The sequence below is a fragment of the Arachis hypogaea genome, chromosome 6, assembly GCF_003086295.3.
Source record: "Arachis hypogaea cultivar Tifrunner chromosome 6, arahy.Tifrunner.gnm2.J5K5, whole genome shotgun sequence".
NCBI lineage: Eukaryota > Viridiplantae > Streptophyta > Magnoliopsida > Fabales > Fabaceae > Arachis > Arachis hypogaea.
The window spans coordinates 79457088-79529176 of record NC_092041.1 but is presented as its reverse complement, the minus strand read 5'-3'; the positions used below and the strand labels follow the sequence as shown (position 1 = coordinate 79529176).

Sequence of the window (72089 nt, the reverse complement as noted above, 5' to 3'; positions counted from 1 at the left end):
GTGCGTAGTGCGAACGTACCCGTGCCGCCGTAGACTCTTTGCCGTCGCCGTGAGTTCTTCAGTCTTCGCCGTCCCTCAACATCTTCTTCGTGCTCTTCTTTATTTCACTGATTTCCTCCCTTTTTTCACTTTAGTTTGTGATTTGCAGCTTCGTACTCAGAACGCATCCCTCGCAATTCCAGCTACCTATTAGGATACATAACTTTCTCATATCGCAGAGACAAATTCAAATCTGAACCAGGTCTTCGGTAATTCTTCACCCTTTCCATGATTTCTTCATCCAATTTTGCATGCATGTTTGGTATTTTTAACTTTACACGTTGCTATTTCTTTCTGTATTCTATGTTACATCCACAACTTTCTATTAGAGGTTATTTTTCTTCGGTCGCATTCACACTCCCAGTGCCATGTTCATTAATAAACAAATTCCTAATGTCAACTTGGGTCTGTTTCCAAAATTTTAAACTTGTAATCTACCGATTTCATTAAATGCCTTTTTCCCCTCTAGAGATCTGCTCAACCTTGATGATATATGAAATAAAATAGGTAATGGAAGAGACTATGCAATATTGCAATTAATCATGTCATAGTTAACAGGAAACTTTTTTTGGGGTTTTTTGGGTGGGTTGGGGGGGGGGGGGGTGTTGCGGAGCCTTCAAGTGTGGAATCTGGGGACCGTGGACTTTCTGGATGCATCGAAACTTAAAGAAAAGTTGGTATTTAGACCATTGTTTATATACTATATAGAATATATGCTGGATAAATCTAGTGCATTTTTCATTTCATTCTTTTTGAAAATTTATAATAGATTGATTGGAAAAACTTTGATAATGTGTATTTGATCATTGCTAAGTCATGCTTGTTAATTTTTTTTACTTGGCAAAGTTTGTAATAATTTTATTTCTTTTGCATTGTTGCTCACACTATCAGATGGGTGTAATGAGAGGAGTGATATTGGATGAATCGGTACTCTTAACTGAAGGTGGTGAGGATAAAAATGGATTCATACTATTGGTCTAATAAAGATAAATATGTCTAATAAAAAAACTAGTTTCACCTTTTTTTCCGAAATGAAGAGAAAAATATAACACTATTTCTCGACTCCTATTCTCTCTTAAACGTCCAAGAAGAAAACACCTTTTATTTATTTATTTCATTGGCAAGTACAACAATAAAGGTTCAAAATATTGTTAACTTATTTATGTTCTTGATTCAAGTCAATGAATGGTTTTGTTGTGTTATTCCCCGCAATCTGATCCAAAGGCCAAAAATGGAGCAATGCAATTTGGCTGTGTATGCATCATGCATGAAGTAAGCATATCTGCAGCCACACCACACCAGACGACACCAGTGGCACTTTCATACTTTCACCAACAACTTATCGTAATAATGAATTCCAATCCTCAGAATTACCAAAATCTCAATTTAAAATAGGGATTAAAATCTTTTAGATAAGTAATCAGTAATTAGTATGTAATTTTTTTAATTCATTATTAAAAAAGAATAAAATAAGATGAATGAATGAATATAATAATAGAATGCAAAAAGTGATTTGGGGACATTTACATCAGCATCGAGCTCTTCTTCGATGTTGTTGTAGTCTCTGCTAATCAATTCATCACCACTCAGATTCTCCCCTAAAACTCACATTTTCCGGTTAAATCAAATTTTCTCTCATTATGTACCTACATTCTTGCAGTCACTCTTTAATTTTCATATTCTGCAATTGATTTCGCTCTCTTGTGAATTTAATTTAACATTCTGTTATTTCAATTTCTACGGGCGAGAAGAAACCCGAGAACTTCACAGATGGCGCCTCCAATCCTTTCACTGGTTCTTCCCTCGGAGACTGGTCGAGTTCTCAGCATTCAATCTCACACCGTTCAGGTGCTTTTCATTTCATCGGTTTTTCCTTTTCATTTTGGATTTTGCTTCATCATGTTACTTATTCAGTGATAATAATTTGTCAAATGCGCTCTTAGCTCGTTAGCAGTAGCAAGATACTATGATGTTTAGGTGCTATTAGTTTCTTGGTGATCAAATTCAAATCAAATATGCTTTGGTCAACGATTGGACACATAGTGAATGATTAAAAGAATTTTAACTTTATTGGCACTCAAATTTTAACTTTGGTTGTTGCATGCATAGAGATGGTTGAGTAACTAGCTAGCTTGACATCATGGTCATTTTTTGTGTTCTTCTTCTCAGGGGTATGTTGGTAATAAATCAGCTGTCTTCCCTCTGCAACTATTGGGCTATGATGTGGATCCGATTAACTCTGTGCAGTTCTCTAATCATACAGGCAAGCTGCTTCTATTTCGCTCTGAAGCCTATCATACATAATAGGGTGCGATGTTGTATCTGTCGTTCTGAATAAGTTTCAAGGATGGTATTGGTATCCTCGTTAAAATTTAAGGCGAAGTTTTTGTTAAATGGATTTGAGGACTATAATGCAGGATACCCTACTTTTAAGGGTCAGGTTTTGAATGGACAACAACTCTGGGAACTAATAGAAGGTCTTGAAGGAAATGATTTGTTGTACTATACTCATTTATTAACAGGTGAGACATATAGAGTTTTGTAACCACTAGTTGTTATTCTATTTGTGCTGTATTTTTGTGCTGTAATGTGTTTTTGTCACAGCTTACTTGCCAGCTAATTTGTTGTGTTTTTTTTTTGTTCCCTATTTTCCTTACTTCTATCTGATATAATTTCTATATTTTCAGGTTATATCGGTTCAGTCTCTTTTTTAGACACTGTATTAGAAGTTGTTAGCAAGCTTCGCTCAGTAAACCCTAAACTTATATACGGTGAGGCTTTTAGTGATGTGTTCACACACCAATAAAACTTTACAAGATAGGATAAGCTGTCCTATATTGGCCTTATAAAATATTTTGATATGATCGTTTATCATTTTCGGGTTTATTTTAGCATGTGTCCATCTTATAGTGGTCTAGCTTTTATGAATATTTAGATATTAATTAAAGTAAAGAATGGAGGACATAGCTCATGTCCTCAGAGGAAAAGTGAGAAACAGAAAAGGAAATTTACGTACTGTTGTAGCTAGAAGGGACTTTGCTTTTTCTTTATTAGTGTCAACTACAGTTTGTTCCGAACTGCCCCAATATTACTGGAATGTTTTATTGCAATTTTCACTCGTTTGTGGTATATTAAGACTGGGAAATACGACTTAATTTTTTTGTTTTGGTACTGGACTGGAATCTCTTTTTTTTTCTCCATTCCCTGTTGATGGGTTATATTTGAAGCTTGGGTAATCTGAGTTGACTTGAATTATTTAAACAAATTTGTATATTTTCAGTTAAAGAATTTGTGTTTCATTGTCAGTTTGTGATCCAGTGATGGGTGACGAAGGAAAACTTTATGTTCCTCAAGAGCTAATATCAGTCTATCGTGAAAGGGTAAGACTGATTAACAAAGATGTTTCTGTAGATGTTCATGTGCAAATAATATATACAATGCATCAAGTTTAAAGAATATAAATCTTTTAGCTTAGTTACCAATAATTGAAAACTATATTTTAATGCACTAGTACTGTGTTCCTAGTTATGAAAAGATCCAAACAAAATTCCTTTCCATGTTACCTTTCTTATTTTTAATTTCAAAACTACATATTTGAATAACACATTTTGGCAGGTTGTTCCAGTAGCTTCAATGTTAACTCCTAACCAGTTTGAAGCAGAACTACTAACAGGATTCAGGTAATTATCCCACAATTAAGGTTGCATGAAGCCTTTCCCCTCCTGTTATATAGTTTCCTTTCTTTTCGTATGTTTGTTTCAATGTCTACCACTCTATAGGTGGTATAAGATTAGTTCCCTTTTTGTTTTTGAAGTATGAAACTTCATAATCAATTTTTGTCTATGGAAGTAGATTAATTTTTTTAAAATTAGGATCAGGATATGAACATACATTGAAATTTTGCATTCAGCACTCTATTTGTAGTGTAGTGTACAACAACAAATTTGATTTACTTGCAATAGTTTCTAACGAAGGTTCCACTTTCACTTCTTTGTCATTGTTATTATTATTTATTATCCTGGTAGTATCAGTTTGGGAGGGAGAGGGGAGTCCACCTTATTATTATTTATTCTTATTTTATTATGCACTGATACATGTACTCATCTATTGCGTTGTAATTTTTCTCAGAATTAAATGGGTTTAAACTTTAGAACCAAGTTTGTTATACACATTTTCCTTTTTATTAGATGTTTTCTAGTGATTGAAATTTGAAAAATTAGTTTCAACAGCAGAAGGCATTATGAATTTCGTTATTATTATGCTGCTTCTTTGCCACAACTGATGCTATTAGATTTTTACTTATTTATTCTGTTTGTGTATTTATACGAATATGTCAGTTTTACCTGCATATTTATTCATTGTACTTACTGTAGGATTCAATCTGAAGATGATGGCCGGAAAGCTTGTAATTTTCTTCATGAGGCTGGACCATCAAAGGTTTACCTTTATATTTGTACATGGAAAAGCTCCAATTTTGACAAGTGAAATATTCAGTACTGTTGCAACTATGCATATTTCATTATTTATTGATTTAGATAGTCCTTTAGATAGAACTGGAACCACATAACTTCGGCATCTCTTCCACCCTCAATATTTCACTGAATGGCAAGACATGGATTACACATTACAGATAATGCTCATCTGCTTTCAGGATTGTTGGATCAAACCATCTATACTCAATTGCATTTTGCTTTTGACTAAATTTTAAATTGGATCGTTATCTCCCTCCTTTATTTCATTTAATTTCCATGCATTGTCAATATTACATTTTAATTTCACACATACATTCAATCATATATTGCCACGTTAATAAATGTAGTTATCTTTCACACTAGTAGTTAAATCTTCTCAATGAAAAGAATTTGATGATACTGAAAAAAAATTTACAATGTTAATGCATTAAAATTAAATTTTAGTAATGATATGATGATGATGATATGTCAGGGACTTGGGTATTATGGAGTGCTCAAAGTCCCACATAACATGATATCTCGTTATTTTCTTAGTTGTCATATTTCTTTGTTAACGTAAAAATGATTTAGGTCTCTCGCTCCAATGAAAATTGTGGCTTTTATTTCTTAAAAAAATAAAATTTTGCAACATCATTTGAGAGGTCAGATATTGTGTCAGCCTAATGTGGTGCACCTCTATTTTTATAGGCAACCTGCATTTACTCTCACAGACACAGTTCAAAGTTTGAGGCTTATTGTTCTCAAGTTTTAGATATTCTTTTCGAAGTGATCTCTTTTTACTGCTTTTTTATAATTCCAAGAAATAGTATATGCCTAGTGTTACAAATTATAATGAACTTGTCAATTGTTCTGAAAACTGCAATTTAAGTTCTCTCTCAAACATTTAGCTAATATATATGACCCTTCAGGTTGTAATAACAAGTATAAATATAGACGGGAATCTTCTTCTCATTGGCAGCCATGAAAAGGAAAAGGTGGGCTAGATTTCACTTGAATGTAATTTGATCCAAATTTTCTATTTCTGATTTCACTTTCAGATATGAGCAACATTGCGAATCAAGTTTTCTTAATTTTCATATTGACCTTTCATAATATGGTTGCTTGTCTAAATTCATTTTTCTGTAGAACTACTTTAGTTTTAAATACTGGTTTCACTTCTATATGCTGCATATTCTTCAGTGACCGCTGAACTAGTTTTATTTGTTTGCGACAGGAAAAGCCTCCCAAACAATTTAAGATTGTGATTCCAAAAATACCAGCTTACTTTACGGTATAGTTCAGTTTTTGATAAGTTTGATTGTTATGTATGTATGAATGTCAAAGCTTTTGTGAAGCCAAACTTGGATTGAGTTCAGCTTTTATTAATCAATGTTTGTCTTTCTTATGTGATTATCGAAGTATCTCTCTATTTCTCTAAATATGACTGAAATGCAGAGACCTGTTCATCATGTACATCCCCACATAGACACCTTTGTCTTATTTTTGTAGACAAACACACCATGTTATCGCTTTGCAACTAGCTACCACACTGTAGTGGATTTCATTTTTCATTAATTCATTCAGTTGCCATTTAATTGTTTATCCATTTGACCAGGTCCTCTTTCGACAGTAAGTCATTTATCAAATCCAATTCAGCTTTCAGACTTCCAGTAACCAAAATTTCAATTATGTTTTTTGCTTGTAGGGAACGGGAGATCTCATGACTGCACTTCTTCTTGGTTGGAGTAATGTAATACCTTTGCTTAGGAGTTATGGTTATAGTTATAGAGCCTTCCAATTATACCTATGACCATAATAGTAACGAGCTGTATGTCTTTATGCATTGCAGAAATACCCTGACAACCTTGAGATTACTGCAGAACTTGCAGTATCAAGCTTGCAGGTATTCATTTTCTTCACATGTCACTTTAAGCTTACTCTTTTCTTCCTCCTCTGATGATAGTGTGCAAATACTGGTGGAGTGATGGAAGTTCTTTTAGCATTTGACTTCTTTGACCAATTTATTGCTGTCTAGTCAATTGAGGATATCAATTTTCATATTTTCAAACTTTTGACATTCATGATGATTGATGAAGCCGTAAACTTTCGAACAATGACAATTGATGATAATTGATAAATGATGCAAGTATTGCCCATGTTTGCAGGCTGTTTTGCAAAGGACACTCGATGACTACAAAAGTGCAGGTCATGATCCCCAGTCAACCAGTCTAGAGATCAGATTAATTCAAAGCCAGGATGATATTCGCAGCCCAGAAATCAAATTTAAAGCTGAAATATACAGCTAATTGATTATGTGATTTCAACATTTATGTGCTTACAATATTTAAACTTTTATGAAAGGATTTGTCAGTAGTTACATTTCAAGCAATTAGGTAGACAAGTCGCTTCATTTTTCACATATCTAAAGCCCAAAAGATATGTTTGGGAATAAAAATAACTAAAATAAAAAAAATAAGATAAATATGATCCAAATTTAACTAATGAAGTCCTTTTCTTGAAGTTGGATCCGCGCTACTGGCGTTTATAACGCCAGAGATTTGGCGTTGGCGTTTAGTGCCTTAGGAGGCAGAAATGTTGCTGTCTTTCTGGTGCTAAACGTCAGGCTCGGTGTTTAGCACTCCACGAGGCTGTGATGCCAGAAAAAAAAGTATAGATTATTACACATCGTTGTAAAAGTCCGAAAATGGGCTTTCTAATGCTGTTGGAATTGCGTCGATTGGACTTATGTAGCTCAAGTTTTGTTGGAGTTTGAGGAGGTTAGGGTTGATAGCATCCACTTTTTACCTTTTTCTTGTACACAAATTTTGACAAATTCGTCCGGATTTTTTTTGAAATTAATAAAACCTCAATGCGCCTCAAAGTAGTATCTAAATAGACTTTAAACACCAAAATCTAAATAAAACTTAATGAATTCATATATAAAATAATAAGAAAGTATAAAAAAGATGCCCATGCATCAATTCCAATAGTCACGAGGGGAAAATAATATCCCTGAGGCATCTTAGACTGTTCCTGCTGAGGAGGGGAACTGGCTCATAAGGCGGTGTACGCCCAAGCTCCTTGGCATATTCTATATCCCTCCGAGTGATCAGCTTCTCAATGTCGATAGGGGTGTCTCCTTCAATATGGACTCGAGCGGCATCACATAAGCGGAAGATGATGTGGGGGAAGGCTAATCTAGCAGAGGTGGAGGCCTTCACTGTTATGCTGTATAACTTGCAGGATCACACGATGCACCTCCACCTCATTATCGAGCATGATGCAGGGAATCATCACGGCTTGGTCAATAGTAACCTCGAACTAGTTACTCTTAGGAATGATGGAGCGCTAAATTAACTCTAACCACCCCCGAGCAATTGGCCTCATGCCTGCCCAGTTCGTATGGCTGACCTCTAGAATCCCTCCTCAAATTTGCTCTGGAAAGACATATGTCGGTGAGAATCTGGTCCAGTTTCTGATCAGTGTTGACTCTCTGAGTGTAAGAGTGAGGCTCATCTTTGGATGGTGGCAACTGAAATATGTCCTTTACCCTTTTTGGACTGAACTCTAAAATCCTCTCTCAGACCAAAGTGTGCCAGTTCTTCGGGTCGTGGTTCACGCCCTTAACATGCTTGTAAGTCACCCAAGCATTGGCGTAGAACTCTCTGACCATCAGCACACCCACATCAGTCACGAGGTTGCATAGAACTTCCCAACCCTTCCTCAGAATCTATTCCCGAATCTCTAGATATTCATCCGGCTGCAAATCAAGTCAGACCTCTAGGATCACCTTCTTTTTGCTCACAATCTCGTGGAAGTGATTCTCATGGATATTGGAACTGAACCGGTTGTTATCAAACAAACCGGTTGCGGGAGCCTTTTACTTTCTCTTTCTAGAAGAGGGTTTTCCAGTCTTGGGTGCCATATGGGATATGAAAAAAATAGAAAAGCAGAGCGCCCCAACACCAAATTTAGAACTGTTGCTCGTCTCTGAGGAAAGAAAAAAATAAGAAAAGGAAAATAAAGGGTAAAAGGGATGAGAATGGTGGTGAGTAAGAGAAAGGTGAAAAAGGAGAGGATAGATATAAAGAGGGTGGGATTACGGTTAGAGTGTGGGAAGGGAAGTAGGAAAAGAAAAAGAAAAATAAAACGAATGGAATTCAGGGTTAAGGATTGGGAAAGAGAGATTTGGGGAAGATTTGATGAGATATAATATGGTGATGGGATGTGGAAAATTGAATGAATGGATTTGGGGTGAAAAATGAATTGAGGGTGGTTTAGGGGAGGTAATGATGGAAGGGAAAGGGGTATGAAATGGTCAAAAGGGAGGGGGTGTAGTTGTTACCATTGCAAATTTGCATTCCCTTTTCTTAAAATCCAATGCTGCGTCGTTGGTGCTAAACGCCAGCTTTAGCTTTTAGCGCCACAACGTTGTGAAACTTGTGCCCTCTGGGGCGTTAAATGTCCCCCTCGGCATTTAACGCCAATTTTGAAATTTTTTTTGAAAATGATAGATGAGGCCTGGCGCAAAACACCCAGCTGGCGTTTAGCGTCCTATGAGGCATGAGTTTGTCTTGGATTGCATGCCATTCAGGGTGTTAAACGCCCTCCTTGGCGTTTCACGCCGGCACCCAGCTGGCAATCCTAGCACTAAACCCCCAACCTGGTGTTTAGTGTCCAAATCGATGTAATTCATCTTCGATTTGCGTGCTCTTCGGCGCTAAACGCTCAGTCTGACATATATCGCCACCCATCAGAGATCTCCTTGATAATTGTGCCATCTCTGGCACTAAACGCTTAGGTTCGTGTTTAGCGCTAGAACACTCGAGTAAACTACTCTCCAGGGTGTTCTGTTTCTCTTTTAGATTTCTCTTGTTCCTATTCTAAACACTTTGCATGACCACAAACACTATTAAACCAAGGAAAAACTAAGAATAATCATCAGAAATAGATAAAAAGAAATGAGAATCACAAACTGAACATAAAATCAAGGATACTAAGGGTTTGGTTGCCTCCCAACAAGTGCTTTTTTTTACCATCATTATCTTGACAGTCAGCTTTGCTAAGTCAGAAGATGAGTGGACCTCTGACGATCGATCTCGCCTCCAAGATAGTGCTTTACCCTCTGACCATTGACTGTGAACCTTCTATCTGAGTTCTCTTCCTAAAGTTCCACGTAACCATAAGGCGACACTTCGGTTATCACAAAAGGTCCTGATCACCAGGACTTTAGCTTCCCAAGAAAGAGCTTGAGCCTAGAATTGAATAGTAAAACTTTCTGGCATGACTCAAATGTTCTTGTGACGCCACAGCTCGGTCTTTTCGTTGTAGAGCTTAGCATTCTCATAGGCAGAGCTTCTGAACTCATCAAGTTCATTCAGTTAGAGTAGCCTCTTCTTTCCTGCAGCTTTAGCATCAAAGTTCAGGAACTTTGTTGCTCAATGTGCTCTGTGCTCCAACTCCACTAGTAAGTGGCAAGTCTAACCATAAACTAACTGGTACCGAGACATTCCAATAGGAGTCTTGAGTGTAGTCTAGTATGCCCAAAGAGCATCATCTAGTTTCCTTGCCAAGTTCTTCCTTGAAGTACTCACAGTCTTCTCCAGGATCCTCTTGAGTTCCCTGTTGGAGACTTCAACCTATCCACTTGTCTGAGGGTGATAAGGGTTTGTCACTTGATGGACTCCGTATCTCTGTAGAAGCGAGTCCAACTGTCTGTTGCAGAAGTGGCTTCCTCTATCACTAATCAGTGTTCTTGGGACACCAAACTGGATGAAAATATATCTCTGTAAAAAGCTCAACACTACTTTGGCATCATTGGTGGGTAAAGCCACTGCTTCCACCCACTTGGATGCATAATCCACTGCCACCAAGATGTAAGTGTTTGAGTATGAGGGTGGAAAATGTCTCATAAAATCAGTACCCCACACATCAAACAACTCAATCTCTAAAATCTACTACCATGGCATCTTATGGTTGTTGGGGAGATTCCCAACTCTCTGACACTTGTCACATTTTCTTACACATTTCGGTGAGCCTCGAAAGAGAGTCAGCCAATAAAAACCGCTCTGAAGGATCTTGGTAGTTGTCCTTTCACCACCAAAGTGGCCTCCATACTCTGAACCGTGACAATGCCATAGGATCCACTGTGATTCCTCATCTAAGACAATGCCGGATCATACCATTTGAGCATCTCTTGAAAAAGATAAGGTTCCGGTTCAATGCCATAGGATCCACTGTGATTCCTCATCTGAGACAATACCGGATTATACTATATGAGCATCTCTTGAAAAAGATAAGGTTCTTCCCACAAGTAGTACTTAGCATAATTTAAAACCGTTGTAACTTGCTATTTAGTGTACTCATTAGGGATGAACCTCATGGCCTTGTAGTTTATAATATCTGCAAACCACAGAGCCTTCTGAATCATAAAGAGTTGCTCATCCGGAAAGGTCTCAGTCACAACAGTGAGGGGTTGCATTAGTAAGGAGAATATACATAGTTGTAGAAACTATAGAGGGATCAAGCTCATAAGTCATACAATGAAGTTATGTAAAAGTATGATAGAATGGAGGCTGAGACAAGAGATACAAGTTACAGGGAAGCAATTTAATTTTATGTCTGGCAGATCCACTACTAAAGCTACGTACCTATTAAGAAGGATGATGGAGAGGTAAACGTAGTAATAAAAGGGATCTACATATGGTGTTTATTAATTTGAAAAAATCATATGATAGGGTGCCAAGGGAGGTCTTATGGAAGGTTTTAGAAAGAAAAAAGTAAGGATCACATATATTTGTGTAATTAAAGACATGTATGATGGGGCTACAACTAGTATAAAGACTTAAGATGTTGTGACAGTGAAATTTTTTATTGGTATAGGATTACATCAGGAATCATCCTTAGTCCTGATAAGAAATTAGAACAAATGATAAAAAGGATAAGAAAAGGATGGTGAAAAGACGCAACAGAAAAGACACAGCGGAAACATAAAGGATAGATAAGGGTGTTCCTACTAGACCTCTAAAAAACCTGTTCTTAGCAACCTAGGTCACCGGAAGAGATTTTCTGCTAGACCCTTAAAGAACCTGTCCTTGACAACCTAGATCAAAGGGATGAAAATTGAAAGAAACCACCATGTAGATCACCTTAGTGTTGGATCCTTCAATCTTCTTCATGCAACAAGCAATTCAAATCACTCACCTCACTTAATCACACTAAAAAATGTGCATAAAGCAACTGAAAATTTTATTCATCAAAAGTTGTATAAATTGTTTCATCATAAGTGTTTAAATAGGCCCCTAACAAACTAGCTAAAAGATAAGATAAGATAACTTAATTTAAATCTTCTAAAAATAAGATAACTAATTTAAATCAGATTTGATCTTATTGGATTAGATCAAATTTGATTTAAATTTTAAAATCCTAAAGATATTATAACTAATTTAAATCAGATTTTATCTTATTAGATTATATCAGATTTGATTTAAATTTAAAATTCCTAAAAATACTACTAAGAAAATCAAAAGTAAATCAAATCTTCCAACATACTCTAAGAGCAAAACAAATTAAAATAAATGCCTAAAAAAATTCAAAAATTAATAATAAGTTACGCCTCCCACCAAATTTGAAAAGCATTAGTAGGCTTCTTGTTGTTTTAACTTAGCTCATTAGGCTTTATGAGTTGTCGCCATTTCAGCACCATTGTTTTTGAGATGGACTCTTGGTCTTCTTGATGTCCAAGACTGGCATGGTATAATTCTTCTAATATTCAGATCTTTGAACGTGACGAGATTACCATTCTATTTTTAGTTCTAAAATGACAAAAATGCCCTCCCGACCACGTATCATCCTCTCCCTCTTAAAAAAGATTCGTCCTCGAATTTGAATATATATCAAAAGGAGAAAAATTAGAGATACTAAACACAAGTGGACTATCATACCTACCAAGGAAGTTATGCTTGCTGGAACTGTCGTTGATGATCCTTAACACCCGGAATGGACCACCTTCTTTAGCAACAAGTGTTGTTTTACTGTGAATGAGAAGCTCTTCTTCCCTCTAAGAAATCCAAACCTGATCTTCGGGTTCAAAAATCATGGTTTGATAGCTCTTCTCTATCCACTAAATTGTGGCTATGTCCCTCATGTGTGCAAGTTCAATCTTTCCAACTATACTTTCACAATCTAAAGTAACACCATTACTCAAGGGTAAAAACAAGAATTTCAAAATAGTAAAAGACTGAAAAACATTCAGAGATTCACAAGGATAACAACCAATAGAGTTATAAATATAAGAGTTATGAGGATACTTAATACCTCACACAGAATTATCCAAAAAAGGCTTAACATACAAGATATGTTCATCCAAACAACTAGCATAAATTAGCACAAACTCTTTGTGAAACAACTCAATAGTGTGTGTGTGACATCTTTAATATTTTGACTTGCAATTATAAGTATCATCATATTAAATCTATCCACTGAAAAAATTAATGATATGTGTACATTTTCTAATCCTCGGCAACCCAAGTAAAAAATCCATAGAAATATCAATCCAGGTATAAGTAGCAATAAGCAAAGGAATGCACAACATATTCAAGAAATGCTTGAGATTCAACTTTCTTAGATGTAATAAAACCAAAATAAATTCCATCTATACTTCTACGTTATGAGGCCAATAAAAATATATAGATAATATATCTGAGATTCTTTCTATTCCACTATGGCACTTTAAATCAATATCTTTACAAGCAATAGATATAGAGCAAAAATAAGATTTAGTTGCATAAAAATTCTTCATATAATCAAATACTAAGAATTTAGGAGTAAGAGTTGTGATTAAATCATACCTCATAGATAATTTATTAGCAATCAAGTTCTCATTACCTTGTCTGAGGTGTGCAATTAGTTGTCTTTCTTCCTTTTCATTCATATTAATGCCTCCATAATTGTCCAGTGAATCTGTAAAACTTTGAAAAGTTGACATAAAAATACTAGGAATTTTATGGTTAGATATATGACAAATTAAAGACTCTTTAGAATTCAATGATACTAATGCACTCTTGTCTACGTTAGAACTTTCTAGATCTCTCTCACAAGTGTGTTTATTACTCTCAGTTTCTTTGTCGCTCATTGACTCCTTTCTCTCACTATTCTCATCTTTTCTCTCAAAACTCTGGCTTTCAATTATTGAACATTGATCATTTTCACTCAAACACTCACTCTCTTTCTCTGTTTTTTTTCTCTCTTGATTTTTAAATTCCTCCAAGTACACATCACTCTTTACAGCATACTCAACAAATTCTTCCGTCATTGGCTTGGAAGAAAAATGAGAGATATGCTTAGGAAAACTCATCTTCTTATGTCGATCCATAATATTCTTCTTCATTTGCTCCACCTCAGTCGCAATAATGACTAAATCCTTCATAGTTGTGCAATGGTAAAGTTTAACATTATCTGCAATGTCTTTATTTAGTCTAATAAGAAAGCGTCTCATAAGAACATCAGAACACTTTGTAATATTAGCCTTGGTTCCCAAAGACATCAACTCCTTGTGGTACTCCATTACTGATTTGGAACCTTGTTTCAACTTATGAAGCTGTTCAAGAAACTCATTATGGTATGATGATGACACAAATCGATTCCCATCGATTTTCTTTATCTTCTCCTAAGATTGAATTGGTGGTTTTCTGATCTGTCCTCTATTTTTGTCTAGCTCAGCCCACCAGACAAGGGCATAATTTGAGAAAGCTATAGTCGCCAGTCGTACCTTTTTTACCTTAGAGTAGTTGTAACACTGAAATAGAAGCTCCACCTTTCGTTCCCATTCCAGGTAAGCCTCAGGGTTACTTTTGCCTTTAAATTTTGGGATATGCATTTTGATAGCATTGAGGTTACTATGAATATCTTCCAATTGTCTATGACACCAGGATCTGGGTGAAGTCTCCACCTTAGACTCCTTAGAATGATTATGAACAGATTTTCGGGACCGTGCTCGTCAACTAGGGGATAAAGAATTAATTCTTGAAGCAATGTTCTCAAGGTGCTGTTCAATCCTTTCTAGTACGGTAGTGATTGCGTTGACGCGGAAAGTCAGTTGTGGATCGCGGGTCGCTTCGTTATTAGCCATTGCTGAAGAACCTATGAAAGAAAAGACCTTACAACACTCTTCTCACATGTATCACTCAGAGTAGGACACTCGTGTTTATACTCAAAATGTGGCTTTTATCCTCTGTTGACCTCACCACTCTTGCCTCTTTTTACTCTTGGATGGCTTTAACAAGTTGCACTTTAGAAAATGAGGAATTGAGATACCAAAAATAAGATAATCTGAATGATAGAGATGCTCAACTTGACAAAAAGACAACCAAAATATATGACAAAGGAAGAAAAATAATAAGTGATACTAAGATGACAGTAACTAGAAAAATTGAATCTTAAAGCTGAAAAAAATTGATCCTTTTTTTTGTAGCAGACATTGACGTAATTGCAGAACCAAAATTTAAAAATGTTTTTTTTTTTACTTTTTTAAGTCCTTTTTTTTTTACTTTTTTCTTTTACCTTGACTTTAAGATATAATAATTGCAGAAACATTCAACAAAATAAGAAATTTTGTTATTTTTTTTGGACTCTAAAATAAATTTGTAGAAATTGAAGAGAAAAATAAAGATATTAAACAAGACCCATTGAACGTGTAGATAAATAAGAATTCATCTACGAACTATAATTGATACTAGATGATAAGAAATTATAACGAATGATAAAGGGATAAGAAAAGGATGGAGAAAAGACACAACAGAAAAGACACATCAGAAACATAAATGATAGATAAGAGTTTTTCTACTAGACTTCTAAGAAACCTGTTCTTAGCTGCCTAGGTCATCGGAAGAGATTTCCTACTAAACTTTTAAAGAACCTGCCCTTGACAGCCTAGATCAGAGGGATGAAAAGTGAAAGAAACTACCACGCAGATCACCTTAGTGTTGGATCCTTCAATCTTCTTCATGCAACAAGCGAAGCAAATCACTCACCTCACTTAATCATACTAAAAAATGTGCATAAAGCAACTGAAAATTTTATTCATCAAAAGTTACGTAAATTATCTCACCAATAGTGTTTAAATAGGTTCCTAACAAACTAGCTAAAAGATAAGATAAGTCAACTTAATTTAAATCTCCTAAAGATAAAATAAATAATTTAAATCAGATTTGATCTTATTGGATTAGATCAGATTTGATTTGAATTTTAAAATCCTAAAGATATGACAACTAATTTAAATCAGATTTGATCTTATTAGATTATATCAGATTTGATTTAAATTTAAATTCCTAAAAATACTACTAAACAAATCAGAAGTAAATCAATTCTTTCAACAAATTCTAACAGCAAAACAAATTAAAATAAATGCCTAAAAAATTTGAAAATTAATAATAAGTTATGCCTTCCACCAAATTTGAAAAGCATTATTGGGCTTCTTGCTGTTTTGACTTAGCCCAATGGGCCTTATGAGTTGTCGCCATTTCAGCACTACTGTTTTTGATATGAACTCTTGGTCTTCTTGATATCCAAGACCGGCATGGTATAATTCTTCTAATATTCAGATCTTTGAATGTGACGAGATTATCATTCTGTTCCTTATTTCTAAAATGACAAAAATGTCCTCCTAATCACGTATCAAGTCCATATCTTTTCATATTAGTCTTGGAAGTACTCAAAGAGCATATCCAAGAGCCTTTAAAATTTAAAGGTAAATTCTATCGCATTGCTATCAGATCGACTATGCTTTATGGTACATAGTGTTGAGCAGTCAAAGAGGAGTATGAACATAAGTTAAGTGTGGCAGAGATGAAGATGTTGAGATGGATGAGTGGTCATACGCGATTGAATAGAATAAGGAACGAAGATATAAGAGAGAGAGTTGGAGTAGCGCCTATTGTGGAAAAGATGATAGAATTGCGTCTCAGGTGGTTTGGACATGTGAGAAGAAGACCGACAGAGCACCCAGTCAAGAGCGTGGATGGATGGAAGATGGACAAGGGGTGAAAGGCAAAGGAAGACCTAGAAAGTCCATCTATGAGGTGGTCAAACGAAATCTACATGAAAACATCTTTTTGTAGAAATGATATATGATAGAGCTCAATGACATCGTTTGATCCATGTAGCCAACCCTACCTAGTGGGACAAAGCTTCATTGTTGTCGTATACTTAACGAACTAATGTCTAAAAGAAAATATCTTGTTCAGTAAAATTACTTCTTAGGAAAGGCCAAACTTTAAAAAAATTCTTTGTAAACAACATTTAATATATGATTCTTAGAAAAATCATCGGCCTTCTTAAGTAGTATCTTCAAAACATGCTTATGTGTAATTCTTGATAAAACAACATATAATTATTTATATGCCGAGAGTTTGTCCTCCTAAAATATCCCTCAAGCCATCCTCCGTGTTTAAATTCATAAAAATTTAAAAGCAATCGTATCTTGGAAACCATTAAGTTCTCAGGGACTCTTCTTTCAGAAAGAACTGCTCTCCATGAGAGAGAAAACTAAATAATACCTAATTCTTGCTACATTAATTTTTTTGGTATAGTACGTTACTCTTGCTACATTATTTAACACTTTAAAATTCATACCTACAATTTGGGCTGGGCTAACGGCATTACAGAAGTTATCCGAGCCCAAGGTTGTTCGGTGCCCCTAATGAACCCAAATTAGACCACTCCTTACGGCATATGCATTCCGTAACAAATTATTTTCAAAACATTCCAAAAGAATTCTGAAGTACCTAAACGTCAGATATGTACCGCAAAGCTTGGTTTAGTGACAATTATATTTGCCTTGTTAGGAAGTGCATTGTGTTCAAATCCCAGTTATGTCTAAAAAGTTGCTATATCATATATGGAATCTATTAAAAAAGGAAAGGTGTGCGTGTGTAAGAGTATTTGACAAAAAAAAAAGTCAGGTATAATAACATTTTTATGAATTTGTATTTTAAAAAATCGGTCCTTCAATTTAATAATAAAATAATTATTATTTTTGTCCTATTACAAAAAAGGATCACTTACATCAAGATGTCCAAAACAACTTTTTTTTTTAAATTATGCATGAGAATGTGGCAAGTGTCCTCACTTATATTTTGGTTTATTCGAACTGATTATTATAAAAAAAACCAAATTTTATAACCAAACTTTATACATAGAATTGATTAATTTGGTTCATTTTAACCGATTTTTTTACTTGTACATTAAAAAAATTAGATTTTTGCACAAATACAATATAGTACTTGGACTGTTTATGTTAAAAAAACATTCAAAAGAGCCAAAATTAACCCTTACACCTCATAAAAAAAATCCATTACAAAATTATACATCAGTTTGTAGGTTCTTTATTATTTATCAGTTTGGAGGTGCTGCATAGTCTTTTGGTGCTGGTGTTATCTTGGTAAATTCATGGAATATCACAGTCTTTTGAAGTTGCTAATAACATACTTTTTATACTATTATGATGAGGACAATGGTCTGATGTATCTAGTTCTAATGAAGTCTAATTCAGAATCATTTTTTACTCCTGAGATGACCCAACAGCATGCCATCCAAGATGGAGAATTCAGCCTTGAGAATTTGTTACAAAATAATGGTAAAAAGATACCCACTAGTGGACTTGTTTGCGTGAAATCCAGTAAGATAGAGGAATTATGGAGCGTGACATGGGCGACGACAAATTATAGCATAGCAGAGCTTCTTGAGGAGATGAAATCATTAGCAGCAGCAAGCTAAGGAAGAAGAATCGGCACAGAAGGGGAGGAATTATGATGCTGTTGGAAAACCGAGACTGTTAACTAGACTCCGAAAATGGCGATGGACCTCGGACAAAACAGCATCACCGCCGGCAAAGATTCAGGCAAATGCGAGGAAGCATGCTAGCGGAGGCTGCAACTGGATGGGAAACGGCGAGGAGGCAAGTCGCATATTGGGAAATAGAGTTCTCTCATCGTATTATCGGGTCCCTCATCCAAATCACTGCGTCGCCGGAATACCAATACGGACAAAACCGTGGGAAGAAGATGAACTGAACTAACCAAGAGAAGGAGAAGTGGCGCTACGGAAAGGAAGAATGGACCTGAAACGACCATTTAGGACACAAGGAGCTGCAAGAGAATAGAAGTTGGATAACAATAGCCATAAGGGAGAAGAATCGATCAACGGAACCAGACAACCAACGCCTCTGGCTCGAGGAAGAAGGAGATCGATGCAGATCTTTTGGGTTGGGTTGGGTAGGACTCAGGATCCTTTCCCGGTTGATAAAAAAAATTAAGCATGCCAAAGGATCGATTTATTTAAACCGGATGGGGTCAAATTGGATTTAGAAAACCGAGTTTAGAAAATAATTTATTTAATCGGTTATTAAGAATGAGGCCTGCTACACATACAAGTCTTTTTGGCTTACAAGTTTTACAAGTCCAATAAAACACACGCATTACACTTAATTAACGCATTACATACTTCCACATTCAAGAGTAAATAAAATGCACGTTATTCAACAACTTCCTGTTTCCAAAGCGCGCTACTCACCATGCATTATGAACAACTCTTCTTCTTCTTCTTCCATGAAAACAATTTTCTTGCCAAATTTGAAGATAATGGAACTTTAGAAATACACCCAAACAATTACAGAAATACACCCCAACGATTATAGAAATACACCCAAAGGATTACAGAAATACACCCAAAGGATTACAAAAATACACCCAAAAGATTTAAGAAATACACCCAAAATTCGTTGAAGTACACCTTATGCATATTTCAGAACTCTTTCTCTTTCTCCTCCTCATCTTTTGCTGCTTCTTTTTCTTCAAAAACGATTTCAGAGTTTGATGTAAAAAAAATGGAAATCGAGAATAACGAAGAAAGAAAACAGAGAGAAAAGCACGTAAATGAAGAAGAAGAACAGAAAGAGGAAGAAGAACGTGCAGCAAGAAGAAGAAGAAGGAGAAAGAGAAGGCAAGAAACGAAAGAAAAGAAGAAGAGGAAGAGGAAGAAGAACGGACAAGAAGAATAAGAACGAGAAAGAGAAAGCAAGAAACGAAAGAAAAGAGAAAAAGAAGAGGAAGAGGAAGAAGAACGTGCAGCAAGAAGAAGAAGAAGAAGAAAGAGAAGGCAAGAAACAAAAAGAAAGAAAAGAAGAAGAAGAGGAAGAGGAAGAAGAAGAAGAACGTAGATCTTGCATCGCGTTTTTGGGGTTAATTCGTTAATTAACTTGTAAAGCATACAAGCCCTAATGACTTGTATGCAGAACTTTTCTCATTAAGAATTACCAATTACAATGTGTCACTTTAACAACTTTAAAAAAAAATTGTTTCATGCATCTTCACGTGAGTCTTCCCCATTACAAAATAAGGTGGATACTACCATGAAGATTTTATTATTGTCTTTATATGAAGATGCTTCTTTTTTACCATTAGATGATGAAATGTATGGTTTGATTTTGATGTGTTACAAAAGTGTTATTTTTTTTAAAGTGTGGCTAAACAAACAAAGTACACTTTTAACACAAGAATCTTCATAAAAAGATGTTTTTAGCATCTTCATTTGAGTAGTTGCCACAAAATAAACCTATTACCAGATAAAATTGGAAAACACAAAAAAAAATATATAAAATCTTTTGAAACAGGAAGGTTCCGATCCGCGTCCAGCTGAATTGCGTGAGGCTTGATTGTTGTTTGAATATAAATAACCTTTCTTATCGTATTAATGTTTCCAGTAAGTCTCGGATGACAACATACAGAATAATTGGAGAATAGTCACATCCATGTTGTGAAAAATAATCAAAGAATAAAAGAAAAAAAGAACATAATAATGAATAATGACTCATCATCTTTTATAGACAGAAAAGAATCTAAGAATATGCATGATTTTTCACTTTTTTGTCTGATCATCGTCTTCTTTATCGATGTCTTGGGCAACAACAGTACGAATCTTGAAGCGCTGAATCTTGTCTTGTTCGATTGGCTCCTCATCAAGACCACGCGAAGTAGTATTACGCCCTTTGTTTCGTTCCTTAGCCGTAAGTTCTTCCAAATTGATTTGGTCTCTGATGGTAGCAGGCATTTGCTTCTCGTACTTGTCCAACATGCGATTAACAATCTTATCAACTTTGCCAACTTTCTTCTTTTCTCCTTCGTCTTTGTATTTTGGAAGAATAGGCGCCTCATTCACGTAACTTTGATCATCGATGCTCGATTCATAATAATAAGATGTTGAGGGCATGTTGACGTAACTGTTTGTGGAAGTCATGGACTCATGGGCATTGTACAACATAAAAACGTGATAATATCATAATAATGACTTTAGAGAAAATGAATTGAACGATGTGTGTGGTATGTTAACAATTGCGATTAAGTTGTAACAGGTGCATAGACCAATATTATCCCATATTTATAAGTGTTATTAGTCCCTTTGGATGTTGATGATTAGTTGATGATTTAAAAGTCAAAGTTGATGTTCAGTCAGAGATGACCACGTCCTGCAGAGTCCAACCATCTTATTCATTCAACATTTGGCCAATGCGATTGGATTGATGACTGGGTAGAACTTATTATAATCAGCGAGATGATCAAAACCTAGTAAAAACAGAAACGGTACCGAGTAAAAGGTATTTGAAATTGAAACTCGGAATATCATTTTGAATTCACAAGTATTCAAATACAAACTCCAGGCCACCTGCATTCACTTCACCAACTTATTCTCTTTTTAAATTTCATTTCTTGAGGAGTATATTGAAGGAAAAGGAAAAATACTTTTACGTCCTCTTTATACTTTAGATCGATACTTTTAATTTTTAATATTAAAAATAGTAGATAAAAAATGCAAAAGTTAAATTTTCAAATTTTATATAATAAAAAAGTATATTTAATGGGGTATTAAAAAGTGATATAAATATAGTTATAGGGTTATTTGCTTCTGCTAGGAAATATTTTTTCAATTAATGGTTGGTCAACAAAATATAAAATAAATACGAATCAAGGATTTTGGTTTTTTTGTTATAGAAAGAGAAAGAAAAATTAAAAAAGAATATTAGTTTGGGTTAAAGAAAGTTAATTAATATTTTTTTTTGATAAGATACGTGTATTTGAAAAACAATTAATCTTTACATGCAAGTTATTTAATCAAATAAGTCCAACAAATTATTTACACTCACGCATTTATGCTGTTTCTTCTTTTTCTTTTTCATCATCATCATCAACAACAACATCATCATCATCATCATTATTATTATCTTCTTTTTTTTTTCATCTTTTTCTTCTTATTTTACATTCTCAAGTTTCTTTTTGGTTTACTCCCTTAACAAGAATAAAAACAAAAAAAAAATCAAACAAAGAAGAAGAAAAAACACATAATGCTATAAAATTATTTAGAAGAGGATGAAGCTACATTCATTCAACTAAAAGAAAGAAAGAAATAAGAAAAAAAAGAAGAAAAAATGCAGCATTAAAGAAAATATTTTTGTGTATTTGTAGCAAATTTCGGTGTGAAATTAAGACATTTATGTGTATGTTAAGAATTTTCGATATATTTGTACTCGTAAGTTTCGCATAATTCAAAACTCTTCCTCTTCCTCCTCCACATCTTCTTCTTCTTCTTTTATTAATCTTTTTCTCTTTATTTTACTTTTTCAAGTTTCTTCTTATTTTACTTTCTTAACAAGAATAAAAACAAAAAAATCAAATAAAAAAATACATAATGCTGTAAAATTACTTGGAATAGGATGAACCTACACTCATTCAACTAAAAAAAAAAGAAATAAAGAAAAAAAAGTAGAAAAAATATAACATTAAAGAAAATATTTTTGTGTATTTGTACTAAATTTTGGTGTAAAACTAAGATATTTATGTGTATTGTTAAGAATTTTCGGTGTATTTGTATTGATAAGTTCTACATAATTCAACTCTTCCTCTTTCTCCTCTTCATCTTCTGCTGTTTCTTTTTCATCATCTTCTTACTTCATTTTCTTATAATTTTTTTGGGAGAAAAAAATTAAACAAAGAAAAAAATGTATAATGTTGTAAAATCAATAGAAAGAGGAGGAGAAAAAATGCAGCAATAACAATAGTAATAAAAAAATGACAAAGAGGCTGAAACAAGCAAAGAAGAAGAAGAAACACGGAGAAAAAAAAGGAGGAACGCAAATAAGAAAGAGAAGAAGAAGAAGAAGGAGGAGGAGGAGGAGAAGGAGGAGGAGGAACGCGGAATACAAACGTCGGAGGAGGAATGATGTGATTTTACATGCGCATTATCACTACAGGAGAATCGGCGCTTAGCAACGGTTTATATAAGGATTAGCGGTGGTTTTTAACCGCCGCAAAACGAGTTACTAGCGGTTTAAAAACCGTTGTAGTACAGGGCGTGGGCATTTGATTTTGCGGCAATTTTGTTGAACCGATGGCACAACCGCAGCGAAACCACTTGAATGGCGTCGATTGATTTAGCGGCGGTTTATTTGGCCAACAGGAAATTCGACCGCATTTTCTGGCGGTTTTAAACCGCTGCTGTTCTTTTGACCGCTGTGTTTTTTTAAAATGTATTTTGTGGCGGTTCCAAACCGCCACTATTTGATTTTCCAAAAATTTTAATTTATTTTCGGCCATTTGATAATCGCTGCTATTGTTCCGTCTAAATGGCCGCAAAATTACTGTATTTTGCACCGGCAATCAATGCTCTTTTAATTACTGAATTACTGTATTATTTTTTTGTTATTTTTTGAATTTTTTCTAATATTAGAAAACTTAATTATTTTGTAAATGAAAAAATAAATTGACGGGTGAACGAATATTGGCAAAACTGATAAAATTATTCATTAATCCAAATATCAATAAAGTGTATTTCTTACTAAGAGTTGCATAATCAGCAATAAAAAGTGTATATTTAACTTAAAGAATAAATTTGAAATCCTCAGTTCTACTCTCTACTCTATCCCTCCAATGAATTCATCCATGCTGCCACGTCTGGTGGCAGCTCCCCACCTTGCCTTTGAACTAGACACATTAGAGCACTCTTCATTGCTTGCTTTTTCATCTTCTCAGCTGCTACTTCATCCCCCCCATTGCCTTCCTTTTTAATTTCTCAGCCACCAGCTCTGCTTGTAGTTCAAGCAACACCCTTTGGGTCTCCTCCCTTTGAGTTCCAATATTCGACTGAGATGAATTCGTACCGAACACTTGACTAGTAGTCGATCCAATTCCCATGCCACACACTCTACATTGCTCCTTTCCAAAAGCTTGAGCAAGTGAATCATTATGAGACAACAGTCTAGATGATTCATCATGTTACTCAATCTCCGCAATTCTTTTCTACACAATTAGATAAGCGAACATAAGCATTTATTAGCTAATTGCTAACCGAACAAACTTTGAACACAATTTTAACAAGCAAAACCTATGAGAAACAACATAGCGATTCTCAACACATTACTTACACCAATAGCTTGAGCTACATCATGGAGATAGGATCCATTAGATCGTTTGTGCGTTAAGACAAACAACTCCCCCTACTAACTGGATGCCCTTGTCGTTCCGACTGCAACAATATAGCTTAAATAGTGAATAGGTATATGTAGAGAAGGTTCAAAAAGTAAGTGAATCCTAAATTACCTCTTCTTCTCCAAGCCTTGCCAAGCGTTTTGATTCGCCAGTATGAGTGTATAACTGCTTCGATCGATTCTCAGTATTTTTCCTACACTTCTCCTGTTATGCCATCAAAAGTAAGAGCTACTAGACACTATTTCTGACTAACTCAATGTGACATAAATAGAATTTTGAAAGTATGAAATAAAAATAAATTACCTTTGTTTCTTCACTGTTGCAATAATAAAGGAACCATCTCCAATGATCTGCAGTAATTTCCGGTGGACGGCTGATGATTGGATTTTTGACGGTTTAGAATTTCATAAATGAATTCTCGTTGCAAGTATAGTTTCCAAACCAATCAAAAATCCTTTCATACAAAAGATTGTTTGTCACTAGTACAAACCCCTAAAATTTATAAACCGAAGTATTCAAACCTCGGGTCGTTCTCCCTAGGAATTACAATAAAGTGTCTTGTTATTGGTTTTGAGTTATTTTGGGGTTTTGGATAAGAAGCATGAAAAATAAATGGCAATGAAAATAAACTAACAACTATAAAAGGCTCTTGGCAAGGTATGAAAATTAGAAGTCCTATCCTAGTTATCCTTCTCAATTGTGATGAGAATTGTTCATTGCTACCACTTAGTTAATCCTTACTAAATAAAGGAACGTCAAGCGGATGAATTGACTTGAGCCACAAGTCCTAGCCAACTCCCAAGGAAAGACTAGCTTTAGTGCACTCCAAACCAATTAGCAATCTCTCCAATTATCAATCAACAAAGGAATTAGATAACTCAAGTGTCACTAATTACTCTACCTAGGCCAAGAGGAACAAAATCTATACTATATCTATAAGAGGCATTTCAACAAACACATAAAAGGCAATAAAAGTAAACAACATAAATTGCAAGAATTAAAGAGAGATCTAACTACAAAGGCAAGAGATCAACAATAGAAAAGCAAAGAAGAACAATTATTATGAATTACCTCTTATTGAATTGAAAGAAAATGGAAGGAACAATAGTAGATTTACAACAAAGTATAAGAACAACATAAAGGAAATTACAACAAAGGAATGGAGGGAGATGAATGTAACAACAAAGAATTGAAAGGTAGAAGTAGAAGAAAGCAAAGATTAAAACCTAGATCTAAGAACTAATCCTAATCCTAATTCTAGAGAGAAGGGAGAGCTTCTCTCTCTAAAACTAAGCCTAAATATCTTCTCTATGCTTCCCTAATTGATTCCTAATTGATAATTGATGCCTTCCCCTTAATCCTTCATCCTTTTATTCCTTTCCCTTAGCAATTGGCGCCAAAAATGGGTTCAGAAACCCTCTCAAATTGCCAGGCACGTGTTGCATTAGAAAGGTCATGTGCCGTCATCGACGCGTGCGCGCACGGTACGCGTGCGCGCCCCTGGCGTGTTTCGCAATGTGCGCGCGAGCGCCTTGTGCGCGTGCGCGTGCATGGCCTCGATCAATTCTTTGACTTTTTGTGCTTCTCTCCACTTGCATGCTTTCTTCCTTGCTCCCTTGATCCATGCCTAACCTATTTCATCCTGAGATTACTAGCAAACACATCAAGGCATCTTATGGAATCAAAGGAGAACTAGAATTCATCAAAATAAGGCTTAAAAAGCATGTTTTTACACTTAGGCACAAATACGGGAGAGATTACAAAACCATGCCAATTCATAGGTTAAATGCGAGAAAAGGTTATCAAAATACTCTAAATTCAATACAAGATAAACCGTCAAATTGGGGTTTATCAACCTCCCCACACTTAAACCTTAGCATGTCCTCGTGCTAAAATAAGAATGAACTAAGGATCATGACATTTATTGAATGCAACTAAACTATATGAGTCCTATCTAAATGCAACTACCTAAAGTAAATGCAAATGCTTAGTTCAAACATATCAATTCCCAAGAGACATGTGTAAGCACAATAGTTAGGGCAATAGGTGTTAAGTTCAACCACAATTGTATTGAATTATCAAAAAGAAATTCAAACTTGCAAGAATATAGATAATATGGTTGAATACATGTAATTGACCTTTTGAACCCTCACCGGATGTGTATCCGCTCTATTCACTCAAGTGTTTAAGGGTTAGTTCACTCAATTCTCTTCTATTCAAGCTTTTCCAAAATTTGATTCTCTTCTAGCAATCAACACTTATTCAATGCATGCATACATCCATCATGAGGTCTTTCATTTAGGTTGTAATGGAGTTAGGGTCAAGGTAGGATCATTTATGGTTAAGTGGACTAGGATTTGAATCTTTGATTAGCATAGACTTCCCCATCTAACTATATAATGACCTATACAAATTCAAACTATTCTAACTACCCATTCTTCACTTTTTCTTACATACCCATGCATTCTTAATTGATTCATAACACCTATGCCTTGACTCCCCTTTTTATTGACTTCACTTTGGGGCATTTTGTCCCCTTTTTATTATTTTTTTTCTTTCCTTTTCCTTTTCTTTCTTTCCTTTTTCTATATACATTTTTTTTCTTTTCTTTTCTCTTTTTTTTTCTATTCTTTTGTTTTTCTCATTTTCACTCTTATTTCTTTTTCTTTTCTTTTCAACTGTATATAAAAACATCAATGCATAAGGTCTTATACATTTAATCAATACATGAATATGTTCCCAATTCTAAAATACGAAAGTGTACTACCCTTTTCATCCCATCCAATGTTCCCAAGCCTCACCAACTTTGACTAATAAACACTCTCACTAGCCTAGGCTAATCAAAGATCCAAATAGGGACTTTCATTGGTTTTCCGCCTTGGGCTTGTAATGTGTTAAAATGAGAACAAGTTGGTTAATCAGAGGCTCAAAATTGGCTAACAATGGAGAGTAAAAGGTGGGCTATTTGGGTAAGTAGGTTAATGAAATAATGGCCTCAATCATACAAATGCACAAATACAAGAAATAAATGGACATATAGAATCAAGCAAATCAAGGATCACAATCATAGAAAGAGAACAATTTCACACAAGAATGGAAAATAAGTGGTTATAAAATGTAACCACATTGATAGGCTCAAATCTCATAAGCTTGTGTTCATAATTCAATACATGATTCACAGCAGAGCTCCGCACCCCCAACCATGGGGTTTAGAGACTCATGTCGTAGAAGATACAATGTGAAATGTGTATTGTGTCATGAAGTACTGATACAATAGCAAAAAGTCCTATTTATAATGAACTAGTGACCTAGGGTTTACAAGAATGAGTGAATGACGTAAAAATCCACTTCCGGGGTCCACTTGGTGTGTGCTTGGGCTGAGCATTGAAGCTTTCATGTGTAAAGACTTTTCCTGGAGTTAAACGCCAGCTTTTGTGCTAGTTTGGGCATTTAACTCCAACTTTTGTGCCAGTTCCGGCGTTAAACGCCGAGAATTCTGAAGCTGATTTGGAACGCCGGTTTGGACCATCAATTCTTAGGCAAAGTATGAACTATTATATATTGCTGGAAAGCCCAGGATGTCTACTTTCCAACGCAATTGAGAGCTCGCCAATTGGACTTCTGTAACTCCAGAAAATCTACTTCAAGTGCAGGGAGGTCAGAATCCAACAGCATTTGCAGTCCTTTTTCAGCCTCTGAATCAGATTTTTGCTCAGGTCCCTCAATTTCAACCAGAAAATACCTGAAATCACAGAAAAACACACAAACTCATAGTAAAGTCCAGAAATGTGATTTTTAATTAAAAACTAATAAAAACATAATAAAAACTAACTAAAACATACTAAAAATATACTAAAAACAATGCCAAAAAGCGTATAAATTATCCGCTCATCACATACTGGGTCTAACTTTGATTTTTTCGTGTAACAACCTATCCTGGGCATCTTAATAAACTTGGTACCATCAACAGTATCACTTAATACTATTATCAAAATGTAAAAATAAACAAAAATTCAAAAGCATTAAATATAAGCAAATATTTAGAGATGTAAAGCAAAAATATCTCAAATTATAGCTCGTAAAAGAAATAGCAATAGGTTTAAAATTTTTAATTGGGAGCAACGTGCCTTTTCAATAGCTTTGTCAATTATATTTTTCTGAACAAACAGGCTCAATATAAATTAATAATAAAATGGGGTTCAAATAAGCAACTATATATGCTAGGACATATATAAAACATATAGAACTTGATAAAATTACCATAAGCAACTATATATTCCTTTCACATTCGAATGTACATGTAAAGGCATTAGTTACAACTTTGTTGCATAAGCACTGTACAGGCATTACCAAAATTCAAATCAAAATCCAAGACATGATATAAAAAATATATATATATATGCAAGTTAATAAATCCAAACTTTCATGTTCTTGCAGAGTATTAATTATCTTTTGAAAGCTAAATCAATAGAATTTAATTATCTTCTGAAACCTAAATCCAGCAAACAATAATGAGAATGATCAATATACTCCCCCCTACTTTATCACTTTCTCGTAAATAACTCTATACATATATAGTATGAGTAATACATTCCTCAAATTAAACGCATACCCTATTTACATTTGAGAATGATCAATATATGTTAAGTCTCTAACCCTTCATATAATAATGTCTATACTTAGTCAACAAGTCAATTACTAGCTATGGAAATAAACAAATTTAAGTACATTGAAGAAATCATGAACATTGAATTCTTTAATTCACCGTGAAATCTTAATCTGACCTCAACTATAAAAATGTGTGCTTATTCTTTCAATTATTTAAACTACTCAGTATTAATTTCTTAAACTCGTGCGTTATTTGATAACTTGATATACGAGTGTATAAATAAACTCATCTCCTTGACCTATATTAATATATCATATCAGTTTATAATTTTCTTTTTTCTACCTACATTAAAGAGGAAATTTAGACATGGATTGACTTTGTAAATGTTTTGAGAAAAAGGAGAATGGTGTTTACTTTTTTTTGCCCTTCTCATAGTTAAAGCTATCACAAAACTAACTAAAATAAAGGGGGTAAAGACCATGTAAATTCAAAATTCTAGAAAATGGAAAATCATAGACAAATTTTCCAGCACAGTTACAGCCATCACAGTTAAAGCTATGAACTGACTAAAGAGTTGGGGGAGGGGGGAACAGGTCAAAGAAAAACAACAATTCCCAGCATAAAATATTGCATAAATATACTGCTAAATTACAGTAAATATAATTTTCATCGGCACACAACAATTGTGGATATGATAATAATATAACCTTCTTGCTAATGATAATCAAATAGCTAGTAAAATGCTAGGAACAAAAAACACCACTAAACGTGGCAAAGCAAAGTTAAACCAGATTATTGGAAAACCAGATATGTTAAATGGTGCACGAAATTGTGATCATCAATGATGGCGTCAAAGATTTGGAGCTCTCAAACGTGGATCACACTTTGTCACAACTTCGCACAACTAACCAGCAAGTGCACTGGGTCGTCCAAGTAATACCTTACGTGAGTAACACTACAAGATTTTTGTTTATTTGTGGAGGTTTTTTTTCTTATTTGTGGAGGTTTATAACCCCCACCAAATGGTTTGTGGGGGTTTCTAAAACCCCCAAAATTTGAGGTGCCACGAGGTCTTTTGTGGGAGTTTTTAAAAAACCTCCACAATCTATTCAGTGGGGGTTTTGTGAGTGTTTAGTGGGGGTTTTATATTAGACTTTTGTGACGGTTTTAAATCACTTTTGTGGCAGTTTAAAACCCCCACAAATTGATTTTTTAATTTAACAAGAATTAACTATTTTGTGTGATTTTCAAACCTCCACAAATCCTGTAATTAATTATTTATTTTTAATTACAAATCATTCATTAATCTCATCTCATTCATATACTCTCAATTAGAAATTTATTTTTTAATATCAAAATTTAAAAACTAAATCTTTTATAACACAATTTCTCAATATAAGATATAACTCTATATATAAAAATATTCTCAATGTCAATAGTTCCAAACACAATTCCATATAATATTGTTCTACATAACTATTATTGTTTTTCTTTAAAAAGTAAAATAATACAACTTTAATATTTCAATATCATCTAATTACATAAAAGCCTCAAAATAAAATCAGTAGCATAGAAGTAGCACCATCTAATATATAAAAACAGTAGCATAGAATTAGCACCATCCACAAGCCTGTAATTTATGCCTTTTTCTTTTTGGGCATGGCGACTGATAGTGATAGTCATGGTCCATGAGCCATCGAGTATATCTACAAAAACAGTCACATAATTGGAATCAATAGCTGTTCACATTTTCAATCGGTTTTTAATTTAGTTTAGTGCATCAAAATCAAGTATTTAAATTCCTAAAATCACTCCAAAAAATAAAGAAGCTTGTTTGATTTATTAACTACTGTTTTCAAGATGGACTTTGCTAAAAAAAATAACAATAATTGCACATCCTAAATACAAAATTATAAATAAATAAATAAAAGAAGCTTGTTTGATTTATTAACTACTGTTTTCATTCTAATACCCCGCATACATATAGCTATTTTAGAGTTGCCAATACTTTTCAATGAAGAATGGAGTAAGAATGTCAAAGAAGAAATCATCATTATCCACACACACATATATATATCCTCAAGCATCAACCATTGAATTTCAAACCTTGCAATAAACATTTTGAAAATACAACCTCCAACATGCAGCAATGGTGCTGCTACCCATCTTGCATGTAGCCCTCTTGCAATTAACACTCGTCTCATTTTCAGCAGCCATTGATCCAACACAAGGGTTCATCCAAGTCCCAATAAGCAACTCAAATTAAATAACAAATGCATGCAGCACACAGAAAAATCTCAACAGCAACAAATACTATTAATTAAAAAGGGTAATAGTGATAATAATACCTCTGGTAACAATTCCAACTTCAGTACAAAGCTCTGCCTCTACTAATTATTATTAGTGGTTGTCTTTCCATATGAAATCTGCTCCAATAAATAAATATTATTAATTAATAACATCATCAACCTTTGGTAAAATGTCAAGCACATAATAAATAAAAAGTATAAAACGTTACCTTTGGTAAAATTTTGTACAAACTTTCATTCAAACATATCCCTTGCCAAGTTAGTAGCTACATTATCTTCAATAGCTACATTTTTCTTCTTCTTCTTCTTAGAATTCCACCTAGAAGCACCACAATGACTGCATGTTTGTTGGATGTTGTTTGGGTCTTCATCCTCGAACAACATACAATCATTGGGGCAAGCATCTATCTTAACATAGTCAAGACTTAGTTTTTGAATTAGTTTCTTTGCCTGATCAAAAGTCGTAGGCAAATTCACACAACTAAAAGCATCCCTCACCAACTCAAGTATCATGGTAATGGCCTTGTCACTTAGTCCACACAAGACTTTAATATGATACAATTTGACTATGAATTCTAGCTTTGTGAAGTCGCTTCCTTCCTGTAGCTTTTGATTGCCTTCCTTGAGAAACTCATCAAAGTCTCTGTGATTTTCTGTTGGCTCATCGTTTACAAAATCTTCCATGCCTGAATCTTCACCACTCTCCTGATCCATATATATCCCGAAAGCATCATTTACCATGTTATCTAGGGGATGTTCAGTTGCCAATGTCCGCGCATGACATGTGCACTTGTTGAGAATTCGGTTACTTCTTTCTCGCCATGAAAGTTTCATACAACATAATTCTTAGGGAATGGTTTGTAAAGTAAATGATCTCTAACATCTTTTCGAGCATGCCATTTGCGAAACCCACAACTTGGACACGGACATATTATCTTACTATTCCCAATTGCTCCATGTTGAAATGCAAAATCCAAGAAGTTTTCTAGACCAACTATATATTCATATGAGTTTCGTGGCTTAGCAATCCAAGATTTATCCATTGTTGCTAGTTAAACTTCAAGTAGGAAAAAATAATTACTAGACATGTGTACTACTAAATATATATGGAATTTCTAAGATAATAAACTACAAAGCTATAATAGACTTCTAACATATTTAAAACAAAATAGGATATAATTATTATCTTACCTCAACAAGTGCTTGTTCAAAAGCAATAACAAGAAACTGGTGAGAGAAAAACCAGTACCCACTTTAATCCCAGAAACAGAAGAAATCCAAGCAAATGCCTAATAAAACCAGAAATTAAATCCCTGAGTGAGTTTAATTTGTAAAATAAAAATAAAAAAATGAAAGAGAATAATTAATAGTTAGTTATAATTGAAACAGACTACACATTATCGCTTTGCAAAGGTAAATAACCAATACTTTATAGATATAACTATAAGGACTAAACCTAAGAGAAATTGTGGTAAAACTTCTGACCCAATTCAAAATAAATCTTAGCAATCTACTTCAAGTTACTAATGTACTAAAACTAGCACAAACATAGGTGAGCTTATCAAGAAGAGAAACAAAAATGATAGATATATCAAGTTAAATGCATCTAGAGTAAAATCAGTAAGAAAGTTGCAACAGAACAGAGGAAGTTCTCAAGAAAGGAAGATCTCAAGATCCATCAACAAAAGCTTCTGCATCTTTGGAAAAGTCAACATCAGTAATTATAGATAACTATAAATTGAGTGTGCAGATGAGATGAAAATAGAAGAGAAGGAAGCTTAGGTAGGAAAAAGAAGAAAAACAAAGTTAATTAAAAGAGAGTTTATATTATACTTAATTTTCTCTTCTTAACAAGAGTAGTGGTAACTGCTGAGCGTGTGTTTTTATTTAATCTCTGAAACAAGAAATTAAAAGAAGCAAATAATAATAACCAAAGTAATCACAGACTATATCTCTCAATATTGGAAATGGGGAAAGAAAAGACTATACTTGGAGATTGATATTATATGTTAAGTTAGATTTTACTTTTCACAAATATATATATATATATATATATATATATATATATATATATATATATATATATAAAATAGAGTCTGCACCATAACATTCCTAACGTTAAAGGTGGTATAGTCTCCCACCATGCTTTCATGTATGTCCTTTCTTATAACCCTTTCATGGGATTTTTCAATTTTGAATTGGAGCATTACTTTGATAACCATGATGATGAGACGTATGGATTCTAATAAGGTATATGAAGGATTATTATATATTATAACTATTAACCTCAAATTAAATAGTTTTAATTAAGCATATATATATAGTACTGTTTTCCCTAAACAGTGCATCTATGTTAAGAAAAGATAAGAGAGAAAGCATACAGAGCAAGGGGAAGCATTGCCTTTGAGTTATGAAAAGAATAAAAAAGAAATTTAATAGATTGTAGTATTTAGCATTGCAAGCAACTATAGTTTCCAGATCAAAGTAGAGTTTAATTTGAAGTTAGCATTATGAATTTAGTAGTTAACAGTAAAAATAAAAAACAATAAGAAACAACAAATACAAGTTTCAATCACTAGTGAGTACATTGAGAATCTAACAAGGGGAAAGATTTTGAAACCTCTAAATTTAATGTTTATATAACAAATTTGAAGAATAGAATGTAATGAAAATCATAGGCCACATATCATTATGAAATTATCAGAAGAAGCAAAAAAATTATTGAAATTACATGTATGCTTCAGTTTAATCTTTTCCACAAATTACACAGAGAATAAATTGAATAATAAAAATGTAACTTTGAGATGAGAAATTCTTATTCACTTCCTTCACACAAGGAACAAAAGTTCACGTTCATTCTAAAAAATGTAGGCAACAGAGTTTTATCAAATGGAGTTGTCTATAATATTTATATTCATTATTAAGTGATTGGAATCCTTATGCGAATAATTTCCATCATGAGCCCAGCAATTCACCAATTTATTCAACAATTTGAACAAAGAAATGCAAAATCAGTAAAAGCATATCAAAATGTACAAAGAAATGCAGAATATCTCGATAAAACATGAAACTGTGGCAAAAATGAACAAGTAAAAGCATGCAAGCATATTCAGACAAGCCATTTCCATTTTGAATTCCATTTCAATTTGCAGGACGTCGCACAATGGTAAAATTCCATAATCATGAGTCCAATTAACATAATAACCAAATGGCAATTGGTTCAATGTCGAAATAAGTACGGTATTAAGCACCGATTTAACACATTTGAATAATTACCTAAGCTGGTTGCTTATTTGGAACTTCAAAGAAGCAGAGAAATAGAGACAAGTCAAATATGGAGAAGAAGAATACCAGCGACAACTCGAAGGAGAAAATAGATTTGAAACAATGGCTCGATTCAGAAGTTTTCGACCGCAGAAACTACAGCAGCAACGATGGCGAAAACTGCAGTGGCAATGGCGGCGGAAACTGCAGCGGCAATCATAGCTACAGAGCCACCAGATTTGAAACCATAATGTTGATAGAGGAGGTGGTTTGATTTATGAGCTTCTTGCAACAACTTAGGCGGCAACGGCGGCATAACCAGCGACTACAATGGCGGCGGACCGACGACTGCAACGATAGCTACATCGGTGGAGAACTTAGGGTTTTGTCCATAGCCATTCTCTTCTGTCTTCTCTTCTCTCTACTTCGATGAGTTTTGAAAACTCACATAAAAGAGGGGTTTTCTTTGGGGTTATAGTTTAAATTTTATAAATTAGCTATTAGGGGGGTTTTATAAATTGCCATAAATAAAGTGTATTTTGGAGGTTTTTAAAAACCTCTACTAAAAAATCCCCTCAATTAAATATAAATCTTGTAGTGTAAGGGTCGATCCCACGGAGATTATTGGTATGAAGCAAGCTATGGTCATCTTGTAAATCTCAGTTAGGCGGATTCAAATGGTTATAATGGTTTTCGAAAATAAAGATAAATAAAGCATAAAATAGAGATAGAGATACTTATGTAATTTATTGGTGGAAATTTCAGATAAGTGTATGGAGATGATGTGTTCCTTCTGAATCTCTGCTTTCCTACTACCTTCCTCCAATCATTCTTACTCCTTTCTATGGCAAGCTGTATGTAGGGTGTCACCATTGTCAATGGCTACTTCCCATCCTCTCAGTGAAAATGGTCCAAATGCTCTGTCACGGCACGGCTAATCATCTGTCGGTTCTCGATCATGTCGGAATAGAATCCAGTGATTCTTTTGCGTCAGTCACTACGCCCAACACTCGCGAGTTTGAAGCTCGTCACAGTCATTCAATCCTTGAATCCTACTCGGAATACCATGGACAATGTTTAGACTTTTCAGATTCTCAAGAATGCTGCCAATGGATTCTAGCTTATACCACGAAGATTCTGATTAAGGAATCCAAGAGATATACGCTCGATCTAAAGTAGAACGGGAGTGGTTGTCAGGCACGCGTTCATAGGTGAGAATGATGATGAGTGTCCCGGATCATCACATTCATCATGTTGAAGTGCAACGAATATCTTAGAATAAGAATAAGCTGAATTGAATAGAAAAATAATAGTAATTGCATTAATACTCGAGGAACAGCAGAGCTCCACACCTTAATCTATGGTGTGTAGAAACTCCACCGTTAAAAATACATAGGTGATGGTCCAGGCATGGCCGAATGGCCAGCCTCCAAAACGTGATCAATAGTCTCCTAGGATAAACAATTGAATAAAACTGAGACCAAAGATATCTAATACAATAGTAAAAAGTTCTATTTATATTAAACTAGCTACTAGGATTTACAGAAATAAGTCTAAGTGCAGAAATCCACTTCCTGGGCCTACTATGGTGTGTGCTTGGGCTGAGCTTGAGCTTTACACGTGCAGAGGCTTCTCTTGGAGTTAAATGCCAAGTTGTAACGTGTTTTTGGCATTTAACTCTGGTTTGTGACGTGTTTTTGGCGTTTTACTCCAGAATGCAGCATGGAACTGGTGCTGAACACCAGTTTTTGTCATCTAAGCTCGAACAAAGTATGGACCATTATATATTTCTGGAAAGCCGTGGATGTCTACTTTCCAACGTAGTTGAGAGCGCGCCATTTAAAGTTCTGTAGCTCCAGAAAATCTATTTCGAGTGCAGGAAAGTCAGAATCCAACAGCATCAGCATTCCTTTGTTAGCCTGAATAAGATTTTTGCTCAGGTCCTTCAATTTTAGCCAGAAAATACCTGAAATCACAGAAAAATACACAAACTCATAGTAAAGTCTATAAATGTGAATTTTGCATAAAAACTAATAAAAACATCCCTAAAAGTAGCTAGATCCTACTAAAAACTACCTAAAAACAATGCCAAAAAGCGTATAAATTATCCGCTCATCACAACCCCAAACTTAAATTGTTGCTTGTCCCCAAGTAACTGAAAATCAAATAGGATAAAGAAGAGAAAATACTATAAATCTCAAAATATCAATGAATATTAGTTCTAATTAGATGAGCGGGTCTTGTAACTTTTTGCTTCTGAACAGTTTTGGCATCTCACTTTATCCTTTGAAGTTTAGAATGATTGGCATCTATAGGAACTCAGAGTTCAGATAGTGTTATTAATTCTCCTAGTTAAGTATGTTGATTCTTGAACACAGCTACTTTTATGAGTCTTAGCCGTGGCCCTAAGCACTTTGTTTTCTAATATTATCACCGGATACATAAATGCGACAGACACATGACTGGGTGAACCTTTTCAGATTGTGACTCAGCTTTGCTAAAGTCCCCAGTTAGAGGTGTCTAGAGCTCTTAAGCACACTCTTTTTGCTTTGGATCACAACTTTAACCACTCAGTCTCAAGCTTTTCACTTGGACCTGCATGCCACAAGCACATGGTTAAGGACAGCGTGATTTAGCCGCTTAGGCCTGGACTTATTTCCTTGGGCCCTCCTATCCATTGATGCTCAAAGCCTTGGATCCTTTTTACCCTTGCCTTTTGGTTTTAAGGGCTATTGGCTTTTTCTGCTTGGTTTTTCTTTTTCTTATATATATATATATTATTAATATATATATATATATATTTGCCACTTTTTTTCGCAAGCCTTGTTCTTCACTGCTTTTTCTTGCTTCAAGAATCAATTTTATGATTTTTCAGATAATCAATAACATTTCTCTTTTTCATCATTCTTTCAAGAGCCAACAATTTTAACATTCATAAACAACAAGATAAAAAATATGCACTGTTCAAGCATGCATTCAGAATACAAAAAGTATTGTCACCACATCAATATAATTAAACTAATTTCAAGGATGAATTCAAAACTCATGTACTTCTTGTTCTTTTGTATTAAAAACATTTTTCATTTAAGAAAGGTGAAGGATTCATGGAATTATTCATAGCTTTAAGAAATAGACACTAGACACTAATGATAATGTAATAAAGACACAAATATAGACAAACATAAAGCATAAAATCGATAAACGGAGAGATAAGAACAAGGAAGTTAAGGAATGAGTCCACCTTAGTGATGATGGCGCCTTCTCCTTGAAGGACCAATGGTGTTCTTGAGCTCCTCTATGTCTCTTCCTTGCCTTTGTTGCTCCTCCCTCATAGCTCTTTGATATTCTCTAATTTCATGGAGAATGATGGAGTGCTCTTGGCGTTCCATCCTTAATTGGTTCATGTCATGACTCAATCCTTCTAGAGAAGTGTTGAGTTGTTCCCAATAGTTGTTTGGAGGAAAATGCATCCCTTGAGGCATCTCAGGGATTTCTTGATGATGAGCTTCCTCATGCATCTCTTGAGATCCATGAATGGGCTCTCTTGTTTGCTCCATCCTTTTCTTAGTGATGGGCTTGTCCTCTTCAATGAGGATGTCTCCTTCTATGAAATCTCCAGCTAAGTAGCATAGCTGGCAAATGAGATGAGGAAAAGCTAGCCTTGCCAAGGTGGAGGGCTTTTCGGCTACTTTGTAGAGTTCTAGAGAGATGACTTCATGAACTTCTACTTCCTCTCCAATCATGATGCTATGGATCATGTTGGCCCGATCCACAGTTACTTTAGATCAGTTGCTAGTGGGGATGATGGAGCGTTGGATGAACTCCAACCATCTTCTAGCCACAGGCTTAAGGTCCAGTCTTCTCAATTGAACCGACTTGCCTTTTGAATCTCTTTTCCATTGAGCTTCTTCCATACATATGTCCATGAGGACTTGGTCTAACCTTTGATCAAAGTTGACCCTTCTAGTGTAGGGGCGTGCGTCTTCTTACATCATAGGCAAGTTGAACGCCAACCTTACGTTCTCCGGACTGAAATCTAAGCATTTCTCTCGAACCATTGTAAGCCAATTCTTTGGGTTTGGGTTCATGCTTTGATCATGGTTCCTAGTGATCCATGTGTTTGCATAAAACTCTTGAACCATTAAGATTTTGACTTGTTGAATGGGGTTGGTAAGAACTTCCCAACCTCTTATTTGGATCTCATGTCGGATCTCCGGATACTCATTTTTCTTGAGCATGAAAGGGACCTCAGGGATCACCTTCTTCTTGGCCACGACTTCATAGAAGTGGTCTTGATGGACCTTTGAGATGAATCTCTCCATCTCCCATGACTCGGAGGTGGAAGCTTTTCTCTTTCCTTTCCTCTTTCTAAAGGTTTCTCCGGCCTTAGGTGCCATAAATGGTTATGGAAAAACAAAAAAGCTATACTTTTACCACACCAAACTTAGAATGTTGCTCGTCCTCGAGCAAAAGAAGAAAGAATAGATAAAGAAGACGAAGATATGTATGAGAGAGAGAGAGAGATGTGTATTCGGCCAAGGGAGATAAGAGAGGGTAGTGATGTGTGAAAATGAAGAAGGATAGAGGGGTTTATATAGTAGAGGGAGAGGGGTTAGGGTTTGGTCATTTAGAGTGGGTTTGGGTGGGAAAGAGATTTTGAATTTGAAGGTAGGTGGGATTTATGGGGAAGAGTGGATGGATGTGAGTGGTGAAGAAGTGATGGGGAAGAGTGATTAAGGTGATTGGTGAATGATGTTTGGAGAAGAGTGTTATGAAAAGGTGTGAGAGAGAGGGAGAAGGTAGGTGGGGATCCTGTTGGGTCTACAGATCCTGAGGTGACAAGGATTAATCATCCCTGCACCATTTAGGCGTGTAAAATGCCCTCTGTATGCAATCCTGGCATTTAACGCCAGATTGATGCTTGTTTCTAGCGTTAAACGCCAGCTCTATGCTTGTTTTGGGCATTCAATGCCAATCTGCAACATGTTTCTGGCGTTGAATGCCACTTCCATGCTTGTTTCTGGCGTTCAACGCCAGCTTGATGCTCTGTTCTGGCATTGAACGCCAGCCATATGCTCCTTACTGGCGTTTAAACGCCAGTAAGCTCTTCTTCCAGGGTGTGCTTTTTCTTCTGCTGTTTTTGATTCTGTTTTTAATTTTTGCAATTATTTGTGACTCCACATGATCATAAACCTAATAAAACATAAAAAAACAATAGAAATATAGATAAAAAAAATTGGGTTGCCTCCCAATAAGCGCTTCTTTAATGTAAATAGCTTGACAGTGATTTCTCATGGAGCTTCACAGATGTTCAGAGCATTGTTGGGACCTCCCAACACCAAACTTAGAGTTTGGATGTGGGGGTTCAACACCAAACTTAGAGTTTGGTGTTGGCCTCCCAACACCATACTTAGAGTTTGATTGTGGGGGATTTGTTTGACTCTGTATTGAGAGAAGCTTTTCATACTTCCTCTCCATGTTTACAGAAGGATAACCTTGAGCTTTAAACACAAGGTAGTCCCCATTCAATTGGAGGACTAGTTCACCTCTGTCAACATCAATCACAACTTTTGCTGTGGCTAGGAAGGGTCTTCCAAGAATGATGGATTCATTCTCATCCTTCCCATTGTCTAAGATTATGAAATCAGCAGGGATGTAAAGGCCTTTAACCTTTACTAACACGTCCTCTACCAATCTATAAGCTTGTCTTATTGACTTATCTGCCATCTCTAATAAGAATGTGGCAGCCTGTACCTCAAAGATTCCCAGTTTCTCTATTACAGATAGTGGCATAAGATTTATACCTGACCCCAGGTCACATAAAGCCTTCTCAAAGGTCATGGTGCCTATGGTACAGGATATTAAGAACTTACCAGGGTCTTGTTTCTTTTGAGGTAGAGTTTGCTGAACCCATGTATTTAGTTCACTAATGAGCAAGGGAGGTTCACCTTCCCAAATCTCATTACCAAACAACTTGGCATTCAGCTTCATGATGGCTCCTAGATATTGAGCAACTTGCTCTTCAGTTACATCTTCATCCTCTTCAGAGGAAGAATAGTTCTCAGAGCTCATGAATGGTAAAAGGAGGTTCAATGGAATCTCTATGGTCTCTAGGTGAGCCTCAAATTCCTTAGGTTCCTCAGTTTGGAACTCCTTTTTGTTCAGAGGACGTCCCAGGAGGTCTTCCTCACTGGGATTCACGTCCTTCTCCTCCTTTGTGCATTTGACCATATTGATTATATCAATAGTCTTGCACTCTCTTTTTGGATTCTCTTTTGTATTGCTTGGGAGAGTACTAGGAGCGGTTTCAGTAATTTTCTTACTCAGCTGGCCCACTTGTGCCTCCAAATTTCTAATGGAGGAACTTGTTTCACTCATAAAACTTAAAGTGGCCTTAGACAGATCAGAGACTATATTTGCTAAGCTAGAGGGGCTCTGCTCAGAATTCTCTGTCTGTTGCTGAGAAGATGATGGAAAAGGCTTGCTATTGCTAAGCCTGTTTCTTCCACCATTATTAAAGCCTTGTTGAGGCTTTTGTTGATCCTTCCATGAGAAATTTGGATGATTTCTCCATGAAGAATTATAGGTGTTCCCATAGGGTTCACCCAGGTAATTCACCTCTACCATTGCAGGGTTCTCAAGATCATAAGCTTTTTCTTTAGAAGATGCCTCTTTAGTACTGTTGGATGCATTTTGCCATCCATTCAGACTCTGAGAAATCATGTTGACATGCTAAGTCAACATTTTGTTCTGAGCCAATATGGCATTCAGAGCATCAATTTCAAGAACTCCCTTCCTCTGAGGCGTCCCATTATTTACAGGATTCCTTTCAGAAGTGTACATGAACTGGTTATTTGCAACCATGTCAATGAGTTCTTGAGCTTTTGCAGGCATTTTCTTTAGGTGAATGGATCCACCTGCAGAATGGTCCAGTGACATCTTAGAAAACCCATATAGACCATAATAGAATATATCCAAAATGGTCCACTCTGAAAGCATGTCAGAAGGACACTTTTGGTCATCTGCTTGTATCTTTCCCAAGCTTCATAGAGGGATTCACCATCTTTTTGCTTGAAGGTCTGAACATCCACTCTAAGCTTTCTCAGCTTTTGAGGAGGAAAAAACTTGGCCAAGAAGGCCATGACCAGCTTATCCCAAGAATCCAGGCTATCTTTAGGTTGTGAGTCCAACCATGTTCTAGCTCTGTCTCTTACAGCAAAAGGGAAAAGCATGAGCCTGTAGACTTCAGGATCTACTCCATTAGTCTTAACAGTATCACAAATCTGCAAGAACTCAGTTAAAAACTGGTAGGGATCTTCTGATGGAAGTCCATGAAACTTGCAGTTCTGTTGCATTAGAGCAACTAGTTGAGGCTTCAACTCAAAATTATTTGCTCCAATGGCAGGGATTGAGATGTTTCTTCCATAAAAGTTGGAATTAGGTGTAGTATAATCACCAAGCATCCTCCTTGCGTTATTGTTGTTGTTATTATTTTCGGCTGCCATCTCCTCTTCTTTTTCAAAAATTTCTGTCAAGTCCTCTCCAGAGGGTTGTGCTTTAGCTTCCCTTAGCTTTCTCCTTAGAGTCCTTTTAGGTTCAGGATCTGCTTCAACAAGAATGTTCTTGTCCTTGCTCCTGCTCATATGAAAAAGAAGGAAACAAAAAATAACAATAGGGATCCTCTTTACCACAGTAGAGATATTCTTTTATGTGAGTAGAAGAAGAAGAGAGAGTTCAAATTTTGAGTAGAAGAGAAGTGTTAGTGAATGAATAAATAAATAGAAAGAGGTGAGAGAGAGAATTCGAAAATTGTTTTTGAAAAAAAAGGTTAGTGATTTTCGAAAATTAAGAGAAGAAATAAAATTAAAATTTGAAACAATTAGTTAATTAAAAGAATTTTGAAAAAGAGGGAGGTGATTTTCGAAAATTAGAGAGAGAAAGGTGGTTAGGTGGTTTTTAAAAAGATAAGAAATAGTAAAACAAACAAAAAGTCAATTAGTTAGTTGAAAAAGATTTGAAAATCAATTTTGAGAAGATAAGAAGTTAGAAAATATTTTGAAATTGATTTTGAAAAAGATATGATTTGAAAAGATATGGTTAAAAAAGATTTGATTTTTAAAATTAAAATTGATTACTTGACTAACAAGAAACTAAAAGATATGATTCTAGAATTTAAAGATTGAACCTTTCTTAACAAGAAAGCAACAAACTTCAAATTTTTGAATCAATCACATTAATTGTTAGTAAAGTTTTTGAAAATCATGAAATAAAGATAAGAAAAGATTTTGAAATTCAATTAAAAATTTTTTTCGAGAAAAACAAAAGGAAAAAGAAAAGATTTGATTTTGAAAAAGATTTTGAAAAGATAGGATTTTTAAAATTGAAATCTTGACTTGACTAACAAGAAACAACTAATTTTAAAATTTTTTGACTAAATCAACCCAAAGATTTCGAATTTTATGAGAGAAATAAGGAAAATATATTTTTTTATTTTTGAATTTTTAATGATGAGAGAGAAAAACACAAATATGACTCACAACATGAAAATATTGGATCAAAACCAATGATGCATGCAAGAACACTATGAATGTCAAGATGAACACCAAGAACACTTTGAAGATCAAGATAAACATCAAGACTTATTTTTGAAAAAAATTTCAAGAAAAAAAAACATGCAAGACACCAAACTTAGACATTTTTCATGCTCAGACACTATGAATGCAAAAATCTATATGAAAAACAACAAAAAACACAAAACAAGAAAATATGAAGATCAAACAAGAAGACTTGTCAAGAACAACTTGAAGATCATGAAGAACACCATGCATGAGTTTTTTCGAAAAAATGCATAAATTTTAAAAAACATGCAATTGAAACCAAACTTAAAAATTGACACTAGACTCATTTTTGGTTTTATGATTTTATTAATTTTTTTTGGATTTTTCAAAAATTACTTTTTGGAAAAATGAAAACAAAGAAAAATATTTTTGAAAACTTTTTGAAAAGAAAATTACCTAATCTGAGCAACAAGATGAATCGTCACTTGTCCAAACTCGAACAATCCCCGGCAACGGCACCAAAAACATGGTGCACGAAATTGTGATCATCAACAATGGCGCCAAAGACTTGGAGCTCTCAAACATGGATCACACTTTGTCACAACTTCACACAACTAACCAGCAAGTGCACTGGGTCGTCCAAGTAATACCTTACGTGAGTAAGGGTCGATCCCACGAAGATTGTTGGTATGAAGCAAGCTATGGTCATCTTGTAAATCTCAGTTAGGCGGATTCAAATGGTTATAATGGTTTTCGAAAATAAAGATAAATAAAGCATAAAATAGAGATAGAGATACTTATGTAATTCATTGGTGGGAATTTCAGATAAGTTTATGGAGATGCTGTGTTCCTTCTGAATCTCTACTTTCATACTACCTTCCTCCAATCATTCTTACTCCTTTCTATAGCAATCTGTATGTAGGGCATCACCATTGGCAATGGCTACTTCCCATCCTCTCAGTGAAAATGGTCCAAATGCTCTGTCACAACACGGCTAATCATCTGTCGGTTCTCGATCATGTCGGAATAGAATCCAGTGATTCTTTTGCGTCTGTCACTACGCCCATCACTCGCGAGTTTGAAGCTCGTCACAGTCATTCAATCCTTGAATCCTACTCGGAATACCATGGACAAGGTTTAGACTTTCCGGATTCTCAAGAATGCTGCCAATGGATTCTAGCTTATACCACGAAGATTCTGATTAAGGAATCCAAGAAATATGTGCTCGATCTAAAGTAGAACGGGAGTGGTTGTCAGGAACGCGTTCATAGGTGAGAATGATGATGAGTGTCACGGATCATCACATTTATCATATTGAAGTGCAACGAATATCTTAGAATAAGAATAAGCTGAAATAGAAGAATAATAGTAATTGCATTAATACTCGAGGAACAGCAGAGCTCCACACCTTAATCTATGGTGTGTAGAAACTCCACCGTTGAAAATACATAAGTGATGGTCCAGGCATGGCCGAATGGCCAGCCTCCAAAACGTGATTAATAGTCTCCTAAGATGAACAATTGAATAAAACTGAGACCAAAGATATCTAATACAATAGTAAAAAGTTCTATTTATATTAAACTAGCTACTAGGGTTTACAGAAATAAGTCTAAGTGTAAAAATCCACTTCCTGGGCCCACTTTAGTGTGTGCTTGGGCTGAGCTTGAGCTTTACACGTGCAGAGGCTTCTCTTGGAGTTAAACGCCAAGTTGTAACGTGTTTTTGGCGTTTAACTCTGGTTTGTGACATGTTTCTGGTGTTTTACTCCAGAATGCAGCATGGAACTGGCGTTGAATGCCAGTTTGCGTCGTTTAAGCTCAAACAAAGTATGGACTATTATATATTTCTGGAAAGCCCTGGATGTCTAATTTCCAACGCAATTGAGGGTGCGCCATTTGGAGTTTTGTAGCTCCAGAAAAGTTATTTCGAGTGCAGGGAGGTCAGAATCCAATAGCATCAGCAGTCCTTTGTTAGCCTGAATTAGATTTTTGCTCAGGTCCCTCAATTTCAGCCAGAAAATACCTGAAATCACATAAAAACACACAAACTCATAGAAAAGTCCAGAAATGTGAATTTTGCATAAAAACTAATAAAAACATCCCTAAAAGTAACTAGATCCAACTAAAAACTACCTAAAAACAATGTTAAAAAGTGTATAAATTATCCGCTCATCATTAAACAAGTGCGGTATGGCAACAATACTTTCTTGAAGTTGATTTTTTTAATTAGAGTTTTCAAAATAAAATCACAATAACAAAGGGAAGAACTTGATCTTGGAGACATGATGTGTGAGCATCTTCTCTATCTTTTCCTAGTGAATTTGCACTTGAATTGCTAAGTTTAATCAAGATTTAATATATTTTAGCCACTATGAATGATACTTTGAGATGTGTGCATTTTCGTTTATTTTAGGTAGCATTCGGATGGATTTGACGGAGTTTTGTAGCAAAAAAGGAAGAAAGCGAATGATGCTATCAACCCCGACCTCCTTGCACTCAAACAAAAATAACTTGAGCTACAGAAGTCCAATTGACGTGATTCTAGTGGAATTGGAAAGCTAACTTATAGAGCTTTCCAACGATATATAATAGTATACCCTTTTCTTCCATTTGATTTGGCCTTCTCCATGTTGAACTTGGGAATCTCTAAGTTTAGCGTGGGCTTGAAGAACCAAAGAGGGAATGCATGCATCATCCATGCTGAACTTGGGATAATTCAAGTTCAGCGTGGGATATGAGAAAAAGCGTGGAACCAGCACTGCCTCCTCCACGCTAAACTTGGAAATTTTCAAGTTCAGCGTGGAGTCCACTTACAAAGGAGGAATCGCACATCACCCCCACGCTGAACTTGGGAAAATCCAAGTTCAGCGTGGGCTCAAGGGGAAAGCCAATGAATCAACACTGCCTTATCCACGCTGAACTTGAGATTTCCCAAGTTCAGCGTGGATCCTCAATACTCCAGTGGTCCCTATGTACGTCCAAGAGCTTGTACGAGTAGCTAATTAGTTTTGATTAAATTTTTATTTTATTTATAATTAGGAAAATATATTATTTTAGTTTTAGGAAATATATTTTACATTAATTAGGATTAGATATAAAAGGAAAACAAATAAGCCCTTCGGGCTAATCTCTTCTCTTCTACCTCATTCCACACTTTATAGTTTTTCAGAATCCTTATTTTCTCTCTGCACCATGAGCAACTAAACCTCCATTGTTAAGGTTAGGAGCTCTGTCTATTGTATAGATTGATACTATTATTTTTCTATTTTAATTCATGTACTGATTTATAATTCAACAATTATTTTTGTTCTTTATCTTATGAATTTGGTTGAACGGAAGTATGACCCTTGTTCTAATTGAGTTCTTGTATAACTTGGAAAAACTCTTTATTTGAACAACATCTTGAAAACATATTCTCCTAAATTTCTAATTATCTGGACTTAACGGGATATGTGACATATAATCCTTTTACATTTGGGTAATTAAGATTTCTGTGGCATATAAACTAGAATTGAACTTCACCCTCTAATTGGAATTAAGCGACTAAGGAATTGGTGGTTGATGAATTTTAGAGAAGACTAAAAAGGTCTAAGGAATTAGGGTTTAGTCACATATAATTTGCCATGAATTAAATCTTGCATGATTAAAATAGTTAGTAAGAAAAATTAATCCGGAAAATAGATATCTCTGAAGCCTTAACTGTTTCTCCATATATTATTCACTACTTGTTTACTGCTTTCTTTCTAATATTCTGAATTTACTATTTAATGCAATTGAAATCCAAACACCATTTTTTGCGTGTCTAACTAAGTAAATTAATCAACCATTGTTTCTTAGTCCATCAATCCTCGTGGGATCGACCCTCATTCACTTGAGGTACTACTTGGTACGACTCGGTGCACTTACCGGTTAGTTTGTGGTTATAAATTTCGCACCAAGACACAAAACTAATTCCATAAATAAGGGTTAAGTAACATGCGATTCTCAATGGGCAAATAAGCAACCACAGAAAGACAACTATTAGTGCTTACCGGCAGTGAGAGGAAGGTTATTGACGCTGATGCTTCTCACGACGCAGCTGCTTGATGGGTGGACACGACAAGACGACGTTGATGGATTTTGGCTCTGCAACATCGACGGCTACTCCAACTTGATGAAATCTGAAGACTGCTTGGAGGAAGAGATTCGGTCCAACAAAAATGGGTGGATGTGCTTCTCGTGGGAGGCTTTAGTGGTGAAAGAAATTAGGATTAGGTTAGTGGCGGGGTTTATGTGTTTTGAACATTAAAATACTAAGTTCCTTTCTCTCCTGATGGTGGTAACAATAAAGGACTTCACTCAGCAGTGTAAATAAGCCAAAAAGAATAATAATAAACAATTTATCATGTTTATATGGGTCAGCCTAATAAAAAATTATGATATATTTTATTATTAACAATATTAATAAAAATATTCAATAAACCATAAATTTAATTGGAGGTTAAAAGAATAATAATAATAATAATAATAATAATAATAATAATAATAATAATAATTGTAGTTGTGCTATACGAGATATCAGTAATGTTACGCTTAATGATAAATATAAAAATGATAATTATTAAAAAAAACATAAATATATTATTAAAAACTTGCCAATGAACTTCAAATATATATCCAAGACAGATATTAATGGAACATATGAAAAATATATTATGTCTTAATTATGGTACGCAATGCAGTCAATCAGAGATTTATTTATATATATGTAAATATTTTAACAAAAAGGAAAGTGGTATTTACTTGTCTTACCCTTCTCACAGTTGAAGTTATCATAATACCCGCTAAAATAAAAAGATGAAAGAACTTGTAAATTCAAAATTTTGAAAATTGACAAAACTAAAGACAAAATATAGGCCTGTTTTGAACAAAATTATAGTCAACAATAAAGTGTATTTCTTCATTAATTATTTATTTAATTTATTTTTTGTTACTAATTAAAAAATATGTTGAGAGAGACTTTTATTTTCATTGTTGGCTCGTAATGATATGACGTTTTGTTTATATGAATTTTGATAAATATATGTGCTCATTATTTTGCTAAAATGACATAAGCTTAGTAGTCAGCAACATGCATTCAGCTGCACTATCTTATAAAAAATTAATGAAAGAATAATCTTGGCTGTCAATTGAATCTTATCTCAAAACAATTTCAAGTCACAAAAGACTAAGTAGGATATATGAAGTCAACATAATTTTAATCTCGAACGTGTTCCTTGCTACCTCATTAAGCTCACACTAATTAAAAAGACAAATCATCCAAGTCGAGTATACCAATTACATGCCAATTTTTCAATAACCAGATCAACTCAGAGACTGTAAAAAATCAAATGTATCTAACAAGATCAAACTAGATCAAACTAACAAGTCCATACAACATGACTCAAAAGACCCCATTCTCTTCTGGTGTTTTATTGAGGTCAAAAGTAATCTTTGGAGCATTATTTACAGTAGAAACAACCTCCTCAAAACTATCGTCTTTCACAACATCGTCCTCCTCCATCGAGTCTTGAACTACCTCCCCTATTCCTTCTAGAGTCTCTCGAACATTCTCTTAGGATAAACCTGAAAGTTACATCAGAGTCAAGTAAATCCAATGTGTTACCAGTAGTAAAAAAACCATGGTTAAGTAACACTGTCAGTTTATTGTTTAGTTTACGGTCCCAAAGTCGTGCAAGCTTTCTCTCTATAATAATGAATTCCTCCCGAGATGTAATATCAAGTTCAACAGAAAGAGGATTCTCATAGCGTGTCTGCGCAATGTCCAACAGTACATACATAAGTATTATTAAGCTATTGTCTAACTAACAATAATGGTTCACAATTCATGATATTTATTACAATAAGTTGAAAAGGGTTAACAATTGTTCTAAGTATTTGATACAAAATCTAAAGTTTCAATAATGATCAAAAGATTTTATTCTCTTAATGCATCTGAATAAATTTATATATTTCAATTTGTACTCATTTATAAATTAAAAAAGTTAAATTAAGACTCTGAATTATTACTTATCCCCAAAATATCTGTAGTGACTTGCTAAAAAACACACTCAGAAGTCAGAACTGAAAAGAGGAGTGATATAAATCCGTTGCATGCAAATTAGGATACTCGTCCTATTGTAATATTTTTGTATTATAATTCTTTTGTTAAAAAAAAGATGCATAATGGGTATTGATACTATTGTAAGTTATATAACAAAAGCAAATAACATAGCTATATATCATCAGGTAGGACCAGCTAGCCAGCTACAAAGAACCAGTCTATATAAGAGGCTATCTATGAGAGACTGGGACCTTGTCCTGCTTCGTAACTGCCTCTTTGTGATGGCCCTGAAATCACTGGAGAGATCACAGCATTTTCATGTCAGAATTTCCATATAGAGTATGTTATTTTTGTATCCCATAATATCAACTTTACTTACTCTATGAACTTTTCCACAGCCGGAGAATTGACCAAGACGTGACGATGAGCTTGAAATTTCTCAGTTGGTGTGAGAGCGTAAAACAAAGCAGCCCCCACAACCTTTCCTACCCCTGGGAACATGGCTGCACTTTCACACTCACTAGGTTCACACGGTCGATCGTCAACACGTATTGGTTGATTGATCCTACTCTCGACGTTATCAAGGTATCTTGAACAGAATACGAGAATCTCCTCCGATAATTACCCCTCTGCGATTGAGCCCTCCGATTGTGATCTATTATGATCTATTACGCACGTACTGCTTGAGATGACATATGTACCTTTCAATTGGGTACATCCACCAATATTGAACTGGGCCACCGAGTTGTACTTCCTCGACCAGATGTACTGTCAAGGAGGGAAAATCATTTCCATGCGGCACAGAATATGGACCAAATGATCCTGAAAGAGGGGAAGTTGTTGAGGGTCAATGGATTTACTGTATATTCTACAAAAAAAGGATGATAAATCTGCCAAGACAGAGGACACTGGGGAAAGCAAAGCATTCCTTAACGCAATTGGCAGTAGATGCTCCATCAGAATGTGACAGTTGTGGCTTTTCAAGCCCGACATCTTGCGCTGTCTTAAGCCAACACAACGGGAAATGTTGCTAGAGTACCCATCTGGAAAGACCACATTCTTGATAGTCCTTAAAAAGACATCCTTCTGTGGATTGGTCATAGTAAAGATGGCGGATGGGTACTTTCCATCTTCCCTTGGCAACAGATCATGCTTGATTCCCATCAATTGGAGGTCTTTTCATGCCTTAAGGTGGTGTTTAGATTTACCTTTCTCATTCATTATGGTGAAAACTATGTTGTCGCACAAAGAATATACTCCATTATTTTCCATTATTTTCCCAGCATGGTAGCTCAAAGAATATACTCCTCTTCTTCCAAGGGGACTCGTCTTGTACGGCGGTTTGCTGTCTGCGTGTCCTTTTTCCAGCAACCGATTGCACCTTGCCAAGGTGGACATGCACGTCCTGTAGTTGTCTCGCAATGTCTCCCCTAAAGAGTTTGACAGGTGGACCTCTATCCTATATCTTTCCATCAAATCTACCCCAGTCCTTTCTATATCTGTGGGCAGGATTCAAAAAGCGACAATAACCTATGAAACACCATTTTTGACTATGTGTGAGCCGATTAGTCTCAGTATCCAAATTGCATGCAGGACAAGCTCTCCCACTGTACGTGTTCCACCCGGACAAGTTGCCTAAACCCGAAAATCACTGATTTTCCATATTAACGTAGCATACATCCTGAAAGTTTTTTTCGTGTAAGCATCGTACGTTTCAACACCAATCCGCAATAGCTTCAACTCATCGATCAAGGGCTGTAAGTAGATATCTATATCATTTTTAGGCATTTTAGGCCCAGGAATAATCATGGAAAGGATAAAAGAGGTAGGTTTCATGCAAATCCAAGGGGACATGTTGTACGGAATAAGAACCACTGGCCAAATTGAGTACTTCGACCTCATGTTTCTATAAGGGTTAAAGCCATCACTAGCCAAGGCTAGGCGAACACTGCACGGATCGTTGGAGAAGTCGGAATAAGTTCTGTCAAATGCCTTCCATGCCTCAACGTCCCGTGGATGCCGATAAATACCGTCAGAGCTATAACCACTCTTATGCCACAACATGTCAGCGGTTGTCTTACTAGACATGTAGAATCACTGCAATCGTGGAATAAGGGGGAAGTAGCAAAGAGTCTTTTCCACTTACGGTTTTACGTTCTTCTTAACAACCTTGTTGATCCTCATTTTGGAGTTTTTATTAGTCTTTTGCTTCTATCTTGATGTCCCACATCGCTTGCAGTTAGACAACTCTTCGTCCCTGTCCTGGTATAGCATGCAGTCATTTGGACATGCATGTATCTTTTTGTATACGATACCGAGCTTTCTTATGATTCTCTTGGCATCGTGCATAGTGCTCGAAATCCTTGCATGCTCAAAGGCATCCTCTAGCAACTCCAGTATCATTCTGAAGGCCTTGTCGCTCACTCTACACAGGGACTTTATATGATAGAGCCTCACCAATAAAGATAGCTTTGAGAACCTTGAACATCCTGGGTATAGCTCCTGCGCTCCATCTTCGAGCAGGTCATGCAAGTTGTGGACCTCGTGACTACTTTCATTTCATAAGTATGGCAACTCCTCCCGATCCCCGCCAACATGTTCATTCACTGAATTATCTTCGTTGCCAAGAAGTTCTGGGAAGTTGAACGCCTCCTGAACCATGTCAAGCATTGGGTCTTTGAGGTTTCTATTGGGTTCTACTTCTTGTCCTTCACTAGAGCTCTCTGCCACATGTCTCTCACCGTGATGTACCCAAAATGTATAACTAGAGGGGAAAGGTTTTATTATCAAATGATCATACACATCCTCTCTAGTTTGGAGAAGGCGAAACCCGCATTTCGAACATGGACAATGTATCATTCCATCGGATGATGCATTGGCAAATGCAAAATCTAAAAATCTGTTCAAACTGTCCCTATACTCTGGACCAATTCGTGGTTTTGAAATCCAACTCTTATCAATGTCTACTTCAATGATATAATAGAACACCAAAAATTCAAATAATAAAGTCAGACTAATAGATAATAAATAATAAAACAGTTATAAAATAGATGCGGATAATAACTCTTAAAATGAAAAACACAAAATACATATACTATCCTTCAGAACAATACGCATCACACAAGATAATTTATTGAAAGTTTCTTACTCATTGAGAAATTTTGCACTTTAGAAAAAAATTACTGGAATAAAAAAAATGTTGGTCCCAAAGTCAAAAAAATTGAAATGGAAAATAAAACCTTACAAAAAAAAGAAAAAGAGAGGCGTAATAGTTAGAGTTAAGATCATACTTAAGACAAAAGTACCAAAGAACTAAACAATCAATTCTTAAAAAAAGGATTTTAATAATTTTACAGTCAAATAAATAAAAAATGACTAATAGATAAAAGGCTTAAGTTAACTAGTTTTAACATGCACATCAAGCTTATAAATATATATAAGTTTGGTTACTTACTAGATGTGTACTTTTCAATTAAATAATATTAAGTAAGGTGCAACTCTAATATGGAAAACTATTATATACGTACTCCAACCACAAAATTATTGTTATTGTATATATACATGAGAGTGCGATTCACCTATATTACTATTTAGATGATTATATAGATGTGCTGCTTGCTATTCGCTAAGGTGAATATCAACGAACATTCTGGATTCTAGTACTGGCTATGAAATAATTTACTACATTATCCAATAATTTACTGCATTATCCATGTGGCATGCGTAAAAGTCATATCTACACTTCTATATTGAACATTGAATTCTTATTTTCTAGTACTTGATAAAAGGATTCAAGGGCGGCTCACACAAGAATCATGCACTTCTATATGGAAACAACATACCATGTTCTTCCCATCCAATTACAATGAGTAAAATTACAATAATAATAATTATTTATTTTTATGTACTAGTAGTAAAAAATAATTACTTTTTTAACTGTGTAGACAAGATTTATATATACACATGCTCTTACCAAATAACAATAACCTGAGTGCTGAAATTTTACCAAAAGATAAGAAAAAGGTGTGAAGATATAGGTGAAATTTGGAAGCATGCTAATTGAAGTTCAAATTAGCTTCATGATTTCATCATAAGACTCTTACATTTTACTTTTCCAAGTTGGTAGAACAACTTGAGTCAGAGAACAAATAGATCTAAGAAGTGGTCTGCCATTAATTTATAGGTCTTTAGATTAAAAAAATATTTGATAAATTCTCGAAAAGATTTTGTGCAAGACTCATTGCTTCTTAACAAATGAAGTACTTGTCACAGTTGAGGGTATAAGGACGCACCCTAAATAATTTATTTCAAATCCCTGAGATATTCGCTCGTCAGAGAACCTGCTTCAAGGGTTTTAACTTTATCCTATGTCATCGAAGAAAACAGAACCCATAAATTATCTCACAAGCATTTAAAAAATAAATTAGAATAAAAGAAAATGAGAAAAAGAAGATGGTAACATACATTTGGGACTAATGATTAACTCAACTTGAACTTATTTGTGAAAAAATTCAGATAATCCAGAAAATGACATAATTGACTGTGAACAAAGTAAGATAAGAAATTTAAATATGCACAAGTTAAGATTTGTTTAATTTAAATATGTTTAGTTAATCTACAATAATTTAAATATGTTTAAATAATCTACAATAATAACGTACTGGTGATGGTAGACAAAGTCTACTATCCTCTCAAACCAGTCAGAGAACGTGGTCTCATAATATTGACATCACTATAAGACCAGTTGAGCACGTGATATCTATCTTCATTTACCCCCTCCAATAATATTATCCATTTAATACCAATTTTGCGCCTACTTTCATGCATATAAAACCCCCTCTCTCCCTAGCTACCTAAATAAGTCTTCAAAATACCTTTGAGTCAATCCATCTGTCTTAGCTTAACTTTTAGTGTAGTGTTTCCTTTTCCATACATACATATATATATATATATATATATATATATATATATATATATATATATATATATATATATATATCACAAAGAAGCTAGGAAAAGATGGTGAATAGATATACTTAAGAAAAGATGTGGTCATTAAAGTATATTTAGGGAGTCTGTCCTTACAAATAAATATCAAAAAGTACATCTAAATAAAATAGGACAGTCAAGATTGTCTTACTCACTTGGATAATTACTCATATTTTTATTACTAACAAATAAATTATGGAGAAACACAATAAAGATGAACAACAACAGCGGAGGAAAAAAACAAAAAAAAAACAATAGAAGACGAAAGAGGAATTGAAGGAAAATGAATGAAAAAAGAAAGATGGAAGAAAAAATAAGGCTGACCTACCTTTTTGCGTTTTTGGTAATTAATTAGAAATTTAGTTGACTAATAATTTACTCACCTAACTGTTCAGTTGAAAATAATTGAAACATATACGTGCATAACATTTTTTTTGTTCTCCTTGAAATATGAAAAAAAATTAGTTAGAAGGAAATTATGTGGGTAAAAATAAAAATATAAAATATTCTAAGTAAGGCTTGCATACTCCACTATATCTCACTTGAAACATGGGACCTATGCACAAGATATATATAGAACTTTTCACTGTGTTACCAAATAAAGTTTATGATCATTCAATTTCATTCTTTAGCTTCTTGCTTAAAATAGAGAATGTCATTCACGTAAGCATAAACCAAAAGCATTAACTTCCAGGCTGTTAAAAAGGCGCTATATATCACAGAATCATCATTATCTTTGGTTGTAAAGAGTAAAGCTTCACAATATAATATACTACTCTTTCATGGCATGATGCTTCTGTGGTTGTGGTCATTAAAGTATATTTAGGGAATTTGTCCTTACAAATAAAAATTAAAAAGTACATCTAAATGAAACAGGACAGTCAAGATTGTCTTAATCACTTGATACCAAGAAATGAAAAAACAGCTTATTTGGTCAGAAAATTATAATGAAGTTCAATCCAAACTAAAAATAACACAATAGAAAATACAAATGCTAAATTAGAAATAAATTCTCATCATGTACGCTGGAGAATGCAAATTGGAACAAAATTAATCAACTTTGTTCATATCAACACTCAGAAGACATAGAGAAAAAATTTAATGCAAAAATTAATCGATCAACAACCAAACGAATTGAATTGGACAAGGGTTCGAACCAAAATGGCAAACAAATTGAAAACAAACAAAATTAAACTAAATTGGTATACATCATGATATATAAAAAGAGACAAATAAATGATTATGTTCTCATGATAGCATAAAGCTATTAATAAATGGAATACTTCTTAAAAACAAGTATATATAGCATAAAGCTATTAATATTTGAAAAAGTTTCAAACGCTTTGAATCATCATGACAACTATTGGTATAATTCACAACTTAGAGAATGAGTTAGATTAAATAATATCTAGCTGTAAAGGAGAAAAGAGAGGTGAACTTTTGGACTAGTTATAGTACCCTCACTAACATACTTTCAAAAAAGTAAAATTTGTAGGTGTTCCATTTCTATTTGCTTTATAGTTTTTGGAGAAAATTTTCTCATAGTCGGATATAGCAGGTGTAGAAGATGCTTTTCTTCATTTTGTGTTTGTATGCGTGCATGCTCTCTTATTTGTGTGAAGAGTATCTCTCATCCTCATTTGTTTTTCCCTTTTTACACTGTTGTATATTTTCTATCATTATCTCAATAAAATTCTTTTTCCATTAAAAAAATTTGGGTCTAATTAATATTAACATTTGGAGCCCATAGCTATGTTTGGACTGTTGCATCCAATTTTGAGGTTCAAAACCGAAGAGGATGCTATCCGGATTGTCATTGACACAAATGTAGGTTCGTGCTATTTCATTTTTTTAAGTTTTCATATCTATGCATGCTATATTTTTAAGTTTTTTATATCTATGCATGCCATATTTTTTAACTGGTCTAGAAATAGTTTTGTGTATTCTGTTTTTTTTATCTTTATTATTTCAAATCAGTGTATGTAAAAGCATATTAACTTTTATATTCTCTATGAAATTTAATTTTTGTCTTAGTATAATTAAAAATGTTATATTTTAAGATAAAAATAGCAGAAAAAATACTCGATTCATAGCCAGAATTATAGTTATGTAGACACAATTCAGAGTCACATTGCTTAAAATAGAAACATACTTACGTACATAAACTTAGCCATGGTGAAATTTTGCTACAAATGTTAACAAAGAGCACACATGATCTTAGATATTAGGTAACATTTAGATGTAGCTCATTAAAAATCTGATGCATTTTAAGAATTCTTTCAACCCAATCATAGTTGTATCTAACAGTTTCATGTGACTGAAAACACAATCAGCAGGAAAAAAAAAAGAGAACACCACACTCTGCTTTATAACTCTTCTATTCTGTTTTATTTTTGCTTGTATCTTTCCTAGTAAAAATTTTTGACTTGGTTTTCTGCTCCATTGACATACCACAGAAGGAAAACCTATGAGTGCTCTTGGATAATTGGTACTAATCACATGGCTTTGGGTGGTTTTGAGTATCAATTCAAACTATACAGCTAGCCTAACATCCATCCTCACATTGTAGCCGTTATCATCCATATATTTTTAGCAAGAAATTGGGAACAATTAAATTGGGACTAGATTAGGGACCGAATTGGGACTAGGGTTCGAACTAGATTACGGACCGAATTGGGAACTGGTGGGTAAACAAATTTGGTGCACACAGATCCGATCAATAATCAAAATTATTCAATTCAAACAAAGGTACCAGGCCAAAACATGTAATTGGAAGAGCAAGAAAAGGGGGAGAGAGTGAACATGAAAGCGAGGAGAGGGTGCAGTCAAGCGGCGCACAACAAGGTACGGGGGGAAGGTTGAGAATGACGACACCAGGGTGGTTGGGAAGCCTCGCGATGACACTGGGACGTGCACGGCGGAGGAATGAACAATGGACGTGCGTATCCACCCTCCTTTTGCGGGCGGAAGATATGCAGCAGCTTGAGCAGATCTGTGACCCGGAACGATGTGGCGGCTGCAGCTGATGGAAGGAATGTATACCGCGGGAGTGAGTCTAGACTTGGTGATTGGCGCCTTTGCCCCCTTTTAGGTTTGTGCGTAAACGAGGAAAATTGGATCTGGCTTCCTCCAATTTTGGTTGTTTTGCCACTCTAAGCTTTATGTAATTTGGAGCGTTTGAGGCACAAAACCGCAGGTCTTTGATGGATACAAAATCCGCTACAAGAACTGCAGCTCCTCCATCACGTTGTGGCGGTTTAGGGAGACACAGGAAATTCGGCGCTGCTAAGCTGCAGTTCTCTTGTAGTGTATGTACGTAGATTTTGTTGAGTTAGGGTTAACTTATTTGCCAAAAAGACTTGTATGTATAGCAGGACTGTTTGAAAAATTGAAATAGATATATGGTGGAAAAAGTTTGAGAACCAAAATATTTCAAACATAACTAGCCAAAATTTTCTTAAATTGACTTTATTTAAATATGCTAGTTACATTTTAACTTTTTATCTCACTCTCTTATCACTCTCTTGTCACTCTACTTATTACTCTCTTAATGCCTAACTATTAAGCATTAACCGAATCATATATTAGTGTTCCCTTTTATAATTTGATATTTATATTTATGATTGTAATAAAGACTAATAATAATAAATAATTATAATAATAATAATTCTTAATTGATGTTAATTGTAATAATTTCCATAACCACTAAATTTATTGTATCACTTCATTATCATTAGAGACAATCTATGTAACGTATAAAACCTCTGCGTTCAAGAGGGAAAATGCATGACTTTAGTACATTTGAAGCACAATCAGGAACCACGATATTCAAGAGCAAAAATTACGAGTTTAGCGCAATTGAAACTTTTTGAGTTTGATTTCGGTTGGGAGCGATGAAAGAAATTCACAACCAGTCGTAGTTATCATTTCAAATAGTACAGTATTCAACCTTAACACGGTGCCTATGCCGGAAATAGTTAAAGAATTTGAATAATAGACCGACTCATCTGACAAGGTTGTTCACAGTCAACCAATTTATGAGAATATAAAAAATTCCAACAGAGATAATGAGGTATGAGATATCATTTGTAGGTTTGTGATTATACCATTCATAAATACACATAACATCCAAAATTACATGCAACTAATATTCAAAAATTAAATTAATGTTTATTAGTTATTACATTCATGCACATCATTTTTTAGTTATTGCATAGGTAACACATAACATCCATAATTTTATATTAATAACATCCATAATTTTGTACTCATAACATTCATAATTTTATATATATGATGTCCATAATTAATAATTTTTATAATTAATATTACCAAATTTTAAGTTATGTGTCTTATAGTATTCTTCAAATTATCTCATATGTGCACTACTAATAGATCATGATTTTAATTATTTTAATATTTTTATTTAATATTTATATGTATGCTTATTTATTAATTTTAACAAGTGTAATAACCCATGCCATGCACGTGATAAGATTGAAATTATAATTTTAAGTTGTTTTATTAAAATTAATTTTAATTATAATAATTTGATTAATAAAAAAGTAACATGTTATGTATTGTTCATTTTTTCAATCAAGTGTTAAGTGTATCAACTCTAAAATAGTTATTAATCAATTTTAGTAATTAATTTTTTTTCAATAAATCAGACATATATATACCCAATGTGTGACCATAAATAACCTAGTAATACTTTCACCAACAAATTTTTATTTGTTATTTTACCATGAAGTAAGAATATATCAAAATCAGTTTAAAATGAACAACAAATTATTAGAGAATTCTAATGCACAAAGTTCTCTAATAAATAATAAATAATTTAAAACTACTAATATTATTTAATATACACCATATGCTAATACTAAGAGTATTTTCTAAAAAGATATATTTGTAAAAGTAGATATAATATGATTACAAATATAACATAAACAAATATGTTAAATAAAAAGTTAAATCAATATGCTTACGAATGTCTTTATTAAAATTTTCAAATTGAAAAATAAGTATGTATTCGGTTGTCTGGTGATCACATAGATAATTGAATAATTGAGTTGTAAATTGATCTCACAGTGTGCACCTTATTTTTTCTCATTTCTAAATAAAAGCAAGAATTAAGTGAAATAAGTAGTAATATTAATATATAATAAAAAAGATAAAATATTTTGTATATGTATAGATAATTGTTAAAAACAAAATCTTATTGTGAAATATTAAAATTTTACATACTCCAAATCATGAAGATCAACCACAATGTAATGGTCACTTCTTTCTATTTTTGATCATGATATAAGCTCTTCTTTTCCAGTCAAGAGTCCAATAACATCTAATTGAAAAAAAATAAATTAAATATTAATTTTATATAATTATAATAAAGATATTTTTCTAAATTAGTATAATTATGCATTATTCATTAAATGCATTCATGTTGGAGGGAAAATGGATTCATGAGGAATCGACACCTCACTTCCATTAGCTGGGGGGAAACCCAGTTTTAGTATATTAAGTAGATAGATATGATGAGTTAATAAATTATTTTTAAAATTTATTTTTTTATTTTCTAATAGTCTCCATGTAAAATATGAGTTGTATAGTAAAAGTTGTTAAAATTTTCTAATTTAATATCCATAATTTTATATGTATAACATCTATAATTTTAGACATATAATTTTTATAATAAATGAATTGGTACTAATTTATTATTTATTATTTTATTTTGTAGGTCAAAAACTAATAATTTTGTATGTTTCTGATTTTTAATAAAGAAAGACTAATCAAATTTAAGATACTTTTATTTTTTATAAAATGTATCGAGGTAATTTGAGATTTTTTTAGCATTAAAAATATTAGAATTTTAAATTTTTTATTTGAGAAAAAAATTATAGAATCATGAATGTAATAATGAAATTTTTTTTTTTGAGATTTGGTTCACACTAAATTTGAAATTGACTTTTGATATAATTAATGAGAAAAGATAGTTATAGAAGGAAATTAATTTTGTCAATTAAGTTAGGAGAGTGATGGACACTCTCTTGTCAATTCAAATGTTATTGATTATGGTGTATGGATACCAATACGGATACGGGACACGACACAATAGCGGATATGCAGATACACGAATTTTAAAATTTTATAAGACACGGGGACACGACATATATATAAAATATAAAGTATTGTTTAGATAAATTACAATGATATTTTAGTTTTTTTTATATTAAAATATAAAATAATTTTTAATTATTTTTAATGTTTTCTTTTAATTATATAAAGTATCTAAACTCATTTTAAGAATACATTAAGAATAAGGCTGGACACACTGACATGTGATGGTATTTAGGTGCATTTAAATATGTCTGAAAAAGAATTTTTTATTTTTTATTAGGACACGATTGAACACGACAGACATATATGTCAAACAAGTGTCAATAAATATTGTATCCAAAATATGTCCGACATGCGAATACGATAATTCAATAAAATATTCGTACTTCATAAATTATTGATTATATATTTTTTATTTATTATCTATAATATTTTAATTACCTAAATACAAAAAGAACATCCATCTTTTGTAGTTGTGTTCCGTTTGTTCTAAATTAATAAGTTCGTGCCAATGTTGCCATGCGTGATGGCGTGAAGTGTTCATATATAGATATAGATGATTGGTATGATAACGTATCTTGAAATAGGGATAGAAAAATTGTATTTGTACGTACTCAAAAAGGGAATAAAATTGTAATTACTTATGATTGTTGATTGTTAACTTTTTTCTTAAGTAATTAACATTTATTTGATATATATAGTAAAATTTTTCCTAGTTTGGATTTAGGTGTAGTGTGCAAGGAAAAATCACCACCTCTGCTTGACTAGGTCCATCGATATATATATATATATATATACCACCTTGCTTGCCGTATTTGGATCTCTCAATACGGGGACGTCTACGAAGCAGTAAGAATAGAAGAAGTCTTAGCCGTGGACTATGGTCATGGGTACCTATTGACAAGTATTTCTTGTATAAATGTCCGAGGAGTGTTAGAGGGTCAGTAAATTTTGTGATTTGTAGTCATCAATTAGTCATTATTGATGTTTTTAATGGTATGAGATTTTATCCAATAGTGTGGGATTACTCACTTTTCTTTTACTAATTAAAGACTGGCCAAATTTTAATAAAAGTATTGGTCCAAACTTTCTCATTTTTGTTCCATAAACTTTTCAATCTTCATTCTTCAACATGCACATATCGAACTATATTTAATGAATATGAATCAGGGTTGCATTAAGATTATTTTTTATCTTTCCGTCTAAGTTTACCAACATGCCCAAAAATATTATCAAAGATATTTTTTTCCATTTGCATTATATTTAAGTTGTAGTCTAACACTGATATCTTCCAATAAGATAACTCAGAATTGTTTTTTCAATTATTGGTTGCTTTAATACTGTCAGACTTCCTTCTCTTCTAGCTACCAAAAACATGGTGATTAGCCACGGAAAAAGACATGGCTAAAAGCAAGAAAATTTGTGGTGATTAAACGTTAACAACGAATACATATCCGTTATTAATAAAGGTGACGCCTTTTCAGTTAGCCACAGTTTTCGGGCCACATTTTTGTGACCCGTGGAGATCATTTGAATAGCCACAGTTTTTACATTATTGGCCACATTCTAAATCGTGGCTAAATGACAACAATGTAACCAACATGTATAATTTTGCCACAATTTTTTTCGTGGTTAATATTGGCAAGCTGGGCTTTTTTGGAAAATCTTATTATGAGCTAAATTCAATTTATTTATTCATTAAAGACTCTAACATTAGAACTTATTTTATTAAAGACAATTAAAGCAAATTTTGGTACATTGAGTTTAAAATAAATTAAGGTTTTTATCTGATTTTACAATTATTGAGTATTTTCTATATTAAAATTATAAATTTTAGTAGTTGTAAAATAAACAGAATTTTATATGATTTTATTTAAATAATTGAGATTTTGGAATTTCATATTAAAATTTTTATAAACAAAGAAAATTAATTATATTATCACTTATTTTAAATTAGAATACTTGATTGAAAGCCCGTTTAGCAAATTGATAATTAAATAATATTTTCAAAGTAATTTTGAGAGATTAAATTTAGATATCAAAATTAACACAATATAACATAATTTGATTTATATTTTGCCAAACCCAAATTTAACCAAAATGTCCTTAATTTCAAATTTGTCCTAAATCAAACCCTAACCCTAAAAATTAAACATACAAAACCCTAAACCCTTTTACCTTACCAGCCGTCTGATAATGCACTATTTTATGTTTATACTGTATTTAATTGAGTGGTTTTATCAAACTTTTCACCCACTTATTCATATGATTTGCATGATTTTACAATTCCTTCCTAGTTTAGCTCTATGATTGAAAACATGCTTCTTTGGTCTTAATTTATCTAATCTTAATCCTCTCTTATTACCATTCGATGCCTTGATCTGTGTGTTAAGTGTTTCAGGCTTCATAGGGCAAGGATGGCGTAAGAAATGAAGAGAAAGCGTGCAAAAATGGAAGGAACACAAGGAATTGAGGAGATGACTAGCGAGAAGTCACGCGGTCGCATGGCTCATGCGATCGCACGAAATGGAAGGAATCAGAGTGACGCGTTCGCGTGCTTGACGCGACCGCACGGACTGGAAGCTGCACGAACGACGCGAATGCGTGGACGACGCGCACGCATGGTACGAAAAACACTGAGTGACGCGATCGCGTAGACGACGCGGCCGCATGATGTGCGCGATCTGCAGAATTACAAAAGTTGCTGGCAGAGATTCTGGGCCGCATTTCAACCCAATTTTCGGCCCAGAAACACAGATTAAAGTCAGGGAACATGCAGAGACTCAGGACATTACTTGAGATCTCCAGTTACACACTTTTCACAATTTAGATGTAGTTTTTAGAGAGAGAGGTTCTCTCCTCTCTCTTAGGTTTTAGGATTAGGATTTCTTTTAGTCATTAGGATTGTTTCTTCGTACCAGGTTCAATAATTTATGTTTCTCTTTTATTTTTGTTTACTCTGATGCTTTTATTTGTATTTGATTTATGTTGCCCAATTGGCTTATGAACTTTTCCATGTTAGAATTGACATCTCCATTCAACATAATTTGAGATATTCCAGATATTTATGATTTTAATTTAGCTTTCTATATTCTTGGTTTTGGTTGATTAATTGGTAACTCTTGAGTTGTCAAACTCATCGTGATTGATAATTATTATTCTTGCTAATTAATTTAGATTCATATAACTCTAGTCTTTCCTTGAGGTGTCGACTAGGACTTTAGGTGTTAAGTTAATTCGTCCACTTAACTGACCTTCAGAGTTAGAGGTTGACTTAGTGGTAGCAAAAATATAATTCTTATCACCATTGATAAGGATAACTAGGATAGGACTTCCAGTTTTCATACCTTGCCAATATTTTTATTAGTTAATAATTTATTAATTCCTACAATCTATTTCTCTTGTTCAAAACCTTTTTAAAACCCAAAAATACTATTTTCCATAACCAATAATAAAATACACCTCCCTGCAATTCCTTGAGAAGACGACCCGAGGTTTGAATACTTCGGTTAATTATTTTTATTGGGTTTGTTACTTATGACAACCAAACGTTTGTAAGAAAGGTTGATTTCTTAGTTTAGAAACTATACTTGCAACAAGAATTTATTATAACTTCTAAACCATCAATCTTCCGTTCTTCAAAATGGCACCGTTGCCGGGGAATTGCAAACGTGTGCCTTATTATTGGTTATTGTAAATATTTTTTTGTTTATTTGTTTTTGTTTTCCCTTCTTATTTCTAATAACTACTATGAATTCTCACCCCTCTCGCTTTGAGTTTGGTTATACTTTTGTTGAAAGGAATGGAAGCTATAACAGGACTATGCATCAAGGTCTAGGAAATCAAAGATGGATGGAGCCAAGAGGATCTGATCAAACCTTTAGGCAACAACACCTTCCAAGATATCATGGACAGAGACCATTCCACAATGCATATCAAGCTGATAGATATGGTGGACCCCCTTGTAATTACCAACAAGCCCCACCCTTTGCTCAAAGACCATCCTCTCAACATAGCCTCAAACCACCATACTCACAAGCTTCTTTTCACCATTCGCCACCATATGATCCTTATTCATCCCAACGCCAATCCAATTACTCCCAAGAAACACCACTTCCCTATGCACCATGTCCATATCCATTAAGCCAAGAATCACAGGTTCGATTTGAAGAATCAGTAGACCAATTTCATGCAACCCTTCATCAACTGAAGCAAGCAATAAATCAATTATCTTCCCGTTCGAACATTCAAGGAACTCCCATGGGTTCATGTGGAGAATCTAATGAAGAATGTAGCATGAAGAAGACACTAGAAACTCCAGTGGACAACATAGAGCATAACTTCGTACTGGAACAAGTAGAGGATGTTGTCATTGTAAAAGAAGAAGAGTTGGTTGAAGATTTAGGAGATTCTGAACCTCCACGGGAACCCAGAGTCATGGAAGGCTCCGTTAAGGATGTTCCAATTAACGCTAAGGAGGATTTTGCACAGCCTCCAATGCAGATATCTTATGAAGAACTGGACGGAATAACCCAAGATGCAAGTTTCCTTGATGATGATAATCATAAGTCGAGTTCTCTTAGTGATTAACTTGCATCCGCAAGTGAATTCTTTGAGATAGAAGAATCTTCCCCAAGTGAATACGAAGATGATGCAGAGGTAGACTTTTTTCAACCTCCCAGTTATGACTCAAGTGATGAGGAAGATATCGAAGACTTTGATCAAGACATGGTTGAAATGGAAGAAATTTGCAAAGAAGTGGGGGAATTCACAGAAGACCATAAGGGAATAGAGCTTGCAGAACCACAGAAAGCAGCTATCCCAAGGCCATCACCACCCAACACAAACTTCAAGTGGGTAAAATCCTTGACCTTTATCTTCAATTTTTCACTTGAATATGGGTTGCTTGAAACAGATGGCCAGCTTAGAGCTCTTTGCGGCTTTAAGAGCAAAAGGGAAATGTCTCGCACTCAGAGTTGGTATGCAAGATTCAATGAGGTTTCACACTTCAAATTGAGGTGCAAGGATTGGTATCAAGCTCAATTGAAAGGATATCGGAAGCTATTTGGTCACTGCAGTGAGAATTCAGATTACTTATCACCCGGCTGGAAAAATGCAGATCAAGACAAAAATGGGTGTAAAAGTAGAGTTTGGGATCCTAGAATCTATTCCGACATTCAACACCCCGGGAACCTGGAAACCTGTTTGAAATTGCTCAAGGGTTTTACGTACATTGTTTGGGACCCCAGAGGATGCTGGCATTCTAAACACTGGTGGAGATTTCTGGACGAATTCAAGCACAAGCCACCATAGCAGGAAGATCATCAAATGTCCAACTTAAGGATTTTAACTAAAAGTGCTAGGTGGGAGACAACCCACCATGGTATGATCGTTCCTTCTCCATTCTACTCTATTTTTTAATTTTGTTTGAACGTGAAATTTCTGCATGACATTCATTGCATTTTGCATTCTGCATACTGCATAAAAAAAATCGCACGCGGCGACATCGCCGACGCGTCCGCATCATAGGTGCGTCGGGAAGAAAACAAAATTGAACAGAGAGTCACGCGAAGGCGCGGCTGGAGGTGTGCCTTTGGCACAAATTGGTTCACACGACCGCGTCGATGACGCGTCTGCGTCGATGACGCGTCCGCGTCATGTGGGAAAAATGCCTCCCACGCGTCCGCGTCACCCATGCGAACGTGTGCCTCAAAATCGACGTAAAATGGGTGTATGGCCGAAAGTTGAGTTAGAATTGGGCTGGACTCGTGCTAGAAGCACAAGCCCTACCACACGTACACGTGCCCCACGCGTTCATGCCATTTTCAAATTTAGGCCATCCACGCGATCGAGTCGACCACGCGACCGCGTTACCCAAAGATTTGGCAATATGAATTTCAAACAGAGAGTTGCGCGACCGCGAGGCTGCCCTCGCGCTAATGGGACAAATCGATCTACGCGACTACGTGGATGACGCGTCCGCGTCAATTCATAGAAGCGCTATCCGCGCGAACGCGTCACTCACGCATCCGCGTCGAATGCGCCGCACAACTTATCTTAATCTGCCAAAATATCTTATCTTTTTCTTCCCCAAATCCTACTTTTCCTTTCTTATTTCTTTCTTCCCCCTTCCTCCTTCTTCTTTCTTTCTTCTTCCTTCTTTCTCCTTTCTTTTTTATTTTCATGCATTTTTATGTTGGTGTTGGAGTTTTATTTGGATTTTACTTTATTATAATAGAGCTTGTGACTATTATAAGGATTGGTTTGACAATTGATATTTTAAATTTGGCTCTCATATATATTTGGATTTATTACTTTCATTCCTCTTTTAACTCACACTACTTGTAATCCACCTATATTTGAGATTATCATTCACAATTGTCATCATACAAGTGCTCTTTAATCCAGCTTATTTTAAATTAATGCTTGACATATGCTTCTCATGCCTTTGCCTGTATGCTTTTACACATCTTGCATCTAATTGATTTAATATGCCTTGCTATATTTACATTGATGTCCTAATTGCATGTAGTTGCGACCATGTATTTAAGACATTATCCCTTACCTTGGCATTGATTATCACTTGAACCTTCCTCCTCCTGGTTCTAGCTATTTGAATTACATGTCCCTTTCCTTTCTCCCTTTTTCAGGATGGCCACCAAAAAGGATAACGAGAAAGCCTCTAAACAAGCCACCGGCGAAGAGCGGAACGACATGAACACCAGCTGAGGAACCACAACCCCCGTCCACCTGCACAACTTTGCATGCACCGAGGACGGTGCAATCCTTAAGTGTGGGGAGGTCGATACCGATCTCTGTGGGTTAGTACCTTCCTGTCTCAACACCAATGTTTAAATTAGTTGTTGCATTTGCATGTTTGTTTGATTTTGTGCATATATTACCATTACTTGGTTGAAGTAATATTTTCTTTTTTAAGAAACTTTTTATAGTATTTCACTAATTTAAATTAAAAACTTTTTGACAAACTTGTTTGAAGAAATATTATTTTGGAACATGGTTTAGAGCTCGAACACACAAAACCAGTGAGATTTTGAGCCTATTTGATTGGTTGCATTTTATCAACCAATATATTTTAGTTTTGTGTGTTATTCTCTCTAAAATTGTAATCTTTATCTTGCTTAATTCTATATTTTCATTGTTTGATATATGCATGCACTTATATGATTGAGGCCTTGTTTCACTAAGCTTACATACCCATATGGCCTTACCCTTTCGTTATCCTTTGCAAACCAATTTGAGCCTATTTTACCCATTTGTTCTTTACTTTAGCTCATTACTAACTCTAAGGGGAAAATAATAATGTCCTTAATTTGAATCCTTGGTTAGCTTAGACTAGTAAAAGTTCTCATGATTTAAGTATGGGGAAGTTGGGTTTGAAAATATTTGGTTTGAGTAATTGGGTGTTGTATATTTTTGTGAAAATGTGCAAAATAATAGTTGAACACATACTATTGCATTTAATACTTTTTTCATATGCATTGAGAAAAACAAGAGATAAAAATATAATAATAGAAAAAAATAAAGAAAAGAAAAAAAAGTGAAAAAGAAAAGAAAATGAGCAATTAATAAAAGGGGACAAAATGTCCCAAAGTAAGTGTTGGTATCAATGCATATGTGCTGTACTCAAATTTAGGATGCATGAATATGTGGAAAATACAGTTAATGGGAAGTTAGATTCTGCATTTTAATTAAATGGATTGTCTTAAGTTAGGTGGGAAGTTTAGGTTAATTAAGGATTCAGATTTTAGTCCACTTGACCAAATACAATCCTACCTTGACCCTAACCCCATTACAATCCTTAAAAGACCTCTTGATTTATGTATTGGTGCATTAAATTTTTGTTAATTGCTAGATGAAGAGCAAGCCTTAGAAAGCAAGATCAGTAGAGAATTGAGAGAATTGACCCTAGACACTTGAGAGTTAGAATGATGTACACTACTAGTAAGGGTTCAGTGCTTAATTCTATGTTTCCTGCCTTCATGAGCTATCTTCTTCTTGCAAGTTATTTGTACTTCATCTTTGTAATTTGAATTAGTGAAATCCAGTTCATATCTGTTCTTGAAAGATTTATTCACTTTTTCACCAAGTAGGTAGAATCATTTTAGCATGTAGATTGCATTCACATTCGTAGGTTACATTGCATGAGTCCTGCTTTTCCCTACTCATTTATTTTGTCTCCTTGAGCTTAGCATGAGGATATGCTAATGATTAAGTGTGGGGAGGTTGATAATGCACTATTTTATGGTTTATATTGTAATTAATTGAGTGGTTTTATCAAGATTTTCACCCACTCATTCATATGATTTGCATGATTTTACAATTCCTTCCTAGTTTAGTTCTATGATTGAAAACATGCTTCTTTGGTCTTAATTTAGCTAATCTTAATCCTCTCTTATTACCATTCGATGACTTGATCTGTGTATTAAGTGTTTCAGGCTTCATAGAGCAAGGATGGCGTAAGAAATGAAGAGGAAGCGTGCAAAAATGGAAGGAACATGAGGAATTAAAGAGATGACCAGCAAGAAGTCACGCGGTCGCATGGCTCACGCGACCGTTCGAAATGGAAAGAATCAGAGTGACGCGTTCACGTGCCTGACGCGACCGCGCGGACTGGAAGCTGCACGAACGACGCGAATGCGTGGACGATACGCACGCGTGGTACGAAAAACACTGAGTGACGCGATCGCGTGGACGACATTTCAGAAGTCACTGGCAGAGATTCTGGGCCGCATTTCAGCCCAATTTTTGGCCCAGAAACACAGATTAAAGTCAGGGAACATGCAGAGACTCAGGACATTACTTGAGATCTCCAGTTACACACTTTTCACAATTTAGATGTAGTTTTTAGAGAGAGAGGTTCTCTCCTCTCTCTTAGGTTTTAGGATTAGGATTTCTTTTAGTCATTAGGATTGTTTCTTCGTACCAGGTTCAATAATTTATGTTTCTCTTCTATTTTTGTTTACTCTGAAGCTTTTATTTGTATTTGATTTATGTTTTCCAATTGGCTTATAAACTTTTCCATGTTAGAATTGACATCTCCATTCAATATAATTTGAGGAATTCCAGATATTTATGATTTTAATTTAGCTTTCTATATTCTTGGTTTTGGTTGATGGTAACTCTTGAGTTGTCAAACTTATCGTGATTGATAATTATTATTCTTGCTAATTAATTTAGATTCCTATAACTCTAGTCTTTCCTTGAGGAGTCGACTATGACTTTAGGTGTTAAATTAATTTGTCCACTTAACTGACCTTCAGAGTTAGAGGTTGACTTAGTGGTAACAAAAATATAATTCTCATCACCATTGATAAGGATAACTAGGATAGGACTTCCAGTTTTCATACCTTGCCAAGATTTTTATTAGTTAATAATTTATTAATTCCTACAATCTATTTCTCTTGTTAAAAACCTTTTTAAAACCCAAAAATACTGTTTTCCATAACCAATAATAAAACATACCTCCCTGCAATTTCTTGAGAAGACGACCCGAGGTTTGAATACTTCGGTTAATTATTTTTATTGGGTTTGTTACTTGTGACAACCAAACGTTTGTAAGAAAGGTTGATTACTTGGTTTAGAAACTATACTTGCAACGAGAATTTATTATAACTTCTAAACCATCAATCTTCCATTCTTCACCGTCACCCCCATTTCCCAACTATACACGCACACACGCAGAAATAAGGGAGGAAGAAGGGGGAAGAGAGAAGCGGGAAAAGAAGAGGGGAACAGGAAGGACGGCACTGGTAGGCATCACTGTTGTTGTGCTGTCGTGTCGCCGTTAAAGGAGAGGAAGCCACGACCACAGACACGGAACGGAGGAGAGAGTGCGTGCGCAGGGAAGAAAGAGTCGCCACTGTCGTCACGTCTTGCTGCTGCTGCCTCCACTAAACTTGCCGTCATCGCCATGAAAGCCGAAGAGAGAGAGAGAGAGAGTTCGCAAAGAGTGAGAGAGAGACTGACGGGAGATTGACGCCCGTGAGAGGAGGTGGAGCCGTTCGCGTCACTGTAGTTGTTCCGTGCCGTCGTGTCCTACCACCATTACTGCTAGGCTACCGTCACTATAAGCAACAGAACGCTCGAGAGGGAGGACAGGGAGCTTCGTTGGAGCTCATCACTGCCTAGTTGTCTCCGTCACTGTAGGTCGCGTTGCCAAGTTTCTGTTGCTGGGATCCATTGTTGGTAAGGGCGTACTTGCTTCTAGTTTTCATTTTTTGAATTCCTGGAACCTTGTTGTCACTGCCTGGCTATTACAGTTCCTGTCATCAAAGATTCGGGCTGCCGCCATCACTTGAGGTAGCTGCCGGAGCTACTGCCGCTCTGTTGCCTCATTTCTCTTTACATGCAGTGTGTTATTCTAGCCTTGAAATCCTTACCGCTATTATTCTGCTATAAATTATTGAGAATTTCACGATGTTAATATCTGAGGGATAAGTTTCAGAAATTGTATGATTAAAATAAAAGCCGATGCAGTGTCAACCTGCTTCGTTTCTCGCGGTAAGACTATTTGGTTCCGTTCCTGTTTACCGTAATATTCTATCATAACTCTATTTTAATTTCATTTAATATCAACGCTGCATTCATTCCGATTTATGTCAGATAACTTATCGTTGCTGTAAACCTTGATTGTCGACGTTGATATTGCCTGGAAGTCAATGAGGTTGCTACCGCGAGTCAAGAATAAAAAGGGATTTGACTTTTGAGGTAGGAGTTTGTTTTAATAGAAAAATATTTTGGACTTTTGAATACCTGATAAGTTTAATAGATTAATGCAAATGGATTAATGCATGTGATGTGAATGATTTTCTATTGAGATTGATATGTTGTGTTGTTATCAAATTGGTTGATTTCTTGATTTTTTTTGGTAAAATGGATTGAACATTTGGATTTTGGTTTTCTTTGATTTAAACTGATAATGACTGGTCATTAAATTTCGGATTTGAAAACGTTAAATTGAAAAGTTGGTTTTATTGAATTAAGGTTGAAAAAAGGGGACCCGTGATGGGTGGCAGACTCCAATTTTTAGGAGAGGTGCTGCCAAAAGTTTTCTAAAAATTTAGAGTTGATTTGGTTATGGTTTCAAAAACTGAGTTTGATTTGAATTAATTGCCAAAAGAGACAAGTTTTAAATGTTTTAAAGGATTACAAGGGGATCAGATTTTCATGATTTGGTTAATCTATGATTTAAACTTATTTGGTCTTTATAATAACGATAAGAGATTTGGTTAACTAGCTAGGGATACTAAAAAGTAAATTAATTATAAATTCAAGGGTTTTGGGAATAGGAGTGTGAGTTTGAAGGTTATGCTTGAGATTGAGAGTGATTGTGATGATGAATGGTAATTAAATATGATGATAAAGGATGATGATGGCAGAGTTTAAATACGATTGGATATGATATTGAGAATAAGATTGAATACGAGATTAAGAATGAGATCGATGATGAGATTGATTATGATTATGAAATGATATTGAATTTGATTCTGATTGTGATACTTGGGTAGTAGCAAGGAGGTTAATATTCGAGATTTGATAATGATGATGCTTGATTTAAATTGAATGAATGTATGTTTGAGACTCTAGGCAGTAAAAAGGATGGTGGTTCGTTCCGTTTGTTTCAGGTCAGTGATTGTGACGCCTGGATAGTAGCAGCAGTAGTGGATGTTCCACTTACTCCAGGTTGAGCTGTTAAATCCCCACCTGAGTAGTAGCAGTAGTAGTGGTTATTCCACTGGCTCTGGGTTAAGCGGGTAGTAACAAGGGGTTGTAGCTCAAATCCATTTGCTCTTCAATTGGTGTTTCAGTCCATGGTTAGCTACTAGGATGTGTCAGGTTAGATATATAACTGACAGATGATATCATCAGTCATAGGGCAGGCATGCATCATTTGCATTTGTGTGTATTGTTTGGGTGTGAATCTTATTTGTGGGTTTGCCTAATTGAATAATTGCATCTATCTACTAATTGACCTAATCTCTCTATCTGTACTCTCTAATTATGTATGCTTTGCTTTGTCTTGTCTGTGTTTGATAACTAAGAGGTCCCTCATGCTGGCGGTGGTGATGCTGAGGGGTGTTCTTGATGTTGATGATGGGATGTTTGTTGAAAATTGA

The 72089-nt window shown here is 34.7% G+C and overlaps 1 protein-coding gene and 1 long non-coding RNA gene across 7 annotated transcripts in view; one reads left to right on the top strand and one right to left on the bottom strand.

Moving 5' to 3' along the window:
- The window catches only part of LOC112696760 (pyridoxal kinase), a 7129-nt gene extending 254 nt beyond the window's left edge, over nucleotides 1-6875 (top strand). The window contains exons 1-14 of one of the 5 annotated variants that reach the window (XM_025749614.3): nucleotides 1-49; nucleotides 135-248; nucleotides 1791-1887; nucleotides 2209-2302; nucleotides 2457-2561; nucleotides 2727-2810; nucleotides 3346-3419; nucleotides 3655-3719; nucleotides 4413-4476; nucleotides 5420-5485; nucleotides 5725-5781; nucleotides 6196-6240; nucleotides 6340-6393; nucleotides 6656-6875. The exon at nucleotides 1-49 is cut by the window's left edge and continues 254 nt beyond it. In XM_025749614.3, coding sequence (XP_025605399.1) covers nucleotides 1810-1887; nucleotides 2209-2302; nucleotides 2457-2561; nucleotides 2727-2810; nucleotides 3346-3419; nucleotides 3655-3719; nucleotides 4413-4476; nucleotides 5420-5485; nucleotides 5725-5781; nucleotides 6196-6240; nucleotides 6340-6393; nucleotides 6656-6796 — 927 coding nt within the window. In that variant the 5' untranslated portion in view covers nucleotides 1-49; nucleotides 135-248; nucleotides 1791-1809 and the 3' untranslated portion in view covers nucleotides 6797-6875. Of the gene's footprint in view, nucleotides 50-134; nucleotides 250-1783; nucleotides 1888-2208; nucleotides 2303-2456; nucleotides 2562-2726; nucleotides 2811-3345; nucleotides 3420-3654; nucleotides 3720-4412; nucleotides 4477-5419; nucleotides 5486-5724; nucleotides 5782-6195; nucleotides 6241-6339; nucleotides 6394-6655 lie in introns of all 5 variants that reach the window. The other 4 variants (XM_025749615.3, XM_072197160.1, XM_025749617.3 and 1 more) reach the window with 4 other exon arrangements.
- Nucleotides 6876-30017: 23142 nt separating this feature from the next.
- On the bottom strand, nucleotides 30018-34679 carry LOC112696759 (uncharacterized). 2 transcript variants are annotated; one of them, XR_003150890.3, is made up of 5 exons: nucleotides 34292-34679; nucleotides 32132-32229; nucleotides 31150-31997; nucleotides 30980-31057; nucleotides 30018-30337 (listed from the first exon to the last, which is right to left on the bottom strand). It is a non-coding gene; the product is annotated as an uncharacterized lncRNA (long non-coding RNA). The 2 variants fall into 2 exon arrangements; XR_003150891.3 differs by having other exon boundaries at nucleotides 31150-31934; nucleotides 34292-34661.
- Between the last annotated feature and the right edge of the window lie 37410 nt (nucleotides 34680-72089).